We start from the raw sequence: 72089 nt of genomic DNA on the forward strand, positions 1-72089 counted from the left end.
TTTCTTTCTTTCTTTCTTGTTTTCAATTGGTATAGAAAGAAATGAAGGGTAGAAACCCTTACCTCAGCCCCGGCGAAGATCCGGCGGCTCCTTTCTGACGGCAACGGAGAAAGAGGAAGATCCCCCGAATCGAAGAGGAGCGGGCTTCAGCGGCTCTCTCCCTCTCTCTCGGCCAGTAGCCCAAGGAAGAAGAACCCAAACCAGGAGGGGGGGGGGGGCGTCTGGCGGCTCTTCTCGGTTGGCCTCACAAGAGGAGAAAGAGGAGAAGCCCTAAAACAGGGGCTCCTCCTTCTTCTTCGGGATGGATCTCTCCATCCCGCTGCCTCACGTGCGCCGCATGTGAGACTGGACTCTGGGACTGGGCCGGTCAAATGGACCGGGCCCAGTTCCAGGGTCTCACATCCTTCCCCCCTAAAAAAAAATTTCGTCCACGAAATTTTCATACATGCAGTTCAAGAGTAGAGATACTTCTTCCAAACTAAATTATAACACTCTTCAAATCAAAGTCGTCTTGTCTGACCAATTTCAAATAGTTCTATTCACCACACTTTCTCTGCACATTCTGATTTAGACCTCAACATACCCATATCAAGTCTAGATTTTTTTTTCTAAAATTACTAGCTTGTTGGTACATTCATTATTATGTCTTAATCCATGTGAGGACCCATGCGGGCGTGTGTTTAGTCCCACATCGGTTATTCGTTGGATAGATCTTGGGTACTTATACAAGATCAAGGAACCCAAACAATAACTTCTGGCAAGCTATTTTGGGTGAGGTCCTAGGTTGTTACAAATGGTATCAGAGCGGATCCGGCCCATAACTTATGTGGACTAGAAGACACTGCAGCATGGATCCATTGGGGTTGACCACGGACCGATCGTGGTGTTTGTGATTAGATTTGAATGGATTTGAACCCTTAGCCTGACGAGGACGTCAGGGCTTGAACGGGGGAGTATGTGAAGACCCGTGCGGGCGTGTGTTTAGTCCCACATCGGTTATTCGCTAGGTAGATCTTGGGTACTTATACAGGATCAAGGAACCCAAACAACACCTTCTGGCTAGCCATTTTGGGTGAGGTCCTGGGTTGTTACACATATATTATAAATCTGCTAGAATATCAACCTCACAAGATGCAGGAGATATGATTTTTTCCTCTTTTTTAATTATTCTTGAAATTCAATATGGTAATGTAACATATTATAACAAAGGCTTTGGTAGCTAAATTTTTTTACACACTAACTACTGAACTTTAATGATAGTTGAGCAAAAACTTCTATCAAATATCTAAACGAATATAGTAATATTGGTTTAGATAAGTAAATACTTATCTCTTTTAGTAAATACAATCTAAACTAATGTTCTCAAGTATCAGTTATATTTATATTAATTACAAAAGTATAACTAGTACTTGATAATTGATACTGAATATTGGTAATAGTAGGTATTATATTATCTATATCTTATACTCACTTATCATCAAAAGAGCAGATAACATAATCCTTACTTATGATAGATATCTGTTAATAAAACATCATTGTAGGCCTATCTTCCTCTTGTATCGACTATAAGAGTAAATAACAACCATTATCATCAAGATTAGGGGGTTTTATTTTGCATATATATAACAAACTATCCAAAATTAAAAACTATATTAAAATAAGAGTCCTACTTATTATTCAAAATAAAAGACTATATTAATAGTATTAATAATATGAGTATCAAAGTAGCAAATTAAAAGTTCAGACCAAGTTGAGCCTCTATTTTAGTTATATATAATATAAAAGGTTCTCGAGGTTGACTTATGTGAATGAATTTGCACAAACTTTAAAGTTTTGATTTAATAGTAGAACAAGTAAGTTCTTCGTGCCTTACACAGGTTAATCCATAAGATTTCTAAAAATTTTAGGTTGAATGAAACCTTTTATGTTAGACAAATATTAATCTATAAACAATGGAATGCATGCAAATCTTAATACTATAATAAATAATATTAAATTATTTTGGCTTAATAAATGATGAATGTAGAAAAAATATAAAGTAAAATGGCATATTAAGTATTGTCCCATGTAGTATAAAAGGCATGACAACTACAAATTTGCCAAAATTCTACCTTGTGTGCAACTACTAATATGAATGCAAAAGATTGCCGGTTATCAAAATAATTATTGTCCTCTTGCAGAGAGCCTTAGAAAGAGGGTTATACTAAATGATGTAATAAATATCTTTTAGTTAGTATAAGTGTGAAAAAAATGTTTCAATAATGTATAAAGCAAAATAATGTAAACTAATAGCATTTGGAAATAATAAAAGTCTAAGTTTTATTTTAAACATCAAAATGTTACAAATATGTTGGAATGGAATTATTTTGTACTCTTTGTTTTCCTCTTCACAATTATTGCCACTGCTAGGATCCTCTTCGGTGCTTGTCTTGCAATATAATCTAATGATATCCTATATGAATGCCATATTGGTGATCTTTAAGATCTAATGGCCCTTTATTCTCTCTTTTATTGGAGCTAAAGAGGCTAACTGAACCAATACATGTCCTTTACTTGAGGATCTTTTCTACCTCATCTATATCCATTAGATAATGTTTGAGGTCATAGAACTATTTAATCCCATTAGCCTTAGATCCATGGTCAATCACTAGATTGGACGTAAGTGCCAATTAATTGATCAATATCATAGATGGAGCCAAATACTCCATTATAATGGATCAGTATCATATATAGAGCCTAGTAAATCACTTTTATGGCTTGCAAAGCCAATTCTTCTCATCCAATAGTCTAATTACATAATCAAACCAACTCCACGGTCTTTCGGCGGTGAAATTAGTGAGTCAGAATCTATGCCAGCAATCAAAAATCCTATCAAAATTGTGCATGATTTTCAAAATAAGTTGAAAAAACTAAGAAATATAGAATCACACCCATAGGGTAGATTAGTTATCCCAACCATAGGGTACTAGGTGTACAATCAATCAACACTTAATTTATCTCACCTATCATATAAAATGTGACCCTAACACCTAAGATTATAAATCACTTATGAGAATAGAGTTATGACATACTCCTAAGATAGTAAGATATAATCCCTCCATGTAATAGCGCATTGATTTGCAATTTCATCCTTCTACCATAACCAACAACTTTTATTAGTCCTCAGGAAAATAAATTGAATATCTGACCCATAACAGTTAAGCTTCTATTGAAATTATGAATCAACAAAACACTAGAGAAACTATTTTTCCAAACTATTTGCGAACACCATAATATATTTTGTATATTTATTTTATATACAAAATAAGATATCGTCAACATGTTTATAACAAACCATTGTGCATTTTTTTTCTCACCTAGTGGATGCCTTATAGGGTGTCTCACATGATCTCAATACAAATTTTATACACCCAATTAACCACTGTACACAAACTTGTATCTTGGTTCAAGTAGTTTGGCTATCAAAGTGACTCGATTCATGCTAGTTCATGGACTCCTTAGGTTAAGATATATGCAAGGACTATTGCATGATGAGAATATCGTTACTCTATGCCCATAGACCGGCCAGCCTAGACCAATGAAGCTCGGCCCTTTTTTTTTTTTTTTTTGGTAACAGAGAGTGAGAGAACACAACATTTGAATAAAGGATATGCCCCTAGCATCCGCTCTAATAAGATAAGAAAGATTGGGAGGAAAACTTTCAATTCAAAGTTTTCTTTTTTTTGGCTATCTAATGAGGCCCGGCACTTTGGCTCGGCCTAGAGACGGAGCAAGTCCTAAAATGGTCTAGTCCCAAAAAAATATAAATGGTGCAAAGCTCCTATTTCAGGAGGAGGAGGAGGAGTCCTCAAACTTAAAAATGGAGGCTAGAAAACCCTAGCCTCCATCAAGGTCGGCCTAACTCTTAGGCGACTGAGGCGGTCGCCTAAGGCTCCGGCTCAAGAGAAGGTCTCAAAGACAAAATGACCTTAGGCCCCTAAATGTCATACCTGGGCCCAAAAATTTATTGGGCCCATATTTGAGCATTGGGCCATGACATTTAATGGGCTAACTGGGCCCATGGTTGACAACCCAGTGTTCGCTGCCACCTCATGCTTTATGCATGGGTGTGACTAGGGCCAGCTGGGGATCAGAGGAGGACCCAGCTGTTCAAGCCCCTCATAGGTGTGATACCTCATTTTCCCTTCCCCGCTCTTCTTAAGAATATCTATTAAACCTATTGGTTCTCCCTTGAAAAAAAGATAAATCTCAGGAACCTGTGAACCAGGAGAGGAGGTGTTGGAGTGGAGGCACCGGAGCACGGGATACTGCAATCTCCTTCGGAATCAAGGTAGATCCCTCCTGGCTACCTCCTTTCAATTTATTAAGTATAAGATTTAAAAGAAAGAAAGGAAGAAGAAAAGGGAGAGGGAAAGGGGAGGAACCAATGGAGTTGGAAAAAGAAGGGGAGGCACCTGTGGCCGTCGGCATGCCATCGACCACAGGCATCGCCGGCTCTCGGTGGCGGCCACCTTGAGGGCCGGAGAGCACCACTGTCCCAGGTTTCTCTTCTCCATCCCGTAAGAAAACAGAGAATTATGAAATTTAACCCGTCCCAACTTTATTGTGAATTATGTATCTTGAGTTATGAATTATGCATCATGTATATGAGTGGTATGTTTTAGCCATATAATGTATGATTATGCATGTATTGAGCTTATGCAGATTTTATTATGCATGCAAGATGAATTGGGTTACATTGCTATATAATTGTGATATCCATATGGAATAAGATAATGAATTGCATCTAGTTATGTGCACTGCTTGCAAGGGGTACCTAAGGGTTCTTATTGCTACGGGCCGAATGCAACTGAGCTGGCCTTGCCAGTGGCCGATAATGACTGAGCCAGCCCCGCCAGTAGCCGACTAATAATTGAGCAGGCCCCGCCAGTGACCAATAATGAATTCGTCGTAGCATCCATGAGGTACTACCTACAAGAAGTATTGTTTACGGACTCTTAAGAGCTACTGATCGAATGCAACTGAGCCGGCCTTGCCAGTGGCCGAGAATGACTGAGCCAGCCCTGCCAGTGGCCGCCTAATAACTGAGCTGGCCTCGCCAGTGGCCGATAATAACTTCGCAGTAGCATCTGAGAGTATGATCACAGCATGCCGGAGGCACGGTTATATATGTGCATTTCATGAAAATTCTTGATTGATATAAAACACTGAATTGTTTACTCAGCATGAATATTTTATCATGATGAGTTGTTATATAATATACATGTCAGGTTCTCAAACCCTATTAAAACATGTTTAGTATTTTTGCATAATCAAGCATATGCTAGTAGATATGCATGATTTACCAAGGTTAGCATGGTTCAAGTGTATCATTGTATATGGAACAACGGACATTTGATGTATATGTTAGCCTCTCAAATCCTGCATAAACATGGTTATCATATTTGATGTAAGTGACCCTGCACAAATCTTATTGATTGCAAATTACTATTTAAGTTATAAGTATGAAATGATGAAATAATATTTGATATGGTGTATTCTCAAAATTAGGATCAAGCATATGATTGTATGTGATTCATGAATTTGGTTAAATGGTATTTCTTCATGAATATATGATTGGGTATGAATTATGATTATGATATATTGCATGAAAATGATATTTGAAGCATGGTCATGAGGCTCGTTCCAGAGCCTGGGTATATGAGGCGGGTGTTTCCAAATCCTGCAGATGCGTTTTGGGGAGAAGCAAAATCGGTGAGGGGTTAAGTGCAGCGCATGCGCGCGCGTACGGACCCCGAAACCGGCCAACATCTAGCAGGGGAGCCCCGTGTTTCCCCCTCATGTGGGCCCGATAGTCACGTGCCCTGCACAGGCGGGCCGTGACATTTATGAACGTGCCTGGCCAAAGCATACATTATTTTACGACGGGTTTTTGAATATATCCTTTATGAAATGTTGTATTTTGCTCTAACTGCTATCTCCTTTAAATGATGCTAATCGCATGAATTCTTATGTTTGATCCGGTAAGATTATGTATGATTACTTACTGAGCCGTGTAGCTCATATCCATTCATTTACATTTTTCTTTCAGATCCTCATCACTGATAGCTGTCAGAGACACTTTAGTTTGGTATCAGGGCTTATTTCCTTTGGGGTAAAATAAATATGCTTTTGTGTACATAAACTACATAGAAGCTCTGTATTTGGGTACTGACCAGCATGTTGTACTAAGAATATTTTTATATATAAAGGTTTGGTTGGTTTGACTACCCTGTTACCCAGGTATGAGGCTTCGTGCTATTGTGGGCGGTAGTCGGCAATAGCACGGCCGTGTCACGGATCCGGATCCGGGGCGTGACATTCTTGTGGTATCAGAGCAATAGGTTAATCATGAGTAAAAATTTTAAGTTTTAATAAGGGAATGGGTAGTTAAGTCTCATTCGTGAGATTCTGCATAATTGGAAAGAAAGAAAAGATTTTATTGGTTGCATCATCGGTCAGTCACGAAAATTGCTTGACACGAATATTTGGATAGGTGACAATGAACAACAAAAAGAAAGAAGTTAAGGCTAATACAAAATCATTCTAGGGGCATGATTATGACAGGTATGGTATTAGAATTCAAGATTTAAGACTACCAAGGACTGAGACATAAGTGGCATCAAAGTTTGGATGTTTAAGATCATTGGGAATTGTAACAAAATTGGAGTCAGAGCATTAGTTTAAAACCAATAGAGACTGTGAGAGAAGTATATGAGGGCTCAGATTTAAGACCTCTAAGAGATTATGATAAAGATAGATGTATTATATCTTAAGTGGTAGGATCGTTAAGATGTGTCGGAAAGTTGGCGAGATGGATAGCAATTTAGGCAAGGAGACAAATATCTTTATTTACTTTTGTTAGTGATAAATGATGTTATTTTATCAGAATTTTGAAATGCAGAAAATAGAATGCTAGCAAGCCATGCCAAAATAAGAATAAGCTATTTTGGAGATTTCTCGATGGAGTAATTTGTATTTTGGATTATGATTAAATTAGATTTTGACTGATATTAAGTGGAGTATTGAAGTACATTGCGTATCAGTATATATGTGATTTTGGAAGTTTAACTTGATACTGAGTACTGTGGATAATATTTCTAGTTTGAAGTTGATTATTTTGATACCAAGATAGTGTTCATTCATAAGTTGTTTAAGGCTTGGACAAGGAAAGATATTTTTATTCTTTGAAGATGAAATCTGTATGACAATTATGCATGAAACTGTTATATAAGAAGAAAATATATTTGAGGATGATATTTAAGAGTTTCTCCTTTGTTTACTGGGAATGTGAACTATTGGATCTTTTCAAATTATAAAGCAAGATTAGTATTTTGATTGGAAGTCATTTAGTAAATTCTGAGAATAATTTTCAATCTTGAAGAATATTTTAGGCTCAAATGTTCTACTAAAGTGCAGTAGTTTGTGATCCTGTGATAAATCCATTAAACGAATATTAGTTGATGTTTTGAAAAAAAAAAAAAAGATGATCATATGGGGTCAGTAGGAAATGCGAGTGGAATCAGCAATAGAGTTTGATACGGGAATATGCCCAATAGCACATGATGTTTCAGGAGTTTGTATTTAGCAATCCCTGCTTCTAAGATTTGGAATAAAGTGTTTTATCTCTAATAGATGAGCAATTACTAAATGCCTTCGTTTCTTACCGAGAAGCAAGTTTAAATTGTTTCATGAGGAAGGTGAAAGTTATGGATGATAATTTTACATATCATCGTCTAGTGGAAGGAGCACAAAAGAAGAAGATTTTTAAATAAAGATCTTACGACAAAAGTATGCATCTCTTTCTTTTAACGGATATGTGAGATCGAGAATCACCTTCTAGCAATGCTAAAATAGGGCAGATTATTGTTCATGCAATTTAAGGATACCTAATATAACAGATTGGGATACTAAGGAATAATTTTCAGAAGTTTACATAATTCCGAGCTTAAAATGTTCTAAGATGGCTTGAGGGCTAATCTCTTATTAGGAAAGAAGGCTCATTTTCAATGGATGAAGTTGTTGAAAAGGTAAAATTCGTTTAAAGCGTTTGTCACTTATTTAAGAGGATCTTATATTGGGATACCCTTTCTTTGCTCGATCATAGAAAAGTAGAAAGAAGTTCTAGCTAAGTAAAATTCGATCTAGATGGAGGAAAAATTTGCAATACAAATACAAATGAGGTATTAAATAGTCCTGTTTGTCGATAAGTAGTATGTTGATCAAAAGTTATTAGTGAATTCAAAAGATTTTGATCAGAGTGCGCAACGAAAACATTATGGTCTGAATTATTTATCTAAGTTGGTCAGAAGTATTATTCCTTTGATTCGGAATGTGTTAATAATAAAGGATTTGATCTGTTTTCTTATGTAGTAGAATTTTTCTTGATAAATGAAAGCAAAATGTTCAAATTTTCGGATACACTGTGCTATCTTAGATTCTCCAGTTTTATGTCATGCTAAGAAAATTCTTAGCATCTTAAGACTAGAATTAACGGATCATCAATTTTGATCTTAGATCTGGAATATATTGATATAGACCTCTGTCCTCTTAAATTTGAAGCTTGAATTTCTTTAATTAATGTCAACCCTTTATTTGATTGAGAGAAATTGAGGTTGTCAATCGACTTTGATGAATATCTATCAAGAGAGGATTAGAGTTGTTTATGATCCAATCTTGTGATAGATCGCCTAATTAAGAGAAGTTGTTATTTTGGCAAAGAAACTTGATGTTCTTATTCAGAATTGAGATGTAGATTTTCGTGTATAAGAGAAAAGTTTGATTTAGATCACCTACCAAAAGAATCAAATCTGAAAATGACCTTATTCTTTTGATAAGATCTAATGATGAAGTTGTATTGATGAATAGAATTATTGGAAAAAAAAATTGAATTAGATTTCTAATGGAGAAAAGTGTTGTTGATTCTATAAATAATCTGGAGATAGCTATATAATTTCACCAGTGAGTTTTTCTATTGTTGGCAATTCCTGGGAGATTTTGAACATCTTAAATTTAGTATTAACGGATTGATGGTGCCTTGGTTGGGCTTAGACCTGGAATGTTCCCTACTCCTAGCTATGACATTTTCGATCTACCTATTTGAAAGGGGTTTGAAGTTTTGCTAGGATAAAAGTTGAGGCAAAGTTAAGAGAAGAAAGAGGATTATAGATTATGAAAAGTATTTGATGCTAATGCTTTCACCTATTTCTATTAAACCGATTACGATCTTTGTGTGGACTTAATCGAAAGCAATTAATTTCTTGGGCCAAGGATTATAGTATTTAAAATCTAAGGTAGGAAGACCAATCTTGTTTTTGAAGAGACCAAAAGAACTCCTACGTATCATAGATGAAAAGGGGTCAAGTTTTGAGATGCCTTGATTTTTCCAAAATCTTATGAGCAAGCCCTTTAAGAGGGAGACTGTTTAGGTGCTCAAGAATGATGTGATGGTGGCATACATTCGAAGTTTGAAGCTCTAAGTATGATTAATTTCGAGGAAGAAATTTATTTAAGGGGGAAGAATGTCATACCTGGGCCCAAAAATTTATTGGGCCCATATTTGAGCATTGGGCCATGGCATTTAATGGGCTAACTGGGCCCATGGTTGACAACCCAGTGTTGGCTGCCACCTCATGCTTTATGCATGGGTGTGACTAGGGCCAGCTGGGGATCAGAGGAGGACCCAGCTGTTCAGGCCCCTCACAGGTGTGATACCTCATTTTTCCTTCCCCCCTCTTCTTAAGAATATCTATTAAACCTACTGGTTCTCCCTTGAAAAAAAAATAAATCTCAGGAACCTGTGAACCGGGAGAGGAGGTGTTGGAGTGGAGGCACCGGAGCACGGGATACTGCAATCTCCTTCGGAATCAAGGTAGATCCCTCCTGGCTACCTCCTTTCAATTTATTAAGTATAAGATTTAAAAGAAAGAAAGGAAGAAGAAAAGGGAGAGGGAAAGGGGAGGAACCAATGGAGTTGGAAAAAGAAGGGGAGGCACCTGTGGCCGTCGGCATGCCATCGACCACAGGCATCGCCGGCTCTCGGTGGCGGCCACCTTGAGGGCCGGAGAGCATCACTGTCCCAGGTTTCTCTTCTCCATCCCGTAAGAAAACAGAGAAGGAAGCCTCGGGATAACAAAGAAAAGAAGAAGAAAAGAAAGAAGGAAAGAAAGAAGAAAAGAGGAAGAGGGGACTCACCGGCTCATCGTCGTGTGCGGCGGCCGCCGGCTTCAGCCGTGAGCACCGTCGGCACAAGCGTCGACCGCAGGTGCGGCCGAGAGCGCCGCGGGCTCGGCCGGGGACGCCACGGGGCTGGGCCGCGGGCATCGGCCGCAGGCGCGGCCGAAGGCGTCGCGGGCCTGGCCGCGAACGCCGCCGGTCGTGGCCCGGCCCCCCCTTCCGCTTGCCGTCCTTCCTTCGTCGGAAAAGAGAGGAGGAGAAAGGGTGAAGAGAGGAGGGAGTCGGGAAGGTTCTGGAGAATAGAAGAAAAAGAAAAGAAAAGAGAGAGAAAGAAAAAGAAAAAGAAAAAAAAAGAGGGAAAAGGAAAAGAAAAAAAAAAGAAAAAGAGAAGAAAAGAGACCCTTAATGGTCCGGCTTAACGGGACGGATCGGGGTTCGGGTCCAAAACCCGTTAAACCCAATAATAAGAAATTGGTTTAGCCAATTGAACCTAAACCGAGCCCAATCAGATTGGGCTAAGTCTGGATGAGCCCAATTTAAACTAGGGTCGAACCCAATTAAGTATGCTAAGACCCAATTAATCATAAAGAAAGCCCAGTTCAAACCCCGATTTAACAGATAGTAGGTCAAATTGACCTCAGGCTGACCCTAACTCGGGCCCAAACAAGCCATACTGACCCTAAACCCAAAATTGAACCCAATTAAACTTGGGATTAAGCACATTGACCAAATCAGAGGATCTAATTGGCTAGAAAAGTTTGGACCCAATCATGAACCAGGCCCAATCCTTTAATTAAAAACCCAATTAACCTACGTGGATCCAATCTGGTTTTAAACTGAGCCCCAAAGGCTCTAAATTGGGTAAATTGGACTTGGGCTAAATCCTTGGATAGGATCCAAGCAAGTAAGTTCATAGTATGATGAACTAAGAAATTTTATAATAAAAATAATGAGGGAATAATGTGATCCCTATGTTGTTGTTTTAGGTGATTAAGGATTTATCACCTGGACTTGAGAAATTTGGAAAACGAATTACGGTAAGTAATCTATTTTAATCTTATTGTGGATCATGTGAGTACTATGTTTATTAAGATTTTAAAGTGTTATTCGTGTATATATTTCATGAATGGGTGTATTATAAAATGTAAGTAACCTGTCCTAATCTTCTATGGATCATGCATGAAATTTAACCCGTCCCAACTTTATTATGAATTATGTATCTTGAGTTATGAATTATGCATCATGTATATGAGTGGTATGTTTTAGCCATATAATGTATGATTATGCATGTATTGAGCTTATGCAGATTTTATTATGCATGCAAGATGAATTGGGTTAAATTGCTATGTAATTGTGATATCCATATGGAATAAGATAATGAATTGCATCTAGTTATGTGCACTGCTTGCAAGGGGTACCTAAGGGTTCTTATTGCTACGAGCCGAATGCAACTGAGCCAGCCTTGCCAGTGGCCGATAATGACTGAGCCAGCCCCGCCAGTGGCCGACTAATAACTGAGCAGGCCCCGCCAGTGACCGATAATGAATTCACCGTAGCATCCATGAGGTACTACCTACAAGAAGTATTGTTTACGGACTCTTAAGAGCTACTGATCGAATGCAACTGAGTCGGCCTTACCAGTGGCCGAGAATGACTGAGCTAGCCCCGCCAGTGGCCGCCTAATAACTGGGCTGGCCCCGCCAGTGGCCGATAATGACTTTGCAGTAGCATCTGAGAGTATGACCACGGCATGCCGGAGGCACGGTTATATATGTGCATTTCATGAAAATTCTTGATTGATATAAAACACTGAATTGTTTACTCAGCATGAATATTTTATCATGATGAGTTGTTATATAGTATACATGTCAGTTTCTCAAACCCTATTAAAACATGTTTAGTATTTTTGCATAATCAAGCATATGCTAGTAGATGTGCATGATTTACCAAGGTTAGCATGGTTCAAGTGTATCATTGTAAATGGAACAACGGACATTTGATGTATATGTTAGCCTCTCAAATCCTGCATAAACATGGTTATCATATTTGATGTAAGTGACCCTGCACAAATCTTATTGATTGCAAATTACTGTTTAAGTTATAAGTATGAAATGATGAAATAATATTTGATATGGTGTATTCTCAAAATTAGGATCAAGCATATGATTGTATGTGATTCATGAATTTGGTTAAATGGTATTTCTTCATGAATATATGATTGGGTATGAATTATGATTATGATATATTACATGAAAATGATATTTGAAGCATGATCATGAGGCTCGTTCCAGAGCCTGGGTATATGAGGCGGGTGTTTCCAAATCCTGCAGATGCGTTTTGGGGAGAAGCAAAATCGGTGAGGGGTTAAGTGCGGCGCATGCGCGCCCATACGGGGAACTGGCCAACATCTGGCAGGGGAGCCCCGTGTTTCCTCCTCATGTGGGCCCGATAGTCACGTGCCCTGCGCAGGCGGGCCGTGACATTTATGAACGTGCCTGGCCAAAGCATACATTATTTTACGATGGGTTTTTGAATATATCCTTTATGAAATGTTGTATTTTGCTATAACTGCTATCTCCTTTAAATGATGCTAATCGCATGAATTCTTATGTTTGATCCGGTAAGATTATGTATGATTACTTACTGAGCCGTGTAGCTTATATCCGTTCATTTACATTTTTCTTTCAGATCCTCATCACTGATAGCTGTCAGAGACACTTTAATTTGGTATCAGGGCTTCTTTCCTTTGGGGTAAAATAAGTATACTTTTGTGTACATAAACTACATAGAAGCTCTGTATTTGGGGTACTGACCAGCATGTTGTACTAAGAATGTTTTCATATATAAAGGTTTGGTTGGTTTGACTACCATGTTACCCATGTATGAGGCTTCGTGCTATTGTGGGCGGTAGTCGGCAATAGCACGGCCGTGTCACGGATCCGGGTCCGGGGCGTGACACTAAATATATTGGGCCGCTCTTGGTCTTCATCAACTATAAATACCCCTCCACTCCCCACAATGCTGCATCCCTAAGCTCTCTCTCTCTACTTCTGCCATTTATCACCATCCTTGTGCTCATTGTGCCCTTGACCAAACCTTACGGGAGATGATGTAATTGCACCTTGTCCTTTTCCCTCTCTCTCCCTACCTGAGTTGTCGTTGCATATTGGATTTCTGCAAGGAATCGTCAAAAATCAAACCAAAAAAATGCCATGCCAGGTTCCATCGATGGTCACTCTTCCTATTTTTGAAGCCAGTCACCACAGCTTCCTTCTCTGGCCATCTCTCCTCAACGACATGCAGCAAACCTTGAAGTCCTAGTTGCTGGCGAGAGAGCTGGGGGTTATCAAAAGTGAATTGTAAATCCTATAATTCAAATGAAGGGAGGATTTGAACCAGCAATCTCTTAATCGAAGAGTAAGCTCTTAACCGCCGAGCTACAACTTATATTATTATGCCCAAAACATCTCCTGCGATGCCAAAATTCAGTCCTATGCCCTCGCGCTCATGCTCTCACAAACAGAACCACATAGAGAAGCATGTATGTGGTGCACCCACTCCTTCACTGCGCCAAAATTCAATCCTATGCCCTCTGTACTACGGCATAGTGGCCTAGTGGGAGTAAGATCTTAAACAGTTGAAAATTTTTCATTATAGTCCCAATAGATCTAATTTTCCTTTTCTTCTTGAGCAATACTCAGGGATTTGAAGTTGGATCTCCTCCAACTAAGATTGCAAATGGGTCGACCCGACCCGACCCACTTCGACCCAACCCAACCCAAATTGAAAGACCCCCGGGACCAGATCGAGTCCTAAAATTAGACCCATTCCATTTTCTGGGTTTGGTCTGGGTTTACTGAATTCAGACTCGACTCGACTCGAATCTGTAAAATTATTTTGGCCCGCGGAAGCTGGAAGCCTGGAACTAGGTGCTTAAGGCCTAGCCCAGAGCTCCGACCCAGACCAGACCTGCACCCCCCCTCCTTTTCTCTATTTTGCGGCTTTTGCCCAGACGGCCCATAGCCCCTTACAGCAAGAGTCTTAGGCTTAGGGCTCTTAACCTCTTATGGTTCCTTCTTCCTTGAAGCGGCGCTCTCTTTCACAGACCACAATGAAAATCGCGAGGGTTTCGTCGTTTCGAGCCTTCAAGTTCAAGGTGGAGCTATGGAGGCGAGGGAGAGGGACGGGCAAAGAAGGCATGAGGGATAAGAAAGACAAAGGGAGGGAGGGTGGTGGTCAAAGGCAACAACGCTTAGGGTTCCAGAAGCGGCGCTTAGGGTTTTAGCAGCGGCGCTTAGGGTTTCGGCACCGTAGCAGCGAGAAGCTTCTTCTGTAAGTTGTAATGCCCCTACATTCCTCCTTATCAATCTTTCTCCCTCCGATGCGTCTATTTTTTTTTCCTTTTTTAGCTCGATTCCCCAATCTCGCTTTATCGATCTTTCTGTAAGCTTCTTCCTCCTTAATTTCTTATTGATTGCACATTTTTAATTCCCCAACCTTCTCTCCGAGCACTTTGAGAAAATCCAAATGCTTTTTCGCAAACTTTGTTAGGTCGGATTGATTTGTTCCTGAGTTAGGTCAGGATCAGATATTCGAATAGAGAAAATAACCATGTGTGGAATTTGTATTTTTTAACCTAAGGTCTGCCGGTATTTTTTGAGTCTAATTTGAATTAATAAAAAAATAGATCCGCTCCCATTCAACTCCTCTTGAACAACAATAAGAGATATAATAGATATTGTTGGGGGAATAAGATTCCCCCCCCCCCCAGCGACGCAAGTACCCCTAAGAAGTCGCACAATCGCAAACCCCGGATAGCCGAAGCCGACGTCCGACCTCGGAACGTCCGACCTCGAAACATCCGACCTCAGAACTCCCGATCCGGAAAATTCCTGACACCCGAGGTCTACTCTTGTCAGCCACCTACCACGGCCATACCCCTCCGAGGTCCGGCCAAGGGCCATATCCTGCCATTGCCCCGGCATTTATTGCGCACGACCCCTACAAACCTCTAGTTCACTCCACAATTAATACGGATCTCCGGCTTACTCCACAATTAATGCGGATCTCCGGCTTACTCTACAATTAATGCGGATCTCCAGCTTGCTCCACAATTAATGCGGATCTCCGGCTTACTCCACAATTAATGCGCGTGGCTCCTGTTATCTACGGACTCACAGCTCTCCATGGCAAGTCAGCCTAGCGGAGTCCAATCAGCTATGATAAGTCTCCGATCTCGGCCTTACTCCCGACACCAATGCAATAATTCGCCCGATTGCGTGCCAGCTCGGGTCGTACGACGACTTCACCTCCGACATCAACGCAATAATTCACACGATCGTGCGCCGATCTGAGCAACATGCCGAGCCGTACAATGGCCTCGCCCCATCACATCACAGGTAAACCGACCCTCCTATAAAAGGGGACCTTTGCTCCTCAGAGGGGGGTTGGAAAAATTCCACACTCTACAAACACTGTTCTTTTTCTCTTATACACTTTGCCCCCCTTCTGACTTGAGCGTCGGAGGGCCGGCGCCGGAAAACCCGGCCACCGGTTTGTCTGCAGGCACCCGGACGGAGGATGCCGCTCGCCGACGGATCGCCGCTCCCCTGTGAGGACCTGCTGCTCCCTCTCCTCGACCGAAGATTGCCCCCGGGTCCAATTTCCAGCAACAGTTGGCGCTAGAGGAAGGGACCGAGTAGCGATCATGAAGTTGAGAAGCAAGGGAGCCTCCAACATCTCCCGGCGTCCCCCACAGAGTCCTGGACATTCCGTCCAGAATTCGCCTACTCCGGCTGACCCGATTCCTCAGGTCCAACCGGAACAGTTTAATGCCCTGGTACAGCAAGTCCGGGCCCTGGCCGCCGCCGTTCAAGGCCTGCGGCGCGAGGAGGCTCTACCAACGCTTCCCCCGCAGGCCCAGGTCCTGCCGGAATTTCTTCCCAACGGCCCGGCTCTCCCAGGCCAGAATTTGCATGGCTCCTCCAGAGCCAATGATGAAGAGCGGACTTCCCCCCAAAGAGAGCTACCGGAGGAAGATTTCAACAGAAGACCCCAACCTTCTGAGGCTGAGTCAGCCCCAGACCGCCGTGGGCCGGCGCAGACTACGGCGACAATTCCACGGGTGGGGGAGCTCGACAGGAAAGTTGAGCATTTGGAGCGCCAAATTGCAGCGCTCCACAGCAAGAAGGCGAGGCAAGAGGGAGACTTCGAATTTACTACCAAGTCCCCCTTTTCCTGCCAGATCGAGGATGAGCCGGTCCCCGCGAGGTTCAAAATGCCTCAAGTAGAGCCCTACAGCGGAATGACCAACCCCCTCGACCATTTGGAGAGTTACCGAGCCCTTATGGCTCTACAAGGGTCCTCGGAGGCCATACTCTGCAAGGCCTTCCCAGCAACCCTCCGAGGGACCGCTCGGCTTTAGTTTTCTGGACTGAAGCCGAACACGGTATCCTCCTTTGAGCAACTCGGCAGGCAGTTCGCCACCAATTTTGCTGCCAGCCAACGTCAACGACGGACGTCAGATTCCCTCTTGGACATCAAACAGAAGTAGGGGGAATCCCTCAAGGAGTATCTGGACCGCTTTACCGCCGCCACGTGGGAAGTTCGCGAGCTAGACCAGTCGATAGCCATGTCGGCTCTGAAGACTGGGGTTCGCTCCTACCGATTCCTCTTCTCCATCGAGAAGAGCTTCCCGGCCGACTTCACTGAAATGTTGGCCCGAGCCCGGAAGTATGCCAAGGCCGAGGAGGCGGTCGCCTCCAGGCGGGGAGCAATTGAGCCCGCCTCAAAGAAGCAGAAGAAACGCCGCGAGGAACGCGGCCGACAAAGGAGCCGATCTCCCTATCGAGAGAAGAATCTCCCCCGACTGAGGAGCCCGCCCCGGCAGCAGGGACGACCTCAGCAGAGGACCCCTCCTCGACCGAGGTCTCTACCACAGCCTCGGACGAACCCGGGGAGATACGAGAACTACACACCTGTCAATGCTCCCCGGGCCGAGATCCTGATGGAAATTGAGGGTCGGGACTTCTTCCGGCCCCCGCCTCCTATGCGAGACACGGGAGTTCCCCGTAATCCCAGGAAGTATTGTCGCTTCCATCGAGACCGTGGGCACGACACGGAGGATTGCTTCCAGCTCCGGGACGAGATAGAAGCGCTCATCCGTCGGGGAGTACTCAACCGATTCGTGAGGAACCGACGTGAGGAAAGGAGGCTGACGGAGAATGCCGTACCGCCCGAAAATCCGGACGATAACAGGCCTATCGCCGGCACCATCAACATGATTGGAAGGGCCTCGGCAGGAGCAGTCGCCCAGGGAGCACCCCCAAAGCGCCCGCGTGCTGATGAAGTCATCTCGTTCTCGGACGAGGACTTGGAAGGGGTCGAGACCTCTCATGATGACGCTGTGGTCATCTTTATGATTGTAAATAGGTTTGATGTAAAGCGTGTCCTAGTTGACAATGGAAGTTCGGCCAACATTTTGTATTATCATGCCTACCAAAAAATGAGGTTGCCGGAAGGACATCTCCGAAAAATTAATGCCCCACTGGTTGGGTTCACCGGAGATTCGGTCCCAGTTGAAGGCGAGGCCAGCTTCCTTGTCACAGTTGGCCTCGCTCCCCGGAAGAGCACTGTGAGGACGGACTTCCTTGTGGTCCGTCTGCCCTCGGTCTACAACGCCATCCTCGGGCGGCCAGGGCTAAACGCCCTTCGAGCCGTGGTTTCAACCCGCCATTTGCTCATGCGGTTCTCCACCGGCCAAGGAGTAGGCGAGGCCCGCGGAGATCAGCTGGTTGCCAAGCAATGCTACGTGGCGGCCCACAAAGTAAGGCAGCCAACCAAGGTACCGGTTCAGCCAACGGGTCCCTCACTACCTATAGAAACCCTCGATGCGAGGGACACCTTTTGGAAGAAGCAAGTAGAGCCCGGTGAGCTTCTTGTTCAAGTTTCACTACAAGAAAGTTTTTCCGAGCTAACTGTGCAGGTCGGCTCCGGCCTTGGCGCCCGCGAGAGGGATCACCTCATCAGCTTCCTGCGGGACAACGCTGACGTCTTCGCATGGTCGCCCGCGGATGTGCCGGAAATTGACCCTGAGGTCATGGTCCATCGACTCCAGGTGAAGCCAACCAGCAGACCTGTAAAGCAGAAGAAAAGGAGCTCCGCCCCGGAACGACAACGAGCTGCAGCCGAGGAGGTGGACAAACTCCTCGGAGCCGGCTTCATTCGGGAGGTCTCCTACCCGGATTGGCTCGCCAACGTAGTCCTTGTAAAGAAGGCCAACGGAAAATGGCGCATGTGTGTGGACTACACCGACCTGAACAAGGCTTGCCCAAAAGACAGCTTTCCCCTCCCAAGCATCGACCAACTCGTCGACTCCACCTCAGGACACCAACTGCTAACCTTTATGGACGCCTTTTCAGAATACAATCAAATCCGAATGGCACCAGAAGACGAGGAGAAGACGGCCTTCATCACCGACAGGGGCACCTACTGCTACAAGGTGATGCCCTTCGGCCTGAAGAACGCTGGAGCTACCTATCAGAGACTGGTCAGCCAAATTTTTAAAGACCAGATCGGCCGAAATATGGAAGTTTACGTGGATGACATGCTGGTGAAGAGCCGAGCGGCAGAACACCACGTAGCTGACCTCAACGAGACGTTCTCCAAGCTCAGGAGATACCGAATGAGGCTCAACCCAGTGAAGTGCGCGTTCGGAGTCACCTCGGGCAAGTTCCTGGGTTTCATAGTGACCCAGCGCGGAATTGAAGCCAACCCTGAGAAAATTCGAGCACTGCAAGAAATGGCGCCCCCGAAGACAGTCAAGGAGGTGCAGCGGCTCACAGGGCGGGTTGCCGCCTTGGGGAGGTTTGTCTCCCGATCAGCCGAACGCTGCCTCCCATTCTTCAAAAGCCTCAAACGGCCGAAGGACTTCCGGTGGTCAGAAGAATGCCGGCGAGCCTTTGAGGAGCTCCGGAGCCTTCTGGCCTCTCCCCCGCTACTCACCAAGCCACAGAGGGGCGAAGTCCTTTACTTATACCTGGCCGTCTCCCCAGTTGCAGTGAGCTCAGTCCTCGTCCAGAAAGAGGACAAGCTCCAAAAGCCGGTCTACTACATCAGTCAGGTCCTCAGGGATGCTGAGACCCGATACTCCAAGCTCGAGAAGACCATCTTCGCTCTTATTATTTCGGCTCGGAGACTCAGGCCCTACTTCCAAGCCCACACAATAGCTATACTGACCGACCAGCCTATGAAGCAAATATTGCAAAGGTCGGATCGTGCGGGGAGGATCGCCAAATGGGCGGTCGAGCTCGGAGAATTTGACCTCGAATATCGGCCCAGGCCGGCTATCAAAGCCCAAATACTCGCTGATTTCGTCGTAGAGTGTACCCTGCCGGACGACCCCGAGCTGCCATCCATATCCATGGAGGAAGCACCAAGGCCACCATGGGTCCTGCACTCGGACGGGTCTTCAACTTCGGGGGGTAGCAGGGCCGGACTCATCCTCACCAGTCCAGACGGGGTGGTGGCCGAGCAAGCCTTGCGCCTCGAGTTTCCGGCCTCGAACAACGAGGCTGAGTACAAGGCTCTCATCACCGGGCTCAAGCTGGCGAAAGAACTGAAGGTGGAAGACTTAAGAGCCTTCAGTGATTTCCAGCTGGTGGTAAGCCAGGTCCGGGGAGACTTCGAAGCAAAAGAGCCATCCATGCAGAAGTACCTCCAGAAGGTGCGGGAATTCATGTCTACTCTGAACTCTTTCGACGTTCAGCACATTCCCAGAGCGGAGAATCTCAGGGCAGACCAGTTGTCCAAGCTGGCAACCTCCAGCATGAGCGAGCTTCCCAAGGGGACAACGCTCGAGTACCTACAGGCTCCCAGCACGGAGGAGCCAGAACCTACCATGTGTATCGACTTTGAACCGAGCTGGATCGACGGGCTCGTCTGCTACCTTCAGGACGGAACCCTACCCCATGACGAGGCAGAAGCTCGTCGAATCAAGCGCCAAGCTCCCCGGTATGTCTTGTACGAAAACAGACTTTATCGTCGATCATTTACTTCTCCTCTTCTCAGATGCCTCCGCCCCTCTGAGGCGGACTATGCCCTCCGAGAGGTCCATGAAGGAATCTGTGGAAATCACCTGGAGGGTCGGGCATTAGCCCATAAGATCCTGCGGCAAGGATACTATTGGCCCACGCTCCAGAAAGATGCAACGGATTTTGTCCGGAAGTGCGACCGGTGTCAACGGAACGCCAATATCCAGCGCCGGCCTTCAGCCCTGTTGACCTCCATTATCGCCCCCTGGCCGTTCGCCCAATGGGGGATCGACATTCTGGGGCCCTTTCTCCTGGCCACCGGGCAAAGAAAGTTCCTGGTCGTCTCCATCGACTACTTCACCAAATGGGTCGAAGCCGAACCTGTAGCCCGGATCACCGAGCAAAAGATGCGGGACTTCGTGTGGAAGTCCATAATTTGCAGATTCGGACTATCCCGTATCCTCATATCCGACAATGGTCGGCAGTTCGACAATGTCCACTTCAGGAAATTTTGCTCTGAGCTCGGCATTGACCACTGCTTCACCTCGGTTGCCCATCCCCAGACAAACGGGGAAACTGAGGTAACTAACCGTACTATTTTGCAGGGGCTCAAGGCTAGGCTTGATCGGTCCAAAGGACAGTGGGTCGAGGACTTGTACAACATCCTCTGGGCATACCGGACTACATTCCGACTACCCACGGGAGAGACCCCCTTCAACCTAGCATACGGCACTGAGGCCGTCATCCCGCTCGAGATCGGCCTCCCTTCTTCAAGGGTGGAGCATTACGACCCCGACACCAATTCCTCCCGGCTCAGGAGCAACTTGGACCTCGTTGAAGAGACACGAGAGGTCGCCCGGGTCCGTATGGCGAGATACCAACAGAGGACGGCCCAAACTACAACTCCAGAGTCAAGCCCAAGCTCTTCAAAGTAGGGGACCTCGTCCTCAGGAGAGCCGAGGCTTCTCAACCAACCGAGCAAGGAAAGCTCGCCCCAAATTGGGAAGGGCCGTACCAGATCGTCCGAGTACAACGACCCGGAGCATACAAATTAAAGTCCCTAGAGGGGACTCTGATTCCGCGAAGCTGGAACTCCGAGAATCTACGAATGTACTACCAATGAAGCCCCTAGGGGTTCAAGACAATCAGGGCTATGGACTCAATCTCTTTTCTGCAAATGATTCGCCTATTTCAATGATTATAATTCTCCTCTAATGTTGGGTCGTCTGTGATCCTCAGATTCCTCGACTAAAATCGGGATGCCTCGAGGTTCGACCGTAGAGCTCCAAACTCCCTCGACCTCGGGAAGTATCGCAGGACGACGAAACGTCGACGTGACGCAAGATCCCTCGACTAAGGTCGGGATGCCCCGAGGGTCGACCGTAGAGTCCCAAACTCCCTCGACCTCGGGATGCACCGCAGGTCAGCAAAGCGTCCTCAGACCCGCCGACCTGACACAAGATCCCTCGACCAAGGTTGGGGCCCCCCGAGGTCCGACTGTAGGATCTCAAACTCCTTTGACCTCGGAAAGAGCTACTGATCAATGAAGCCTTCCCAGATCCTCTCGACTTCGGCGGGCGTCATCGGGTCCGTGAGAAGCCCGAGTCCCCTAACAAGTCAAAAAACGACTCCGAAAGCTGGCGAGGAAGGGAAACAACCCACTCTGCCAAGTGGAGTATAATTCTGGGAATGAAAAAGGTACATCTAACTCGACGCCCTCCTTGTCAAATTTTATCTACGCACTGCTAGCAGAATCTCAGTCGAAGTCGGGGCCTTATTTCGCCCAAAGTCGGACCACTCCTATGAGTCGGCTTAAGACCGATCTCCCATCAACATCATGCATGTTCCGCCCGTCAAGTCCCCACGACTTATGCAAGTCCTCATAAATTAGGGCCCAACTCGGCCCCCATACGTAGTCTCCAATGTTGAGCTACGAAGACAACCTTGACCGCGGATATACCAACTGGGTCCGGAAGGGCCGAGGTATCTTTTAAGGGTACCGACCCCGCTCACCGAGACCTCGGCAAATTCCGAGGATGAAAGTTAGGAAACCCTGGCGACAACTCGATTATTGGCTCATGCTCTCCCTGGCGGGGCGGCACCGACTTTTCCTATGATCCTACGATCCGGAGAGTCAAATTCGGAAGTCCGACTAGACTCCTCGAATAGCGGCACATACAAACCTAGCACGATCTTACTCGAAGGGCTAAGGCTCGACCTCAATGCCTTGGGAACCTAAAGGCCAAACATGGCAGCTTCCGCGATTCTAAGATCCGAGTTGTAGGACTTAGAGAAATTTTCTAGAAACCTAAGCTCGGAGCTCCCTTTGGTTGGAATGACCAGAACTTAAGAATGCCAAGACATAGCCAAGGAAAAGGGGCGACTTCGTTAAACAACTCGAAAACTAAGATACAAAGTTAAAAGTCGGAGGAACGATAGGTTAAGGCTCCGGCCTCATTTACGACAAGAGAAAGGAAGAAAAACGAAGTGATAAAAGGGACCTTTCATTAATAAAGGGCCGGAAGGCCAATTACAAAATTGGAGGTCGGCCATTCAAAAGCCGACCCCGATTACAACGAAAAAGAAAAAATGTATGCGAGTCCTAAGCGGCGGCAGCAGCGTCCGCATCACCCTCGGAGTCGTCCACGGTGATGACCTGGGGGCCTTCGGCAGGTGCGGGCTCGGGGTCTGTAGCGGGGGCCTCGGCAGGTGCCTCCGACTCGGCCACCGCCGTCGCGGACTCGGCGACGTCACCTTCGTACAATCCCGCCTCGGATGTCAAAATGGCGGGAATGTCGTCTGTGTCGGACCCGTAGCCCAGGTTCATCCTCGGGCGAATTGTGGAGAGATCGAACTGGGGGCAGATCCGAGCCATCTGCTTCCAGAAGTTGTCGAAACCCCGGAGAAACCCGTCCACGGTCTCCTCCTCCAACATGTCACGGAACTCTTCCGACTCCTTGAAGAGCTCCACGGCACGCCCGGCTCGCTCGAGCGCCCTCTTCTCCCGGGCCTCAAGCTGCTCGACTTTGAGGCGGAGGACCCCGCCCTCATATTTGAGGCCCGCGACCTCGGATTGGGCCTCCCCCAGGCGCGCCTCCGAAGTGCGCAAGGCCGACTTGGTCAAGGCGTGGGCGGCCTTTTCCTCCTCGAGCACCTCCGCCATAGCGAGGCGCCCGGCCTCGGTAGCCTCCCTCCGAGCCTCGGCCTCGGCCAACGCCGCCTCCAGCTCGGCGATTCTTTTCTTGGCCGGCTCCAACTGCCGGCCGAGCTGCCGGGCCTCCTCTTGACACCCTTGGGCGATGAACACCAGGGTGTCAAGCTCGTGAATATGCTGCAAAAAAAAAAAGGGGAACAAAATGGTCGTGAGTTGAAAAGCACACAGGTTTACTAATGACTTCAAGGAAATTAAGAAGAGGGCTTACCCGGGCGGTGTTGCGGTAAGTACCGTCAACGACCTCCTCCAGCGGCAAGTTCCGGAACTCGGCCCGGTCCGCAAGAAGCATCGCACACCGAAATACAGAGCGTGCAACCTCGGCGTCGTGGATAGCCGAGCTCCCCTCGGAAAAAGGGGAGTCCGGCTCAGCCGACTCTTCTCGGAAAGACCAGGAAAAGCCCGACGCACCCGAGCCTGAGGTCCCAGAGCCGCTCGCTTCGGGGCCTCAGGTCGGCTCGGGCCCCGGGCGCCGCAGTTGGACCACGGCCGGCCCCTCCCGCTGAGCGATGGGGGCGGGACAGAGGGGGGCCGCTGGGCCCGCGTCGCTGGCAACCCGCGTCCGCCCCGGGTCGGCTGCGGAGGCCCCCGCCTCTGGGCCACTTGCCCCGGCCGACGTAGAAGCACCGGCCGACCTCGCCTTCTTCCGAGGCTGGGGAATAGCTCCCCCGGCCTCGGCCTCTCGCCTCTTCAGGCGGGAGAAGAGGGATGCGTTGCTGGTCGGCATGTGAGGGATATCTGAAATCAAAAATTTTCCCAAGTGTTAGACCAATGTAAGTGAAAAGGAAAGACAAGAAGGTAATGCAACTGCTCTTACCCTCGGTGCGCGCCGAGCTCAGACCCACGCTCGCCAGGGCGTCCTCCCGTAGGAGCTCGGTCAGGTCGTACCCCTTTCCGAGGGCCCGTAGAGAGTCCAGGACCCTCAGCTCCCTCCCCGAGGGCTCGGAGAGCTTGTTGAGGGTCTTCAGCCGAGGGTGCCCCCACCTCGGGTTGAACCCCCACGGCGCCTCGGACGCGAGGAAGAAAAACTTCCCCTTCCACTCATGAATAGAGGAAGGGGCCCCGTGAAAGAGTGACATACCGCCCCGAAAGGCGAAGTATAGCCACTCCGCGTCCGCCGGGTTTTTCTTCAGTAAAAAACACCGACGGAAAACGCTCACCGAGATCGAGATCCCATGCCCGAGGCACAAGGATAGGAACCCGATTATAGTCCTCCACGAGTTCGGAGCAAGCTGTGCTGGGACGAGTTGGTACTCGACCAGCAAGTTGTTCACGAACTCATGAACAGGGAACCGCAGGCCGGCCCAGAGCGTCTCGCGGTGGACCGCGATCCGACCTGGGGGCGGCCGCGTCACCCTATCTCCCGGCCCCGCAGTTTCGAGGCGAAACCCGGGCTGGAAGAAAAACCGGGAGCGGATCAACTCCAACTCCTCCCACGACAGGCTTGACCCTACCTCCTCAGGACCGAGACCCATTTTGCAGTAGAATGAAACTAGATTGAAAACAGAGAAAGGAGGAGGAAGAAGAACCCTAGCAAGTATAGGATAGGAACCTACGGGACATCGCCGGAAATCGCTCCGGGCACCGACGGCAAGATTTGGTCAAGGGATGGAACAAGAAAAAAGACGGCGAAAATGCAAGGCAACCAAATGGAACCCTTAGGGCAGACTCGTGGGGTTTATATAGACCCTCCTGACGGCCCAGATCGACAGGATCGGTTCCCATCCCCCGACCGGATCGCGCCACGTGTCGACCTCGGAAGCCGAGGCACCACATTCACTCCGGATCAATAAATCGGGTACGAAATCGAAACGCTGTCCCATCGGATCCCGGGGCCTCATCATGGGTCCGCAGGATCAAATCACCTTGAAGAACGAGCGGACGTCACCCCCGCTCCCCTCATTTAATAAGGCTCCGGGACACGTGGAGCACTGATGTAGCCTCCACCTCCCCAGATCAACGATCTACTAATACGATATCGGAAACGTCCGACCTCAGATCATGCCACGAAACGGCATACTCATTGATGAGCGGGGGGCCGCGACCGCGAGATCGAGGCGCCGCCTCGTCGGGCTCGGGGACCCTCATCATGGGTTCGCCGCGCGAAGCGATCTCGGAGATCCAAGAGGCGCCACTCCTGTTACAGCTGTTTCGAAAAACATAAAGATACGAGCCCTATCATAAGTTCGCTGAATAAAGCGACCTCGAAGCGCCAAAGGGCGCAGGTCCCGTCATAAAGGCTCCGAGAAGCGTAAGGGTGCGGATGAGATTCCCTCCAACTCTAATGATAGTCTTTACTTCCCACGTCCGAGCCTGCAAGCTGCTCGAACTCGGAAGTCGGGGGGTAGTGTTGGGGGAATAAGATTCCCCCCCCCCCAGCGACGCAAGTACCCCTAAGAAGTCGCACGATCGCCAACCCCGGATAACCGAAGCCGACGTCCGACCTCGGAACGTCCGACCTCGAAACATCCGACCTCAGAACTCCCAACCCGAAAAATTCCTGACACCCGAGGTCTACTCCTTTCAGCCACCTACCACGGCCATACCCCTCCGAGGTCCGGCCAAGGGCCATATCCTGCCATTGCCCCGGCATTTATTGCGCACGACCCCTACAAACCTCTAGTTCACTCCACAATTAATGTGGATCTCCGGCTTACTCCACAATTAATGCGGATCTCCGGCTTACTCCACAATTAATGCGGATCTCCGGCTTGCTCCACAATTAATGCGGATCTCCGGCTTACTCCACAATTAATGCGCGTGGCTCCTGTTATCTACGGACTCACAGCTCTCCACGGCAAGTCAGCCTAGCGGAGTCCAATCAGCTATGATAAGTCCCCGATCTCGGCCTTACTCCCGACACCAATGCAATAATTCGCCCGATTGCGTGCCAGCTCGGGTCGTACGACGACTTCACCTCCGACATCAACGCAATAATTCACACGATCGTGCGCCGATCTGAGCAACATGCCGAGTCGTACAATGGCCTCGCCCCATCACATCACAGGTAAACCGACCCTCCTATAAAAGGGGACCTTTGCTCCTCAGAGGGGGGTTGGAAAAATTCCACACTCTACAAACACTGTTCTTCTTCTCTTTAAATACTTTGCCCCCCTTCTGACTTGAGCGTCGGAGGGCCGGCGCCGGAAAACCCGGCCACCGGTTTGTCTGCAGGCACCCGGACGGAGGACGCCGCTCGCCGACGGATCGCCGCTCCCCTGTGAGGACCTGCTGCTCCCTCTCCTCGACCGAAGATTGCCTCCGGGTCCAATTTCCAGCAACAGATATAATATAAAATATTTTATTAATAAAATGATGAAGTATATTCCTAACGTATCTAAGACTGAGAGGAAGGTTCACGGTAACTCTTTGTAACACTCGAGAAGTTTTTTGAAAGTACCCAAATTGACCGAATAGCCAAATTCCAGACAGAGCCACAGGGTAGGAGGCTGTTCCTCAGCCAGTCCCACTTCTGCCATTTAAAAAAAAATAAAAAATCCCCACTCTTACTTTATTCTCTTGCTTTTTCCCAGCTTCCGATCAAACAAAAAAATAGTTATCCTTCCCCTAGTTGCTATTGAAATATCTAAGTTTATTGGCTAGTAGTAATTTACTAATAGCCAATAAATCAAACCTGAATCCAACCCAACCTAAACCCAACTTTTTTGGATCGAATTCAGGTTATATATAGACCCGACATGATCCGAATCATCCGTTAGATGAAAAATTGTAGCCATATACCCGAACCGACCCGATATTATATTGGATTAGATCTAGGTCTAAAATTAAAACCCAAATAAAAAACTGAATTGGATTAGGGTCACACAAGACCCAACCCAACCCATTTGCACCCCTACCTCCAACAGTAATATCATTATCACAGAAAAATATCACGCGCTATATAAATCTTTGTATACTAATTGTAAAAGTAAGATTTATGTACTCTAGGATCCTAGTTTTCTTTTCTTTCCCCACCTAAAATCTTGATAAACAACACCGAACACTGTACGAGTACAATCCAAACTAAAAAAATGGCAATTGTCGACAGTTTTGAGTCAATCAAACCATAGGATCATTTCCCATATAGTTAAGCAGTCATAATTCCTTTTCTGACTACTACAGCACCAGAAACCAGTTTCAGCCTGTTTACCTCCACTAAGGATGTTGCCGACCAGAATGCCCAAGGTTTGGCGGATCATTGAAGACCATGCAGTAATTCTTCCAGATCATTAGAGTCAGTAGCACACCAACGAGAAATCGTACATGCAGCCGTAACAATATCCAATTTATTGCGTAGAAATACTCAAGATGTTTCCCGGTGAAGATTTAAAATTCAGATATCATCCCATTATCCACCAAAGAGGAGAACAGAAAAAAGCTGAGGTATGACAGCATAAATGTACAAAGTGATTCTGGTTCTGACACGAGAAGTTGGTCAAAAGAAAAGAAAAGGCAAACCTCTCTAGAAGACGCTTATTCCATTGAGGTTTATTTAAAAAATTGGCTAAGCTATGAAAATAATGGCTATGGTGAGGAAGAAAAAATGATGAAGAAAATTTACAAAGGGGACTTGAAAGAAAAGGGGATTCCGTAATTAATGGAAGGGAGTTTGTTATCAATGCGGTACTATGTATGAATGTTGCATTGTTGGAAGTAAGGGTTATTGTAGTCGAGAAACTTGTTCCAGTAACCTCTGTACTTATCAATAGCAATCTCAAGCCACGGCTTCATGTTTCCATCATAATGAATGACCGCTGCCTTGTCGACTTCCCTCCTTGATATGCTAGAGTCATGACCAAACCCAAGCACATGCCACCACCGGTCCAGAGGCACTGTTTGGTTGTAGAAGATCAGCTGACCCAGTGGCAGGCTTCCTGCCTTCCATAACTGCTGCCTCTTTCCCTGCAGAGACATAAAATATCAGAAACCAAGACCAACCAAATTTAACAAACTAGCTAAATGCACACATAAATTCCAGACATTAATAAAATGTGCCTTGTCTATCTACTGTTCTTAAATGATGTCTTTCACATTAACACAAAATTACTTACAAAATCAGACTGCAAATGAACAAGTTCGAGCTGGAAGAAATCTGTTTCACATAGCCTCAGATCAAGTCCAGGCACAAATAGGTGGGCACAGGCCACAGGCATTATGCAAATACACAATTAACATCAATCAATGCACCAGAAAAGAACAAGCATATTGACATAATATATCAACCGAAAATACATATTTTAGAAAATAAATGCTGATATCAAGTAATTAACCAAATAATTATAGCAAATTATTCCCTGAGCCTGTAAAACCAAATTCTGTCAGCCCATTCCTTTTCTACCAAAAAGAGCATTAAATGCACCCTGGCCTTCCATATAACCTAAAAGTTTCAAGTAGTTTAAAGTTTTCAGGTCTCCAGTCCATTAATGGTTGAATATAATTGAACATTTGAATCACAGTAAGAGCAAACAAGCTCATAAATGTATCAATTTCTCAACCTCAATCTCAACAATTCTGTAAGCCTGTGAAATTTCAACTAGTTTCTCACCTATCACACCCATATATATCCACTGATAGATTATAGGTTATTGCTTCAAGTTCAGACCAATAATTATTTTCTTTTCACTGCACTCTGAGAAGTTATAGAAGTAATAAGATTTTGGTCATGCATGTCATCAATTATGTTTGGACAGAATTAAATCGGAGTTACTAAAAATAAAGCTTCAAGTGTTGCACTGAAGATTGCTTTTGCATGAATATCTTGTTGGTTGCAGATAAGAGAAAAAATAAATATTAGCTCCACATTCATCAGCATGTGCTCATATAATAGTCAATCCATTCTTAAAAGGTCATTGGGAAGAGCAAGTTTCAAAAAAAATAATAATAAAGAAACAAGCAAAGCATTCAGAACAGTGTACCCTTACCACTTGAAGCCAATTATGATAAATCCTGCTTAAACCTCGTCTTCGCCACTCTTTTAGATCAAACATATTCATTCCAAATGCCCATAGACATGCCTTGGCATCAAAACTACTTGCTATGACTGGATCTGAGAAGTTAACAAGCATTTCCAACCGATTAAATGCCTCTCCTTCCCTACATGTCTCAACAGCTCCATTTATTTTACCCTTCATATTTATGCTCCACAACCCCCTAAGATCTCTCTGGACCACCACATCATGGTCCAAAAGTAAAACCTTATCTAGGGAAGGGAAGATCTCTGGCAGATAGAAACGTAGGTGGTTGAGTGCCGAAGTGTATCTTAGGTCATCTACACCAGGTTGCTTAAACATTGAACTGAAGCTAGCAGGTAACCATTTAAAATCATCCAAGTTTTGTATCTGAATTGTGGCTTGACCAGGAGGGTTCAGCGAAAACCACATCACCATTGCTGGAAAATTGAGAGAATCAGTCACCACATGAAAGACAATTTTCTCTGGTTCCTGCAAAAGCGGCACATAGAATTAAAATTTCCTATAAATGCATGATTAAACTTTATAAATAGAAACAATGGACGCAAGCACATCACATTATGTTGCTGATATACACCAGCATACTGTGTCAAGCTTACAACTTTCTTTTTCATTAAAACCATTATACTGATGAAAAATGATTAAATTTGAGCCACAAAATCACCCAGACTAAATCTTAATAACTTGTTTTTGTCTTCGAATACACAAGGTATGATTAGAAAAAAAGAAGCCAGAAAATGAAAAAGAAAATATCCATTTAACATTTCAAACAGTTATATAGAGATATTTGTTTCATTTATAATGGATTATAATATGCACAAAATTGACCTCATATATAGAAGATAACACGTTCAAGTTCAAACTAAATAGCTGAGATAATCATGTCCTCTACTCCATAATAGTTATGAAGGAAGATGTTGTGTATGATGTTTTGTAGTTAACCAAAGTGAAACAAAGTGATAATTAAGATTAAAAAGGCTTCATATCCATCATAGCAGATGGGGACCTAGGCAATCATTCATAAGCACAAGTTTTAAAGGGTTATTATAGTTATTTCACTTCTGCTAATTTGGACTGTCAGAGTTTACAATTATCTTAAGGAAAAATTGAAATCCAGTAAGATTATTGAGTTAGGCATGTGTAATATATGGAAGCTCAAAAGACGGTTCTAGTAGAATTTTGCCAAGGTGGCAAAGATTTAGTCCGAGACAGAGATACAAGCAAATCACCAATACATAATGGAGAAAAGATATATGAAGAATTTCAAATATTTCTTCATAAGTAAGATCCAAATGTGATTTAACACCATATACCTCTTCATGTGTTGAAAAAAAGGAGAATTTTAGGATAAATCAGATTGATTTTGAGTTGGGATTTAGGGTTTGGGGTTGTTTATGTGCCAGACCAAGAAAATACAAAGGAAGAGGAGAAACAATTTAGGGATAGGTAAAAGGTTTCAAGGTTTGCAATTTTGGCTACTAGATTCAAGGTTTCATTACTCAGGAAAAGGATATCTGCACTTGGAACAAGAAGGGAAGAGTATCAAAACTTGGTTATATTAAGGGTCACATACCAGCCTAATTTGCCACCAAAGTCATTGTTCATTGGCCCATATACACCAGCAGGTTAATCCTGGCAACCCTCCTAGCCCACTTTCTGATTTCTCTAGCTACCTTTTGACCCGACCCTTATTCCCTCTTTGTTCATCAAGCTACATGACTAAAATGAGATTTCAATACATAAGGCATAAGGAACAAAACTTAGAAAAAGTTTAATTGCATACCATTTGCAATATTAACCTGTAAGTATTTTTAGTGTTTTCAATAATAATAATAATAATACTATCATAACTTTCCTACAATAGCAACTCATCTTATATTGGCATCCCAACTATAACAACTCATTTAACTCGCTAATATCTAGTGCTTGACCAACAGTCCACCTACAAATGCAAAATGCCTATTCATAAACCTATTTCATCAAATCCAATTTGATCAATTTAACTAGCCTGGTTCCAAAATGCCACCTCTTTGCCAGATTTCTTAGTCACGCTTGTTGGCACACATGCTTTCCAATACCTACATGATGCATCATCCAAAGCTTTTACAAAATAAAGCATACTGTGCACCTAGAGCTGGTTAGTGACGAATTATAATGAATAGGATTAAGTATTTAACAGTGACTCAAGTATCAGCAACCATATCTGAAGAGATAAATTTCCACCACTCACAACTACGAACATGCTAGCCATTTTGCAGATGGAGCTACATGAGGCATCAAATGATATGAAGTCATATATGCAATTTGATAACTAGTGCAAAATCTCCATGTCACTTCCACATGTCAATATAAGGGCTCATAAATTCAATTGAACAGCTTACATGTTGTGGAAAACAATTTAAACATATAATGAGGCCTCAATGTAGAATCAAGCCATATACTGAGGAATTAGATTCTATATATCCCAGATATGTACAACGTGATCAATTTGGGCAACTTATGAATGTTGATGTTCCAAACAAGCATTTTATTTGGAATATTTGTAAATTGCACCTCGTGGATAAACTATGGCATTGCTTAGATTAGAATTGTACACAGATCACTAAATTCAACAAGCCCTTATCTCTTCTAGAACTTTGATAAAAAAAGCATAAAATATATCAACATATATGAATTAATGGTTTATCCATGGACTGCTATTTTTAATTCATCTGAAAAAGTGGGTCTCTTTATCCAACTAATAGACCAGATTCTTTCAGTAAGGTCAATGAAACATGGCATGCAACAACTTTCTAGATTTACGCTTCCAAGATGCATTATCATTAAATCTGAAAAAATCGCAGATAGTCAATCTTGTTATGAGAACAAAGATCGTGAGCAAAAGTTGAGCACCTCATTCCACCAAGAGAAAAAGCTCAACCTAAGAGTTTTAGTTTCGAAATGAAAGATTCGCCCTTCCCGACTTTGGTATACCACCATCCTCCCTGTCACTCAAAAGTTCAAGACCAGCCTCTCATCCTAGTCTTGGGCAAGCTTGGGCATAGCTTTTTGATATATCTGGTTGAATTCTAAAACGCACCCAAATTTTGGACTAATCCTGCATTAACTAAAAATAATTGCTAGATCAACCAGGAATATATAATAATATAAACCCTCTTCCTTCTCTCAACCCTGCCAACTCAACCTTCCCACTCCCCATTTCCATCTTCCCACCTTCCTCTCCTTCCTTTCTGACCCCTTCTCCCAACCCTCATCCCCTTCTTCATCCATACCCCCCTTCTCCCACCTCTCACTCCTTCCTCGCCTGGTTCCCCATTGTCGCTCCCTCCAACTTGAAGGTAAAGCTCCAAACTCCCTCATCTTATCTCTATCTGAATGTGTGCCTCCTTCGATATTGCTGCATGTTACACAGCCACCGCCGCCTCCTTTGTGCCAATACACCACCTCTCTCACTATAGTGATCAGGTTGAGCCATATTAGTTATGGGCCTACAACCTAATAACCAAGCATACTTAGGCCAACTAGTAGGCTCTTGATCAAGGTTCGCCATCTCGATACCGGACCCTATACCCGTGCCCCACTAGCACAATATCAGTACGGTATGGTATGCCATCCGTACCAGATACCGATACCAAATTGGTATAGTATGGTATGCTCCGTATCGCCCGATACAGCGTACCTTGCTTTTGATGTTAAACCTTAAGGCTAGCATAGCTTGGCACTTGCCTAAGTCTAATCCATATTTATGTTTGCTTCCTCTAAGGTTACATATGGGTATCATGGACTCAGATCCAACTCAGGCTAACTTGGGCCCACCAACTTCAAAAAAGAAAAAAAAATATGGATCAACTTCAGGTCCAAAACCTATATTTGATTCTTCCACTGAGTGAGGTTTTAACAAAACAAGGGCAAGCAGGGTCAAGTCAAACTAATATGACCCATCTAGACCTGCCCCAAAACTACAATGTTGGATATGCAATCATGGTACACATATACAGGCAAAAGTAGGTACATTCAAACTGAAAGATAGAATGGGACAAATTCATAACAGTGACCATATCCCGCAACTCTGAGCAAATGAGAATAGAGCTTTTTGCACCCAGCTCCACCTACATGCCAACATTCTCATCAAAGTTCCCAAAATGCCATACAGGGGAAGCTATTCATATAGATTAGGTCACATTTAGGTTAAGAACGTGAAATCAAATTTTGAGTCAGTAGTTGAATTATTAGGGTCTCTAAATGCCAGGGAAAGCAGCTTGACAGCAAATATAGGATGTATAAAAAATAGAAAAACGAAAAGATGACTGCTTAAATATACAAGATGAATGCTTTAATGCATGTGTGCCTAGATGGTCTGGCGCAATCATCGCGTGCATAAATCGGTTCACCAAGCATCATTCTAATATCTCACAAAAATATTCCTTACAACTAGTGCATAGCATTATGCCTCGAGGATCATTTTCCTGACAATATGCTCGTAAAATACATGCAGCCTGGCCCAAAATATGAACAGCATAAAGTAGAGAAAGTTATCACCTTAGACTTGGAGACGGTAGAGTTCACAACTACTGTACATGCTAGAATATTGTCTGAGAAAATAGCATAATGATAGAGATTTGGTTTCTGCACATCATGTCTGTTGAGCAATTCACGTTCCTCAGGCTGCATTGTGAAGTATTCTGTAGTAAGCCGCATTGATAGGCAATGAAGCCCTTTGGGGAGGGTCCTGCCAGCAAGCTGTATAAAATATGAAGCTTGTTTCTGCTGTGCTCTTAGCTGCTCTTCAGTATTATATGTCATGGCGCGTAGCTTTGATGCCACGGCAGAGCAATCTGGGTAAGACTTCTCAGCTTTGGACAAAGTTACTTCCATGGCTTTAATTTTCTGCAAAGAGCTGGATAGATTCCTTGATCTCAATTAAAAGCAGTGATATATTTCTACAAATCATTGACATACTTCTATCTACCTGTTTCAAAATTATCAGCTCTAAAGCACATATTTTTCTTATCAAAAGATAAGATTGCTGAAACCAATTTTGTTCGCTAAGACATGAATGCATACCTCCTAGACAAGTCTGAATCTTTCTTGGCTTGACTAAGTACCCTTTCTATCTCTTTTATCCTTTGCTTGAGCTCTCGTACCAGATGGGAGTTGCTACTTGGTGGAGCAAACTGGAGGAAAGCCTTGGCCATGATTAGCTGATCTTCCATCTGCCATATCTTATTGCTTGTCACTGGTTGAGGGCAGGCACCCTCATTGTGTTCTCCAGCTGTTGTGCAGTTAGATGGCCCTGGCTTCTGTGTCCAATGTTCAGACCATAACAATCATGGAAGTTATATTTATACTAGAACATTTCAGCATTTATAGCCCAATTTAAACCCCACAAGAAGATACGATTATCTAATCAAATGCTGAATGCAATTTTTGGTGACCCCTAGGTAAGGAGTATTCTGCATTGCTTTTAATTTCATTGAAATTTTTTATAAATGAATGTTGTTATGTGTACATGTCCAGAAGGCAGAATATTCCTAACTTTTCTTGAGAAATCATCAACTCATCTTTATTCAGTATTATTTTTTAATTACATTAAGCTTCCACTCATTAACAGGTATAGAGTATACTTTAATGCAAAGTGTGTTTCCATTTTCCTCTTCTATTTCTGAATCTACTATTTCATTTAGTCTATCAGTTTTATGGAAAATGAAGCTGATCTTGGGCATCTAGCTTACCAGGATTCTGTTCAAATAATCAATAAGTTATATCAGTCAAGTGGCTGTACATCATATTGAAAATAACCACTCTTCTATTATTGAATCTACTAGTTCATTTACTCTATCGGTTTTTTGGAAAAGGAAGCTGATCTTAGGCATCTAGCTTCCCAGGATTCTGTTCAAATAATCAATAAGTTATATCAGTCAAGTGGTTGTACATCGTATAGCAAATAACCAAGTAACCAACAGGCTAAAGAGAAAACAGCCAAATTTACATTAATTTTGTAGCTGATAATACATGCCCAACCAAGTAGCCAGCCTAGAAACACCTATCCTGATGTCATTACCATAGCCATTAGCTTTTCTTCTTTCCATGAGGAAAAGAAAAAATGATGCCTGATGGCCTGTGGTATCTGAATACTCCCTTATTACCATCCAAATGGAAGTTAAAATTCTGCAAGCAAAATGAAAATTGACCTCAAGATATGAGGTTAGCTACTTTGGACCATGTCTTGACTTTAACCTCAAGATGTAAGCCTTATCTAATCAAATATGAGGTTAGCTACTTAGCTTTATGGATGAGAGCATGATCCAGCAACCTTTGACATTTTTCTCTGAGTTGCTCCAAAACTACTATCAACCCTAAGGGGCCTGACATAAAATTTTGGAGACCATTAGCAAGAAGGTATAATCTTTTACACAAATTCATCTAGGGCCACCAGGGATCTACCCTCCATGATGTCCATAAATCTAGAGTACGACGACAATATATATTTCAGACGAAGATGGAAAAGCATTTCTTTAAAACTAGATGTAGACAATAACTTGAATGAGCATGGTTTGGCATTTACTAGAAATTCAGCATTCATCCTCCAAAATAAGCCTTAATCATCTGAAAAGTATAGTGACGCCCCACAACTAACAATACAGACCTTCTCAAGTTCCTTAGTGAGCTTCACCACATTGATAGCCATCCTATCTTCCAAAAGAATTCAAGAATAGTCTGACTTCTGGATGACAAGACAAGAAGCCTGCCTTGTATGTTAAATCCAAATGTACATTAACAAAGTGGAATGCAAAACAAGATATGCTCCTAGATTCTGTAGCATCCTTGGCAGCATCAAAATAAAATCTTTACAATGGGATGTAAGAGCTAGGAAGTGAGCGGAGGAACAGAAGCAAGATTCAGAAGTGAGAGAAGAACTCTAGGTGGCAGGTTCCAGCTCCTAAGACCTTGTCAAAGGACAATGAATTTGCCCGAGTTGAGTCTAGCTTCAAGGTGTTGAAATCAAGTCAGACCGTGCTTGGTCACCATAAGCAATAATTTAACCTCAAAAGTGCATTAGCATAGCATGGACCAGAAGAATATCATGAGAAAGAACTCTTACCCTAATGTCTCTATAAAAGATAAAACTCAGTCAATGTTACATAACAAAGAAGTGGAAAAATGAAGAAAATAAAGATTTAAGAAAATGGAACGATTAATTGAGAGCCTAAAATGATGGTTGGAAGCACGAAAAGGGAAAAGTTCGAGGAGAAGAGAAAGATGTAAAGATATTACATTAAACAGCCAAGGTCATGCAAAATTTATGGTTTGGAATGTAGCTTTAAGGTTAGTCTCCATGTACCTCAACCAGCAATCCCCCAGTTGTCTTCTAACAGCTTTTCCCGTTCAACGCTGGCTGATAGTATACACAGCCAAGTAGCCAACACAAGAAATGAAAAAGAACTCTCAGGTTCGGGTCTCAAAATCTGTCCCAAACCTGGAGTACTGGGGCTGGCAACAGAAGCAAGAAACTTCCAACCTGAATCCAACCTGAAATTCTGATTCAGATCCAGACGATGGGGCAACTAGCTATCCATTTAGGTTCAGTCCAAAAACAGGCCCAGCACCTTCTTGAGTTTAAATGTGATTGTTAGCTGACTATACCTAATAACTGGACCTAATCAGCCAAAGAAAAAGCCTAAGAATGTGTCTGGAACAGCTTTCAAGAAGTCAAGGGCCTGGATCTTGCAGCATAATTTACAGTATGATGGTTCAAGCCCCTCCAACCACTGGGAGTGACATCGAAATGCATTGGAACATCAAAAGTAATTCATAGTCCCATATCATTCATGTTAAGTTTATAATTGTTTTGTCTTCAGTTGAAGTCTTAGTCAGTAGGTTACTTAGCTTTTAAGCAACTTAAACTCTAAGTTGCTTGGCTGCTAGTTACATCTTTAAATTACTTGGCTATCAAGTTAACTTACAACTCTCTTGGGCCTCAAAAAATCCTGTTAGTTGGTCCTCAAGTTAGGGTATCCTTGATATATATATATATATATATATATATATATATATATATATACACACATATATACATACTAACAGGTACGATATAGGCATGTCCATGTACCAAAACATAGTGCAATGCTAGGTTGGCAATATGGTGCTGTACCAAACCCTTGTTTAGTACTACATCAGTATGGTATGCCCCTGTATCAGGCCTATACAGGTTAATGCTTAAGCCTATAGATCTCATATTTATCTTTAAAGTGTAGAGATGCAATCATGTTTCCCAAAGTTTGATGCTGGGTCAATATTAAACTTTTAGATCCTAAACCGTAGACATGACTGAGAAAACTTACTTCTATTCTTTAACCCACAAAATTATTCACTCGTGTCATGTTTTCTGCAATATGAGTTCAATGCAACAATTTACCTTATTCCTAATTTCCCTCACCTCTTAGGCCCATCTATGCTATTGTAGGCCATCCCCTTGGTGGTCCCATATCAAATTTAACAAATAACCAACACCCAATTAGTATCAAGACCATTTTATGGATGTATAGTTCAAGTTCAAAATTTGCAGATGTGATTCAGGTTCTGACTTGGATTTAGCTACAGCCAATACAAAAGCAATCCCTATTTGCCCCTAAAACTACATTAAAATTTTCATTCTATAATTAAGTCTATGACAGGGGGAGAAGTCACAAATTTAGGCCTTAGAATTTAAAGATATCTTTTTAGCTGCATTATCCAAATCCCTTGATTTAGCCTAAAGTACTTGCACCCAACACTTAAACAAGGATATGGATATGGTGTTTGAACACGGCTTCATATGAAGAAATTCTTAAATATTGAAAGGATTTGATGCCTTGCCACACCCAACACACAAACCCAAATCCATATAACATAGCCTTTTAAAATATGCTAGTCTTGATATGGACTGCAAATCATATTGTAGTCCAACAAATTTATGCTCAAATCAATCAAAATTTTGTTCAAGGCATCAGCTCACAAAATTGCACCTTGGATATGAATCTCCAAACAATTCTCCTCACATGGTTTCACTAAGGACTAGCAAGCAAAGGTTTAAATTGTTGGTGGGGTTGTGGAGGTTAGAGATTGTTAACATGTCAAACTGGGTTTCTAGCTAAGAAGTATGGAGCTAAAGAGCAGAAGGGACCTTCAACTACTAGAAATTTTAGCTATATGCTAAAACAAATATGATCGCTTGAAAATGGTAGCTGGGGCCCATGAATATAACAAGATGGGAGATGGAGCGAAGATGATCAAGCGTAGTTGAATACTATGATCAAGAGAGAAGGTTTGTCATCCTTGTTAAGAGAGGTGGAGGAAAGAAAGGAATATGATAATGAGAGGTAGCTAAATTCAATCCATACTTCAACTATGTCATAAGACAAAACATAGGAGACATGTGAATAACTCAAGATGTACCAATGGAGCACGGTTCCTTGTTATTTTCTTTTTTATATATAGAAAGCATTAATTCTATTCCTAGTTCAGCGCAGAGTTAATGATAGGCAAAATGGGCAATTTATGCGACCATATTCTACAAGAGCTCACGTTGTTTATTGCAAAACAACTGAGAAATAATAAGATAAATAGGTATAATAATCATATCATAATAATGTTATTATAATGATATATAATGCAACTATAATCAAGGTACACCCTCTTGATCAAAGACCGCCGAACCGGTACCAGAACCCGTACTGGTCGGCGATCGGTATGATTCGGTACCGAACCGAAACTGGTACGGCTAGGGCATGCCGGTTTCGTACCAGCATGCCCCATTTTTTTTTACTTTTCAAGATTTAACCTAATTGATAATCGCTCTTTTTGAAGTTTTTCAATGATTTTAAGTGTAATTGTATATTTTTTTGATGTTTTCTTGATATTTTTTTAATATTTCTATAATCTCAGTTTAACCTAATGATGCATCTTATTATTTTAAAATTACAAATCATAAAATAATTAGTGAGATATTGCATGCTACAAGAAACAACATAAAATATCCTCAATTCAAGTAGTAACATGAAAAATATAAATAATACAATTACTTATATATATATTTAAAGTACAACATATATACTGATATCTAAAATTGGATTGAGTGGCGATGGCTCTCACAGATATCTGGATCATAAGTATAGTTAGGAGGCATATCAACCCACCCCTCTAACCAAGTGGCATTATAGTCACGTACGTTCATTCCATAAGGAACACGCACCGAGTTATAAGCACTCTGGGATTTCTTGCTGAAGCTCTAGCTCTAAAAGATGTCTTCTGGCTGATAATACGGCTGTAGAGGGATCCATCTGAATATACCGACAGCAAAATCCGACCCATGAGATGCTTCGGGCTGTGTAGGATAGTAGGCACTAAAAGATGCCCCAGACGCACCAAATCTAAATCCATATCCATATAGGTCATAAGCTACCTGTGGCTGCAGATAATAGGATCCAATATACGACTAAAAATCTAATTCGTCTATGGATCCCACTCGACGTGCAAAGTCATTTGCAGCTGCATCATATCCTCCTGAATAACCTCGAGGAACCCATCTCCTATATGCAATCGTATCCTCGCGGGTTCTACCAGATCGTGTACCGTGGTCCCTATCCTGTATAACATGCATAAACTGGGACTCACCGGTGTATCAAAGACTCAACTGCGGCTGTGTCTCATAAACAGTAGCCTCTTGTCCTCCACTCTTTCAATAGCCAGCAGATTTATGACCACCAAAGCTGTCATCGTTGCTGCTCTAAGGCTCCTCGACATTCTATTGGGGCTTAGGTGCCTTTTATTTTTCTTTTTTGATATGCTGGGCAGATGCCTTTTATTTTTCTTTTTTGATGTGATGGGCAACTACCTTCTTACCCTTCGTGCTCCTCTCTGTCTGACCATGTCGCCCTCCTGGTCGAGTCGACCGAATAGCGTAGTGGCCTCATCTAAGCATCTCTTGATCATATTTCTGAGAGGATATCTCGGACAAAGAGTCATGTGGTGACTGGCTCCCCTGTGGCTATCAATGCTCAGTTGTAAGAATACATAAAATATTGCGCTCAACCCATTCCTACATTGACCCTAGCCTCACTGGCTACGAAGGTGGCCTGTCATGGAGGCGATCCTAGCTCGTCAAGCTCCAAATCCTGCTGCTATCCCACAAGCCATCCAATCATAGAATCATCCTCATCATCAACGAAAATACCATAGATCGAATCTGTATACTTGAGCTCCGTTTCTTTCTAATGCACTTTAGCCTCAACATTAGATTGTAGTGAACATATATAAGGTCGTTAAGACAGTTCTGTATCAAATGATTCCTTTGCTTGCGGTGGATAAGGGCAAAGATAGATGGTTGCGCTCACAACCACTCAAGGAGACCATCTGGAACAGGATTTGGATAGCTATCCGCATAGATTTTTCATGAACAGCCCAAAATGAATCCACCATTCAACTGCAAAAATTTAAAAAAAATAGATATAAGATAACAGCATCTTAGTAATCATCTAACGTCAGGTAAATGTCCTCCTGATCTGTAACATACCTGAATTCATTCTTTCTTACTTACGACAGTTGCTCGCTGTGGCGCTGCCCTTTCTAAATAATTTGGTCTGTGAAAAAGAACTGTGTTGTACTATATTAATAATAGAAGATATCAATTAACTTACACGTCATTTAAGCTAAATTACCTTTTCTAGACATAGGACCGCAACTTCTGGATCAAGCTCCATCTTATAAATCGCATTATGCAGAGCGGCCAGAAGTTCGTCATCCATACCAATTCCAGTTATGTTGTACTGAAATCGAGGGTTCAAGTAGTATGCTACACATAAAGAAGACCATCTTAGTAAAATAATACAAGTATAAAATCAATCTAATTTTCAATATTCTTGCTTACTACTAGATGCAAGTCCCTACCCATTTGGTAGTTCCACTGCTGCTCAATGATACTGATGTACTCCTAGGCATGGGTTGGATCTGCCTTCATAATCTGAGCCTCTGCCCTATCCATCATGTGATACAGAAAGCCCATCTAAGGGTACCTCTCGCTATCCACAGTCCGAAGACTTCATATAATAGTCTGATAGCCTTCACTATCGCAGTGGCTCACTGCTAGAATGTCTATCTCGTCACGAAGTCTTCGACACTGCTCCCTTCAATGCTGTGTTAGACATATCTGCCATCCGGAACTGACAAACATCTTATGTAAGGCTGCTTTCTTCTCAAGAAGGCTATCAAGTGCAACATAATTGGTAAGCAAATTATGTGACTCCTAGTCTCAAAATCTCTTTTTCTGCATACCTCCTCATCAGTGAAAGGACCTAACTATAGTTATAAATATACCTAATGATGGTTTGGGTTGTCTCCACTGTCTGTTGCATCCCACGAATCTTCACAATGTCCATCAATATGAGGCTGATACAATGTGCAGCATGCAGAGTCCAGAAAATATTTGGTCGACACTCCATCAAGATCTCTCCGGCAGCCTTATATTGTGGCCCATTATCAGTAATAACCTGCACGACATTCTCCTTTCCTACCTGATCAATCACCTTCTACATAAGTTTAAGGATGTACACGGCGTTGTGCACATGATCAGAAGCATCAACTGACTTTTAGAAGAAAGTCTTTGTATCACAGTATATCAGAAAATTGATGATGCTCCGCCTGGTAGGATTAGTCCAACCATCACACATCACAGTCAGTCCATATGTGGGCCACTTGTTCTTGTAGGAGGCAATCCATTTCTAGCTCCTTATTACTGTCAAGAAGCTCGTCGTAGATGTTCTTCAAAACTGGAGGATCTACACAGGGACCGGCAGCCTGTATGGCGAAAATGGCAAACCTGTAGTACGTATTATCTGCCATATTCGTTGAGATGTGGCTAAAGTGAAACTAAGATCCAATAGCTCGCCACATATCCTTCTTCAGCATTGAGTCAACCCTCTACTGTTTCAAATCTCTGCTGGAGAAGACATGTGAATCTAAATCATGAATTGCCGCTCCTAGTGGAATCTCTCTATATGACTTCTTTTTGGTACTAGAAGCCTGCAGTATAAATGCAAACTGGTCACCGCCTCTGTGGACGGCCTCCCTAACTGAGGAGGTCCTCCTGAACTCTAAATCTGCCTTGCTGCTAGCAGAGCTGGAGCCCAACTCATAGTACACAGGCCCAAATCGAGCCCTATGCATGGCCATCTCATCCTGCTGTCACTGATCATCCAAGCTCGCCTACATGGCAGCCTTCATCAATTGTCGAACCTCTTGTGGACATTTACGATATATAAATACATCAGAATAACCACTAGCTAAGTGTTGCTTCAACTTGGTTACCTCTTATTTGAACTCTGTTTTGCATCAGTTGCACTGCCAATGGTGCCAGCCCGAGAGCATTAGCCCATGTTCCTAGCCAATGTCACACTCTGGATTCTTCTTTTTTAATGGCTCCATTCCTGAAAGTTTATCAAGTACGTCATTTTATCAATTATTTAAAATTAGCAAAATATTAATATGATGATAATTTTTTACCTCAAAAAAATACATCTGATTTATCTAAATACATAACCCTATTTTTTCATATTTTTTATTTATTTATATATTTTTAATAATTTTTAATTTTAAAAATATTTATATATCATAAATTCAGAAAATATGATTTCTACCTCAAAAATTATTTCTGAATTATATAATACATACTACTAATTTTTCATAATTTTAGTATTAATTATATATTTTAAATTATTTTTTTGTATTTAAAATTAATTTTTAAATATTACTATTTTAAAAAATTTATTTCAGCTCAGATCTATATAGAACCCAACAATGGATGCTACATATATTTTTCTAGACCCTCGGGCATGCATAAAAGGTTATTTATTTCTCAATTTTTTTTAAATTTAGATCTAGGCTACTATGCGCATAATCCATCAAAACTTGAATAAATGGATACCAAATTCTTATAGAGAGTAGCTTTCATACCCTTAAATACATTTCTGATTTTATATTTTTTATTTTTATTTATTTTTAAAAAATTTATCCTTTTTAATCCAAAAATATATTTTAATTTTTAAAAATTAAACATAATCCAAAAATAAAAAAATTTTATGTCAGCGTGTACATTGTCCATAGATCTACAATATATAAAAAAAATCAAGTCCAAATCGAAAATTTTAACATGATCTTTTCATATTTTACAATTTTTGAACTATTTTTCAAGCCCTCCAAAAAAAGAAAGAAGATTGGGAAAAAAGGAACACATCTTATATAGCCTTGGCTCTTCCTTCTGATGGCCTGAATCAGTGTTGTTTGTAGATTTGTTGGAAAGAAAAAGCGGCGGAGCCTATGTCAAATTCCGTTAGGAAGGCCTTCCCAATGGAATTAGTGGCTTTTAAAGGCATCTTGCAGCCACAGTGGCGGCAATGATGCTACAATGCCACTGCGGCATTATTGCCACAGTGGCGGTAATGATGCTACAATGCCACTGCGGCATTATTGCCCCAGTGATGCCATAGTGGCTATAATAATGGCACAGTGGCGGTAATAGTGCCACTGTGGCAATAATGATGCAGTAAGGCACAGTGGCAATAATGTCGCAGTGGCAAGCCCATAGTCAACCCGATTCGAAACTGAGTTGACTCGGTGCGAACCGGCCAATTCGCATCGAGTCAGGATCGAACCGACCGATTTCGACCCAAAAAGTACCTAGTTTCGCACTAGGTCGGTTCGGCACTGCATAAATCGAGCGGTTCCACCCGGTTCAACAAACCTTGCTCTCAATATTGGGCCCTATACCAGTACCACCCAGTTAGTTTCTCGGTATGCCTGGTATAGAAGTCGGTTTGACATACTAAGAGTCAGTACGCCCCTCGTACCACATACCGATACCAAACCAGTATGCCCCGTATTATCCCGTCGATATAGTATGGCATACCTTGACTATAGCAGTATTATACAATTTATAATTTAGTAAACATAATATAATAATAAGAACAATATTAGCAAAAAATGTATGATTTATTAGAATAACATTATTATAGAATATTAGTATGTCAAAAAATTTATTAAAGTATTATAATAGTACATAATATAATGAATCATCAACAATGCTATGATATTATTAGTATAATATTAAAGCAATATTAAATTACATATGCACTAATATTTGAGACTATAAAATAGAAATAATTTTTTAGCATATTATAATATTAACACAATTAGCAATATTGTAACATAATCTTATTATATTGTCATATATCCAAAATATAATATGCAATACACTACTAACATTATACTAATATTATAATATATTGTATCCATAATGCACACTATTCTAGTATTATACAATTTATAAAATAGTATAGTAATATAATAATATAGTAAATTACTAATGCATTATATAATTAGATGCATAAAATTATTATATTTTTTATAACAATTTCCAGTATCTGCTCAATAATAATAAATTATTAAAACATAGTATGATATAAATATAAATTTAAATATATTATTATAACATAATATTATATGAATAATATGTTCAGAGTTCCTAGAAGGGGTAATCTTACCAAATCAGAAGCAAGGTTACACACCTCTTTCAGCATTAAACGACTGAACAAAGCAATTGCATTTGCAATTTTGCAATTAATAGGGTAAGCATCCAAACAAAAAGTAATAATTTCACAGCTGCAATTGTAGGCAAACCAAACAGATGTGCAAATAGAATTGCAACATTTGTATTTGCAACTGCAAGTTCTATGGCAAACAAGTGGATCATGGACAACAAAACAGCCTATCAGTAAAATGGCTATAGTTCTAAAGTTGAGATGACCGAGGTTCTCAGCTGGCTTGCGCTAATCATGAAGCTGGGGTTCGAGGAGATTTCCAATGGATATCAACATTATTTACTACATCTCCTGTTAAGTTCTTTCTCTGATGTGTCAGATGGCCTTGCACATCTTCCTTACATCATTGGCGTTTGGTAGAACCTCCTATGTGATATTTGTCCTAATAAATAAGAGAATTTCAACCAACATCTGCGGAACCGTCTCGAACCGTCCCGAACCGTCCAATTTGGAGCATCCCGATCCATACCGGCGGCAGAGAGGGAGAAGGAGAAGGAAAGAGAAGAAAGGAGAGAGCAACTAGAGGAGAGAGGGAGGGAGAAGGAGGGTGATGCAGGAGCAAAAGCTCTTCATGAGCCCAACTGAATCATGGGGCGCGCGTGCAGATCGAGTCTTCATCCTTTGGGCGAATCAAACCACTCAAGAGCAAGAGCCCTTTTGGACTCCAATTGAATCGTGGGGCACACGTGGAAACAGGGCCCAACCATGACGCACCAAATCACAATGAGTTTAGTCTATTATTGAGTCATGAGTCCAACAGTAGATGTCAAGTCATATTGTGTCCATGTGTAAAGTATTTGGTTTAGCCGTATGAGTGAAGTTGAGTCCAAGTTGTGGTGAGATTGAGTTCATGAAATAAGTGAATAAATTCACATTGAGTTAGGGTTCTCAACGCCTAACTTAGATTGAGTCAAGACGTTGAATGGGTCTTTGATTTAGTAGGAGCCGCCACATCACATTGGAATGAGTCCAAATAAAACTTGGACTTGGTCCACACGGCATGAAGGAGTTTCCATTGGCCTAGGTCTCTTGCTTGCAGTTGAATGCCTTCTTTTTAGGCCTCATCCTCACGTCAAGAGAGGAGTCCAATTAGGTAAGAAACTTATTTAGTCAATTGTTGAATGAGGCTTTGAAGAGTGGTTCACGTGCTATATAAGATCCTAATAAAATTAGGATTGATCTCACACGGCAAGGAGGTTTGCCACTTGGATTAGTTCTCTTGCATGCGTCGGGTTCCTCAATTCTAGGTATCCATCCGTACGCCTAAAGTACAATCCAATTTTGGATAGGTCTCAATAGGTGAGATGTCAAGTTTATCATTAGGAGGTTTGATTTTTAGTCGAATCCATTTTTAGTCGAGTCCTTATTTGGTTAGGAGTCCCCCAAAATTCTGTTGTCAATGTTTATCTCTTACCAACCTCTCTCTACAAAAGAGGAGGTATGATGAATGAAATTAATCAGAGAATTTATTTTGATTTTCAATTGCTCTTGAGATTGAGAGGCGTGAAGCTTCTTCTTCCTCCTTTGGTGAGACTCTAAAAGTTTTGTCTTCCTAGGTGAGACGCCTTGGAAACCCTTGGTAAGACGCTAAGGTTTTTCATCGGTAGAAGCTGAAAAGGTGAGACTCGTTCATGTCAACCTCGGGTTCTTGAACGAAGGTGAGACTCTTTCAATCAAGACGTAGTTATCTTACTTACATCTTCCTTGCATCCATCATCACCACGTCCTAACTCTAGCCCTAGTCTAATTATTCGCCATTTCCTTAACTTGGCTGCCATCCATAGAACCCAATCTTTCCATCACCATCTTCTTCTTCCTTCATCCTTCCATCAATCAAAACCCTAACCGCCACTTGAGAAAAACAAAAAAGAGCAAAGAGTAGCCCTTCCGTCCGAGTCCACCACATAAACCCCATCCCCAACTGCGTCAATTGGTATCAGAGCAACCATCTCACCTCTATTCTGTGTCAATTGGTATCAGAGCAACCATCCCACCTCCGTTCTACGTCAATTGGTATCAGAGCAAATCAATCCACATGAGTACAAGACGAAGTCATCCCTACTATGATGATCCCTACTATGACGATTCCTACAATCCCTACAACATCGAACGACAACAAGATGATTTGATGGATGAAGTTCAAAATCAAATGGCAGCCCTAGCATGGAAGATGGATGTTGTGGAGGCAGAATTACGACATCGTAGCCATGTCAAACCACAAGTTGGCCGACGACCTTCAGAACGTAGCAACAAAGGCACTCCTCCTCGAGGTATTTTTCCATCCATAAGATCTAAAATTTCTGCAAATAGGGGTACATATCCGAAGCAAGGAACAACAAAATTCAGCAAAAAAATAATGAGTCCCATGCCGCAAAGAACAGGCAAACCTGATTGCTCCAAGTGCGGTGGCCGCGGGCACCTCGCTGACATTTGTCCTACTAAAGATCAACAAAATTTTGAAGAAGATCTTGGCGCTAGTCTTGAAAATTCAGAAGCATCATCTGATGATGTCCCTACCGCTGAGATCCCTTTTCCTTTCCTTGAAGTCTCTCCTAAGCCCGCTGAGGTTGAGGACAAGGAGAAAGACAATGTGGAAGATAAAATTTTAGAGGTGAACTCATTTGAATTTGAACCTATTTTTACTGATTTTCTTGATGTAACTTTAGAAGAATTGCCCAAGAAAGATAGTTCAGAAAATTCAATAGAAATCAACCATGAATTCGGAACCATGTTTGCACCAATTGCTAAGGAAGAAGGTTCTAAAAATTCTACAGCAGCAGAAGCACAGCAAACTGAAATTTCTACAATAGTAAAAATCAAGCAATCCGAAGTTGCTGCAGCAGAAAATTCAGATCAGTAGATGGCCACTGAAGCACCCATTGATGCAGAAAATTCAGATCTACTAGTGGCCAAGGAAGAGCCAATTTCAGCAGCGATCCGTGAGGAAGTCGGATTTGAAAATTCAGAGGAGGTCATCCTATGCCAAGCATATGCACCCACATCAGAGTGCGCAGCGGTTCGGCATCGTAGTCAGACTGCACTAGACTCGCGTCTTGGTCCATCCGAGTCACGCATCCCGGCTAGCCGTGTCATGCATCCTGTGCCAAGCAACCAGCGCCCAAGCAGCCAACCAAATTCACTTGGGCTAGGATTCTTCACGGGGTCGAGTTCTTCTCGACAGGAAAAAAATTGATGCAGGAGCATGAGCCCTTCATGAGCCCAATTGAATCATGGAGCGCGCGTGGAGATCGAGTCTTCATCCTTTGGGCAAATCAAGCCACTCAAGAGTAAGAGCCCTTCCTGAATCCAATTGAATCGTGGAGCACACGTGGAGACAGAGCCCTACCATGAAGCACCAAATCATAATGAGTTGAGTCTATTATTAAGTCATGAGTCCAACAGTAGGTGTCAAGTCATACTGAGTCCATGTGTAGAGTTTTGGTTTAGTCGTGTGAGTGAAGTTGAGTCCAAGTTGTGGTGAGATTGAGTCCATAAAATAAGTGAATAAATTCACATTGAGTTAGGGTTCTCAACGCCTAACTTAGATTGAGTCAAGCCGTTGAATGGGTCTTTGATTTAGTAGGAGTCGTCACATGTCACATTGGAATGAGTCCAAATAAAACTTGGACTTGGTCCAGACGGCATGAAGGAGTTTCCATTGGACTAGGTCTCTTGCTTGCAGTTGAGTGCCTTCTTTTTAGGCCTCATCCTCACATCAAAAGAGGAGTCCAATTAGGTAAGAAACTTATTTAGTCAGTTGTTGAATGAGTCTTTAAAGAGTGGTTCACGTGCTATATGAGATCCTAATAAAATTAGGATTGATCTCATACGGCAAGAAGGTTTCCCACTTGGATTAGTTCTCTTGCATGCGGTGGGGTTCCTCAATTCTAGGGATCCATCCATACGCCTAGAGTACAATCCAATTTTGGATAGGTCTCAATAGATAAGGTGTCAAGTTTATCATTAGGCGGTTTGATTTTTAGTCGAATCCATTTTTAGTCAAGTCCTTATTTGGTTAGGAGTCCCCCAAAATTTTGTTGTCAATATTTATCACTTGCCAACCTCTCTATAAAAGATGAGGTATGATGAATGAAATTAATCAGAGAATTTATTTTGATTTTCAATTGCTCTTGAGATTGAGAGGCGTTCCTCCTTTGGTGAGACTCCAAAGGTTCCTTCTTCCTAAGTGAGACGCTTTGAAAATCCTTGGTGAGACGCCGAGGTTCTTCATCGGTAGAAGCTGGAAAGGTGAGACTCCTCCTTCATGTCAACTCCGGATTCTTGAGCGAAGGTAAGACTCTTTCAATCAAGACCTCGTTATCTTCCTTACATCTTCCTTGCATCCATCATTACCACGTCCTAACTCTAGCCCTAGTCCAATTATTCGCCATTTTCTTAACTTGGCTGCCATCCATAGAACCCAATCTCTTCATCATCATCATCTTCTTCCTTCATCCTTCCATCAATCAAAACCCTTACCGCTACTTGAGAAAAACAAAAAGAGAGAGCAAAAATCAGCCCTTCCGTCCGAGTCCACCACAAAAACCCCATCCCCGACTGCGTCAATTGATATCAGAGCAACCATCCCACCTCCGTTCTGCGTCAATTGGTATCAGAGCAACCATCCCACCTCCGTTCTGCATCAGAGGGAGGCCATTAGAGGCCGGCAAACGGGAAAAAAGGTAGAGGCCGCAGCCGGATCCCTATTTAGGACGGTTTGGGCACCCCAATCCATATCAGCGGCGGACCGAAACGCATCGCCGGAGGAAGAGAAGGAGAAGGAAAGAGAAGAAAGGAGAGTGACTAGGGGAGGGAGGGAGCGAGAGAAAAAGGAAGGGAGGCCGTCGGAGGCCAGCAAAAGGGGAAGGAGGTGGAGGCCGCGGCTAGATCCATGTTTTGTCCGCAGCCTCCGCCTCCTTCCCCATTTGTTGGCCTCCGCCAGCCCCCGTCTCTCTCCCTCCCTCTCTCCCCCTTTTCTCTCTTTTCCTCTCTCATTCTTCCTCTCCCCCGTCTCTTCTACTATATCGGTACGGGCCCGACATGGCACGGCGCAGGCCCATACCAACTCGTCCCGCCTGACAACCGGTACCGGTTTTGCCGACATTGATTTCAACTATATTTTGATTTTGTGCTCCGTTACCAAGCAGACTTGGAAGGTATTCCCATGCCATTAACACTGATCTACAATACAGTTCTCTGAAGGAAGCCTTCAGATACTATTCCCGGAAGGACTTGCCTAACTGTAGAATGCAACTGGTTTATTTTGTGGACTGGACCTTGTAGACCACAAGGATGAAAGAGTCTTCCAGGAACAAAATAGAGCTCCATTAAAGATTGTGCAACAGGTAATTCAATTGGTTAGTGAGTTTGAACATATCCTAATAGCACACCTGATATAGCTAGTTTGATGTCTAGGACCTTGGGAAGCTACTACCAATCTGGCCCTTCTATATCCTCTAATTATCCTGTTGTTTGGCTTGCCCCCCGATTGATGTCATTAAAATAAATTTTGACGCTGCTGTTAATGCCATGTAGAAGGCTGGTGCTGGCTTTATTCTAAGCGATCATAGTAGAAGAAAAGTTTGTGCGGGCCTACAAGTCTAACTTCCTACTCTGTTCCAGCTGCTGAGCTGCATGACGCAAGAGAAGGTGATTGTGATGCAGTCAAGGAGTTTAAGGCTACTGGTTTGGGGCTTCAGGGTGACCCCACGATAGTTATCAAATGGATGATGCTAGGGAGGATTCATCTTCTTACTAAAAACCCTTCTTTTTGGACATTTGGGAGATAAAGAAGTCTTCCTCTTTCTTCTATATCTCATATGCTTATAGATAAAAGGCAACCATTGGATGGCTGGACAGGGACTGTTTGCTGCAAGAAATTTAGATGGGAAGGCATCTGTCAAGCCTCGGTTGGCACTTTTGCTGACAGCTAATTTATCATGGATTTATGGGTTTCAAAGATGTCTGTAATGAGGTTTACCTCCCTTTTACCAAGAAAAAGAAAAAGAAGAATGTTCTGCATTACCTTGTTTGTTTTGGCTGGAATATGTATACAAGTGGCTTGGTCTTTAATTTTTTAATGAGCAATTGTCTTTTTCTTATATTTTGAAATTACAATAGGTGTTGAATTTTATAAACTATCATTTTACCTCAACAATGATACCATACTATAACCATTTAACATTTTTCCAACTAACAAGGGTCAAGTTTATGGATCATTGTTAGCCAACAAAAACCGAATTTGAATTTTATTTCATAGTCTGATATGTTTTCTACCCTCCCCATTCCTTTTCAGGCTTGGAACCAGAATTGGTAATAAATAGACAATGAGGTGGGAAATAATAGCAACATTTTGGAAGCAAAAATCAAAATTTTTTGAGGATCACAATGCTACAGAAGAAACTGCGTTTCACGAAAAAATTTTATGAATACAGATCATGGAATCAATCTAGTTCCAGAATTGGCATGAGACTCTGGTTGTGCAAGTACATTCGCATAGTAGTGTTTGCTTGTGACAATGGTAAAAAAGATATTTTATCAAGCAAGCACAGCAATATGTACATATCAATTCCATGAAAAGAAGGCAAAGGTAACTTCTAGTTAGTGTTGTGGAGGGTAATTTAAGCTAGGCCAAATGATGAAACTTCTAGAATTAATTGGGCAGCTGAATGATATATTCATACTACATAAGAAAGAGAATTCATCATAAAGTTTTACAAAAAACAAAATATGTGACTAAGTAACTAAGGTCAAAACCTGTAGAAGCAAAGGATGTTATCAAAGATACACAAATGAGAGCTGTAGAAGTGATTTCATAGTCCTGATAGGAATTTGCCTATTTGTATGCACTTTAGGTACATATGGAAACTCGAGACTTGGTAAACCAAAAATCATGATGATAAGCAAATGTTGATGAAGTTTGATAAGTAATCAGGATAATGCTAGAGCATATTGCTTACTTTCTAGGAAAGAATCGCTCTTATTTAGGGTTCCTTCCTACCAGCTTGCTACATGTCTTTGGAGTATTCTGGTAACACCTAAGTTCATCTAGTGTGATCTCTCATGGACGAGAGGCATTGGGCATGTTCACTGGACATTTATTTTGTGTCTCTTGTATGTTAGAAAAATGATAAATTTACTATTTGCTTTATAAGCTTTTATCCTGTTAAGTCTATCATATTCTAAAGGCAAAAAAATATAATTGGTGAACTGGATACTACAATTGGCGGACATGAAGTATTCAGTTGTACCACCAATACTTCTGTCTGTTATCTGCCTTTACGGCATCTTTCACAAAAGGATCAAAACTACTTCGAAAACTCACTACTACAAAATGTACCAACATCTTGCCAATGCCAATACAATGTTCGGGAAAGCATCTTAATTTGCTATTATATCCTACAAGGACAAGATTCTGCTTAATTACTATTTAAACATTTATTCTTTTGTCAATTTCTTTGATCCATAGATCATTCATTTCCTAAAGAAAAACATCAAATTTATATTTTTTTTAAAACAGTTACATGTGCCAAATTACAGGGTTATCTTGGATGGTTTACACTACTGCTTCCTACCCAGGTAAGTCTTTGTCTAATTCAAGTTATGCACTTCCTGTTTTACGCTACTATTTTACACCACCACCACCAATTCCGTCGCCACCACCAATGCCGCCACCACTTTCCACCATCTCCACCATATTGTCGCCGCCACCATAGCTCTACTACACCACCCTGTCATCAGTTGGTGCCCCACCACCACTGTCACTACTGCCACCACACTATTGCAGCCTTCTCTATTTCCGCTACCACCATAACTGCCTCAACCACCACCATCATGTTTATGTTTTTAAAAATAATTGACTAAACTAAATATGTTTGTATTTTTAGATTCAGAAATTAAATACAAACATAACTTTTATTTTTCATTTTTGAAAATAAAAAAACTGAAAGTGATGCCAAATAGCAGCTAACTAATTGATGTAATATAATAAACTGAAACCATGGTCAGAGTCGTAAAAATGTTACCTTTAATGATAATATGAAAAATGAGTAAGAATTATGTTAAGAATTATATTAAGAAAACATACCTTTCCACCAGTAGAATCGTTGGCATTCTCCTGCTTACGTTCACCACCTCCGCCGTTGCCAAACTGTAAGCCTTTAGTTAAGAAGAAGAAAAATCAATATCATGCCCATAGACCAACATGGATCAAATAATAAATATTGAAAAAAAAGGACAACCATTAATTCTGTGTGATCTGCCAAGAACTTTACCATTTGCTTCATCCAAATTCGTGTTATGAATAGTAGTATTCCGACTGTTCACTGGGTCACGATAATCCCTCTCCTTATAAACAATTCCGGTGGGTTCTTTTACTCCTCCATCAGTTTCCTAAATCCCAAATAGAAAATAAATGAAGTAAATAATCGCATAAGAAACCAATTAAAAGGAAAGAAAAAAGCGAAAAAATCAAGAAACCTGCTTGAGAGTCAGAGCATCTGAAGGGTGCCCCTGCATTCAGAACCAGCTTCAGAGATCTACATTAAAGACAAACAAAAATTCCAAGAAGAACAGAAAAAAAAGGAACAAGAAAACCCATCATACGAGGGAGAAGTTCTTCACGATGCCAGAGAAATCACCGATGAACTCCTTCCGTGCTGCATCTAGAATTCCAAGAAACAAGAATCAAATATCTCGAATCAACTTAGCTTCAAGAAATCTCAGAAGAAACAACGAATAGAATCGATCAAGGATTACAGCGAGCGGCCGAGAGATCGGTGGGAAAGTTGGAGAGGAGGACGGGGGGGACGAGGAAGAGGACGCAAGAGAGGCATAGGAGGGCAAGGAAGAGGTTCCTCGGGCGCCGGAGGGAAATCCTCATCGTGAAGAAGAACGGCGGCGGAGCGGATCTATCGGCGTTCCTCATCCTCTCTCCGCCGCGGCGACGACGGGCATTGGCGAGTCTAGGGTTAGGGTTAGGATTTCGAGAGTTCGGTCATGGCTCAAGAGAGAGAAGTATGGATGAGGAAGGAGGAACTGGTTCCCTTCTATGCCCCCTTTCTTCTTTCCTTTTTCCTAATTACTTTTAATTTGGAAATTTCGTTTTCTTGGCTTTCGTGGAGGGAAAATGGGCAACGGGAATTGTTATCCTAGTATGGTTGATGGGAAGTGGGAAAAGATACCAATGGAAGGATCAGCTACATCATAGTAAACTCAGATGCCGATAAAAAACAAATTAAAAGATGACGCGTGTATTACTCGAGTAAAGAATAGGTAACGTGTCGGAACGGTTTGCGGTGGTTTTTACTGTGTCTCTCTATTCTTATATCTGATCCGATGACCAAAAGATGATAGGTACGACGTAGGACGCTGTTTCAGAACTGGGCTCTCATAGCTTCTGAGGGAAGTCGTACGATCAGCTTCATGTCTGAAAATTGCAAACAGCATTTCAACGAATCAAAAGATAAAACGTAGAGAAAATGGACGGCAGATCGTGGCTCTGGTGTGGAAATTTCTATGGGAATGGTTGGATTGGATTCTTTTCCCATGGACGATGGCGAGAAGAGCGGTAGGATGGCGGACGCGGGATTACGTAGCCGCAAGTGACTCCATCCGTTGGATCATGAGTGGATGGTCGGTATCGCTCAAAAGAAAAAGGAAAAACAAGGAGGATCCGGTGGGATCACGTGGTGAGATGTAGTTTTCCCTCGTGAGAGTCACAGGCTTTTTAGTGTGATATGCTACTTTGCTATGCATGAGCTGTAAAACTGCCAAGCTTCCCGCATGTGGATTTGGCTTGGATGAGCCTTCTTTAGTCCATCATCTCTCTCAAATATAATCCAACGCTACCGGCAAAAAATGAAAAATCATTTGGACTCGTTTTGATGCGCTGAAAAAATCTCATTACTTAATTTTCTTGTGAAATACTTGTTAAGAGCAAATCCTTAACACGCAGGCTAGTTCGTTTTGAGGCGATCACTTTAAAAATTATGCCCAATAAGCAATGGCGGAGAAGGGCAAGGCAAGCAGGTCGGTGGGCGGCGTTGCCACTGGTGGGAGACAGGGACTGTCAGTGCGGGGGAAGGAGATGGATGGTCGGGCAAAGTAGAGAGGCTGGGCGACACTTCACAGCAGTTCTCTAGCTACCGGAAGAGTCGATCGAGGCATCTCGAAAGGAGTGGGAGGACCAAACGGTGGTGGTCCGAAGTCTTGGCTGTCGGGTGCTAATAGAGTGGGTGGCTCGAGACATTGCTCTCCAAGGGAAGACAGAGTTTGATGTGGAAGCGATGCGCTCACCGACGACCACCTCACCCTCCGATTCAAAATACCCGTGACCGAAATCTTGCTCTTACCAGCGGCTCATGGGTGGTGGCAGGCAAGTTGCTGGCCATAGAGTCGTGGGCTCCTAATTCTGTGATCAGTCTAGACGTTGTGAACATGGCGGTGGTCTGGATCCAGCTCTTCAGGCTTCCGGTAGAATATTGGTCAAGCAAGGTGATCCCGCCAATCGAGGGCAAGTCGGCCGCTGGCCGTCGATGGGATAACTGAGAAAAAAAAGATGATGGGTTTCGCCAGAATTAAGGTGGCCATCAACGCCACTACACCGCTGTTGCTTGACGTTCAGATCAAAGAGAAGGCGGGCAGCTATAGCGGCCCTTCGTCTACCAGAACGTGCCTAACTTCTGCTACGGCTAATGGCGGATTGAACATACTAAGGCGACGTGCAGATTTTCAGCACCGACAATGGAGGAGGGGCAGTGGTCCCTTGCCCCATGGTGGTGGAAACTGGTGGAGACCACGAGGAGCTAGATTCAAGCTCTGGCGAGGAGCTCTGATAGCCAATCCTTGGCCCTTGGCTGGCGGCCACAAGGATTTGGCCATTGCGAGTAGCGAAGGGGCCACCGCGCCCGAGGAAGACAACCGAGTCAGTACCCGAGTCGTCCTCCCCTAGGCCATAATCTCTGCCCAACTGCTCGAGCTCTCCTGACTCGCCGCTGTACTCAAACGGTTGGCACAAACCGACGAAGGTGGCGCAACGGCACTCCCCTCCAAAGGATCTACCGGCTGACGATGGAATCGACTCAAGCTTGGGTCGGAAGCGACTCAGGGCAGTCGCCGAGTCAGGTCAAGTTCCGACCTGTAGACTGACCTAGTCGACTTGGCGGATGATGCAGGTGGCATTGGGTAGGTCAAGGTGCAGGCTAGCTCATAAGCACTGATGGTGGACGCAGGTATGGGCCTATCTAACAAAAGGCCCAGAGCCCAGCGATTGGTTCGACCGGGGCAGGCTTGGGCCAAGCTAATGTGGGGCGGCCCGGAAGTGTGGGTCAGGCCACTTTGGGCCAGGCCACTAGTGCGGACGAGTTGGGCGCGCCTGTGGCCCTTGAGCGAAAGGTTGGGCTCGACCGGGGTCTAAGAGCATGGGAGTAGGGCTTCCCCTCCGCTTCTACTCCGGCATCCTCTCGGATGAGGATGGCTCCGTCGGGGGCGTTGGCGGTGAGGCCTCCAGGGGTTGCTCCAGGCATTGTGACGCCGGGAGGTCGCACCCCGGGTGGGTTGGATGCGAGGCCTCTGGGCTCCAAGCCGGATGGGGAGGTGGCCGGGAAGGAGGCCGACAGCGGCGGGCTAGCAGTTGGCCGGCCGAACTCTGGCACTGCTACCATCTCTGTGGACCACCTGTCGATGGCGAGGAAGTCGAGAACGGCAGTTTTCGAGGAAGATTCGGGAGGTGGGGTTGATGGAGAGGGGTTTGGTGATGGGCCGACCCAACTGGGGATGTGGGTGTAGGGGCCCCATGCGGCAAGGAGTAGGGGATGGACTTGCAATGCGTTGCGGAATGAAGTTCCTTGTCTTGAACTACAAGGGAGCAGCCAAGCCCTCCTTTAACACCTCATTCAAAAGACTGGACCAGGTGAACTGCCTCGGATATTTATTTTTTGTGTGAGACGTGACTTTCTGGATATAACCTTCTTCAAGCTTAGAACCGCCTTTCAGTTGCTTGGAAATCCTTTCCTATGGAGTCTGAGGGCATGTTCGGGGGTATCTTAGTTTTGTGGAAGTGGGGTGTCGCTATGGTGGATGTGTTCCACAACTATCTCCAGCAATTTGTAATGGCAATTTTGGAACCAAATGAAGCTCCTTGGATTGTGTCTGATGTATATGCTAGTACTGATTATAAGATGAGGAGAGCCCTATGGGGTGAGGTCACCAACCTTATTTCTCAAGAGATCCCGACCGTGGTTGCAGGCGATTTCAACTGCGTCAAGGGGCCCAATGAGAAGAAGGGTGACAGGGTCTACACCAACAAGGTAGAGAGAAGAAAGTTTCGAGACTTTTTTATGGCGAATGGGCTGGTGAATCTCGAATTTTTTGGGTCGATGTTCAGCTAGTACAACAACCGATCTAGCCGGGCCAGGGCGTGAGGGAGGATTGATAGGGATGTTGCGTCAGCATGTTGGATCCAGCGCTTCCCTGCCATTAGGTTCGCCATCTACCTCGAATAACTTCTGATCATTGTCCTTTCTTGATTACTATTTCTTCCAGCTCTAGTCATTGCAGTCCCTTCCAATCTGAGAAGGTGTGGCTTTCGTACCCCGAGTCTTGAGATATTGTTCGGAGGGCTTGGGGGACTCCGGTGCTAGGGGATGCTATGCAGAGGATCTCTCGTAAGTTAGAGCTCCCCAAGCAAAAGCTGTGCAAATGGAACCATGAGGTAGTAGGCAACATCTTCAAACGATTGTAGGTGGAGGCATCTATCGCTGATCTTCAGGAGAGGGAGAATAGTAGTAGTGAGCTACTAAAGGCCAATATGGTTATCTTGCGTCAAAAACTAGCTATGCATCATTCCCTCTTGCAGCAGTAGGAGGTCTTTTGGGACAAAAATCTAGAGTCCAGTGGATCAGGAAAGGGGATAGGAACACTCGATTCTTCCACCGATCAACCATCATTAGGAGGTAGAGAAACATGATCCGATCCTTAAGGGATGGGGCTGAGTAGAGAGTGGAGGAAAGTAGAGTCAGACAGATTCTAGTGACTTCTTCAGGTCTAGGTGGACGAAGAACAGTAGCTTGGGGGTGGTTGTCCAGTTCCCATTGCTAGACGTTAGGGTTGGAACGGTAGAGAATAAGGACTTGATTTGGGTTGTGGTGCACGGCGGGTGGTGGGGCCCTTAGTGGAGGACAAAGCTCTAGGGCCGGACAGCTTCCCTCCTTCTTCTTCAGAAGATATTGGTGTATCATGCGGAGGGCGGTAGTGGAGGTTGTCTGGTTGTTCTTCAATATGGCATCAATGGTTGATAACTAGAAGGTAACTTACGTCACCCTTATCCCAAAGTGCTAGAACACAACAGAGCTCAGTCATTTTAGGCCCATTAGTCTTTGCACTACTCTCTACAAGGTAGTGACGAAGATCATAGTGGACAGGATGAAGCCCTTGCTGCTCAGTCTCATTAGTTAGAAATAAAGGATGTTTGTAGAGAGTCAGAGCATTACAAACAACGTCCTCATTGCCCAGAAGATGATGTGGGATCTACAGCATACCTCAAGTTGGTGGGCTACTGATAGTCAACTTTAAAGACCACGTGATAGCACGTATTTGGTAGGATAGTGATTACGGGTATCGATCCACAGGAATTAGGTTACAGTTGTTTTTCTTTAAAAATAAAAATATTTAAAAGAAAGAGTTTGTGAAGAAAATTAAACTAAGGAATTAAATAAGAAAAAAAATGCAATTAAAATGATATTAGTTTGGGGGATACCTAGGGCATGAAATTCACCACTAACATCGGACAAGAGTTAATTGTATTTCAATTTATTCTTAGATTAACATGCAAATTAACTACAAGCTCAATAAGCATTCAAATAAAATCTCACAAAGGTAATTTAGGAACATCCATCTTCGGTCGGCATGAAATGTCTATCCTAAACTAATGTGGCAGGACACTGCATCTTCCCTAAGCATGGGTGATCTTCTATTAACTTAGTGATCATGAAGAACAGTTGTATAAATATCATATTTAAAATCACATAAATTAAATATGTGATGAAATAAAATATTCATTAAGAACAAAATAAGGTTTATACAACTCCAAGAATAGAAATCAAAAATACAAAACCCTTAGCCCTTTGTTAGGGCTGCATCCGGCCCTAGAGAAGATCAGCCTTCCATAGAATCGTGGGCGACAACAGCAGTGGCACAGCAGCGAGCTCCCATTTCTTCTTTTCTTCCTTCCTTCCCTGGATCTCTCCTTTCTTTTCTAACAATTCATTATTTTTTTCTTTGAGAAGGCATTCCCAAAAAGTCCCAAACTTCTCTCCCTCCTTTGTTTCCCGTGGGACTCCACCTCCAAAGAGCTTGTTCCGAAGAGGAGAAATCTCCTCCTTTTATAGCCTCCTCAGCCCACTGTATCACCTCCTGTGGCTGTTCCGAAGCAAGGGAGATAAGAACATGGGATTCATGCGAGAGCTGATCACGGGAAGTTAATATGTTGCTGGGATTAGCTGATCCTTGAATCACGGACGCGGGGGAGATGATCTCTGTTTTGGGATGTAGGGGATCCGGATGGCTCTGATTTGGATCCTTGAGGGGGTGGCTGGAGAAGTTGGCTCGATCCTTGGATGCAGATGACAATGTTCACGATTGAGAGAAGATGAGGATCACGGAAGAAGATGAGGATCAGGGAAACTGAAGCTTGGACGTGAGAGGATCTCGGAGGGATAAGATGGCTGGGAGCGAGCTGGGATGCGGACTAAGCTGGGAATCTGGTTGGTTGATAAGGATAGATCATGAATCGGGAGAACAGAGGAAGCGGATGGGATGAAGTTTGGCTGATTCAGAAGAGGAGATCTGGGAGATAATCTATGGAATCAATCTAGAATGTTGGGTGGAACGTTGGAATTGGATTCGGTCGGCTGGAATGAGCGTGAATAGGCTGATACTTTGTTCCAAAGCTGGGGATAATGTGTTTGGATTGGGTTGGGAAGAAGTGAAGAGCCGTGAGCTGGGGATTTGATCTCATCCGGAAGAGGAGTTCTGTTTTGAGGCAGGGAATGATGTGGATGAAGCTCACGGCTGAGAAGACCTGATCCTTTGATGCTGGGAAATTTGTGGGATGGAGTTTATCCCGTGGGTGGTGATCTAGCGGGAAGAAGCTGAGAGATGTCCGGGACGTTGAAGTCACTCCAAAATGCTAGGAGGGATTCCTTTGGCTGGGAACAGGGGACTCGTCCACCGATGGGCAGCTGGATGCGGATGAAATTCTGTTCCGCTGGGAGAAAGGATTGGAAGCCACGACACGGGAGGGTTGCTTGATCTTATCCGTGGGAGATAGAGTCAATCTGCAAACGGGATGAAGGCTGGATAATCTGGGAAGTGATAAGAACATGCTGTTTCACGCGGAGGGGAAGAAGTTTGGATGCACTGGGGTCAATCCAGAATGGCGGGACGCGTGGAAAATTTGGTTAGATACTGAAATCACTCGAGGTTGGCTGGCAGCTGGGATTGGAGTTGCTTGGGATTTTGTGGAAGGAGGGAAGGAGCTGGGATTTGAGTTTATCCCACGGGCGAAGAGGAGGGGAGATGAGCTGGGCTCTCTACCGAAATGCCAGGAAGGTGGAGACGGGCGTGAGGGGAAATCTGGAGGTTGGGATGGAAGCTGATCTATGGATGTGATAAGGAGTTTGGGAGAATGAAAGAGAAGGCTTGAACTCGTTTTGTTAAGCTGGGAGGTTTACACGGGCTTCTGTTCTTTGGACATGGGGTTATGTCTGTAATGAAGAGGTTCATTGGCTGGTTGACGTGGATGCAGAGGAGCTAATGTGTGAGAGGAATTTTAGGAAGGTTGGACACGTAGAAAGACTTGTTTATAGTGGGTGAACGTGTGAAGAAATTGAATGCAGGTGACTGAGATGTGATGCAGAGGAGTTAGGATGAATGGCTGAATCAGAATCTTAAAGGATCTAATTCACAGGGTGCATGTGATTTGGGTTCAGGGATCATCTCAAATACGTTCCACTCGACCTGCATCTATTAGATTGGACCAAAATTAATCAAGCTTGAATCACTTTTAATAATTTATTAAAATGCAATGATGTACGGAAATATATTTTTTTTAGTTAAATTTATAAAATATGTGAATTAAAATAATGATAAGTGCTATAATTTATGCATTATTTAGCACTTATCACACCCCCAACCTACATTTTGCTAGTCCTCGAGCAAAATAAAAAAACTAACTCACTTTCGCAGGAATCGCGATTGCATTTACCGTATGCAATAAGGCTTTAAACCCCTAGGTGGCCCTAGTGGACGAGTTTTGTCTCGTGAGGGTTTCCGGCTCAGATACCCACAAACTGCTGTCGAAAGAATTTATTTTATTGTTTTATAAAATCTAATTTCAAATGCATAAGTGCCAAGAATTTCAAAAGCACACAAAGTTTTAATTACTAAGTCAGCCCAAATCCTAGGTCAGTATGCAACTTAAGTTGAAGTCATTAAGTTTCCGTTAGGAAGTTGTAAGACTTATTTATACTTGGGTGCTCGGTGAATCTGGACCATACACAAGCTAAGGCTTTAGATTCCCAAAATACTGCTAAAGCTAGTAGTTTCCAAGAATTGGTCAGATAAGACCTAATCACTGATTCAAAATCATCCTATCTTGCAGGATTTCGAGAGTTGTGGATGTTTACTTTAATACCTCATGGGCTTTATCTGTAATATTCCAGTTTACTCGAATTTTTACAACGACGGCTTTCACACTATCATCTTTTTCAAGGTCAATATTATTTTTTTTCTCTATTTTTTTTATTTAAATAAATTATGCACTTTTACTCTTGTAATGATTCCTCCGTGTAGCGAGCATTCAGTCAACACTCCCACACCAGATGGCATAAGGTGTTGGGCATCAAGACTCCCTACGGACCTATGCTCGGGTTCATCATCACAAGCCCGCTGACCTTTGACAATAGGTAGCCCTTTTCGATGTACCTGACTAAATTCACTTCTTTTTTTTTTAATAAAATGGGATAATAGTGAATTAGATAGGTATGATTCATCAGGACTCAAGGTTGCTACCAGACTTAACAACATAATGTTGAACCTAACCCTTAGAAGTGCAGGCCATGTGTGTTGTGAAATTCCAAAGTAAAAATTATCTTACAACTGCTAAAAGAACTTTTAATAAAAAGAACTCAAATTGTCTTACTCCTGACTAATCATTGGGCTTTTAGATTTTATATACTTTGTGTTTTTATTTCAGCACTAAGGCATAGAAATTAGTTTTTTTTTTGAAAACTTATTTAAAAATATAAAAAATTTCTTCAAAAATTCGAATCCTATACCCCCCAACCTAGTCAGACATTGTCCTCAATATTTTTTTAAAAAATATTATTATTTTTTATTATTTTATTTTGATGAAAATATGATGCATATGGAGGATAGAAGCATTTTACCTTAGTTGCATCAGTAATATGAGGACTCCTGAAAAAAATGCGACAAGAAAATATGCAAAAATAACCTATGAGAATTGGGTTGCCTCCCAACAAGCGCTAAGTTTAACGTCTTCAGCCAGACGCAGTACATCCTTAATTATCCCGATAAATAGGATCCATCAAATCAAGGGATTCAATCAACTGTCCATCTGCAACACATTCTATGTAAGGTTTCAATCTTTGACCATTGACGTTCAGGATACGACCATCATTGATGTCTTGAATTTCTACGCACCATGAGGAAAAACCTTTCTAACTAAAAAGGGACCATCCCACCTAGAGCGAAGTTTACCAGGAAGAGACGCAATTTAGAATTGAATAGCCAAACCTTTTGATTAGGCTCGAAAGACTTACGGTTAATGGATTTGTCATGAAAAGCCTTAGTCCTTGCCTTGTATATTTTGGCATTTTCATATGCCTCATTGCGTAACTCTTCAAGCTCGTTAGTTGAAGTTTCCGGTTAGAACCAGCTGCTGCCATATCAAAGTTAAACTTTTTAATGGCCCAAAAAGCTCTATGCTCAAGTTCTACCGGTAGTGGCAAGCTTTACCAAAAATCAGTCGATAGGAGACATGCCAATAGGAGTCTTATAGGCAGTACGATAAGCCCAGAGAGAATCGTTTAACCTTTGAGACCAATCTTTTCTATCAGGGCGTATTGTTTTCTCTAAGATGTGTTTTATCTCCCTATTGGAAACTTCAACTTGCCCGCTTGTTTGGGGATGGTACGGGGTGGCAACTTTGTGGGTGATTGAATACTTGCGAACCAAAGCTCAAAAGATCGGTTGCAGAAATGTGATCCCCCATCACTAATGATAGCTCGGGGTGTGCCAAAGCGACTAAATATATTTGTTTGTAAAACTTAACCACAACCTTATGATCATTAGTCCTAGTGGCAAGCTTCTACCCACTTCGAGACATAATCTACCCCGACAAGAATGTACTCAAAACCAAAAGAACGCGGGAAAGGACCCATGAAGTCAATACCCCAGACATCAAAAATTTCTATAATTAAAATGGGGTTGAGTGGCATCATATCTCTACGGGTGATTGTACCCATTCGCTGGCATCGCTCACAAGTCTGGCAAAAATTGTGAGCATCTTTGAACAATGAGGGCCAATAAAATCCACTTTGTAAGACTTTAGCTGCAGTTTTTCTACCCCCAAAATGTCCCCGCAGGCTTGGGTATGACAAAAATCAAGAATACTCTGAAATTCACATTCAGGCACACATCGACGGATTACTTGATCAGGACAGTACTTAAACAGATCGGGGTCATCCCAAAAGTAGAACTTAACTTGCGAAAAGAATCGATCCTTGTCCTGCTTGGACCAATGATCGGAATTTGTCCTATGGCAAGATAGTTCACTATGTTGGCAAACCATGGTGTTTTTACTTGTTGTACCTCAAACAATTGTTCATCTGGAAAGGAGTCATGAAGTGGTGAAATGTTATGAGGAGGCTCGAGAAGGATTCTAGACAAATGGTCTGCTACAACATTTGTGGTGCCTTTCCTTGTCACGAATTTCTATATTAAATTCCTGTAACAACAGGATCCATCGAATTAGGCGAGGCTTAGTATCCTTCTTTGAAAGAAGGTACGGAGAGCAGAATGATCAGTGAACACAATAACCTTGGACCCTAAGAGATAGGACCGAAACTTGTCCAGAGTAAATACTATAGCTATAATTCTTTCTTAGTAGTGGTGTAATTCAATTGCGCATCTGAGAGTGTCTTACTAGCGTAGTAGATGACATGAGGTAACTTCTCTAGCCGTTGCCTAAAACCGCCCAATGGCATAGTCAGAAGCATCACACATGAGTTCAAATGGAAGGGTCCAATTGGGAGTTGTATGACAGGTGTGTAGACAACTTAGATCGGAGTTTTTCAAAGGCCTCTTTACATGCTTCATCAAAGACAAAGGGTGTATCCTTAGCAAGAAGATTGCACAAGGATCTAGAGATTTTGCTGAAGTCTTTAATGAAACGATGGTAAAAACCAACATGGCCTAGAAAAGAATGGATTTGTTTCACAGATTTGGGATGGGGAAGATTAGAAATAAGATCAACTTTTGCTTTATCTACCTCAATACCCCTTTTGGACACAATGTGTCCCAAGACTATACCCTCTTGAACCATGAAATGGCTCTTTTCCCAACTTAGATTAGATTGGTCTCCTTACATCTTTTTAGAACCAGTGCTAAATTCTTGAGACAATCATCGAAATGAGGAGCCAAAAATTAAAAAATCGTCCATGAATACCTTCAGAAATTTTTCTACATGTCAGAAAAAATTGCCATCATGCATCGTTGAAATGTCGCGGTGCATTGCAGAGTCCAAATGGCATTCTTCTATACGCAAATGTCCCAAATGGACATGTGAAAGTAGTTTTCTCTTGATCATTGGGATACACGGCCACTTGGTTATATCCAGAATAACCATCTAAGAAATAGTAGAAACCCTGACCGGCTAACCTTTCCAATATTTGGTCAATAAAGGGCAAAAAAAATAGTCCTTCCTAGTCATGGAGTTTTAACTTCCTGTAGTCAATGCAAACACGCCAGCTAGTAGTCGTGCGTGTGGGCATCAACTCTCCTTCTGCATTTTCAACCACAGTAATGCCCGACTTCTTTGGTACTACTTGAGTCGGACTCACCCAGTTGCTATCAGAGATAGGGTAAATGATTCCGGCATCTAGCAACTTTACTACTTTTTCTTGACCACCTCTTTCATGTTAGGGTTGAGTCTCCTTTGCATTTCACGGGTCGTTTTGCATCTTCTTCTAGGTGAATGCAATGCATGCAAATAGATGGGTCAATCCCCTTTAGATCAGCTACGGACCATCCAATTGGCATGTTTATGTTCTCCGAGTACACTCAAAAGTTGACTCTCCTGTTTGTCAGACAGGTTAGCCGCGATGATTACAGGTAGGGTATCTTCGGATCCTAGAAAAGCATACTTAAGGGTTACCGGAAGTGTCTTTAACTCAAGTTTGGGAGGGGACTCGATGGAGGGGCACTGTGGCGTACTAGAAAGGGTAGGAAGAGGTTCATATCGGATACGCCAAGGATGAGAATTCATGGGAGACGGATTGTCAAGTAGGATATTGACTTCTTCTATGGCCTTGTTTAAATTAAAGTTATCAATGTCAAATGGGCTAAACATGCTTCCAAAGGGTCATCTGCCAGAATATAGGGAAGGGCTTCTTCCACAAGATCGTCCATTTGTCTACTAGGAAGCACTCATCTTCCCTTGCGGGTTGATCAGAGGCGTGGAATACATTCAGTTTGACTTTCATGTTCTCAAAATATATATCCATCTCCAGTTCTACAGTTAATACATGCATTGGCTGTAGCTAAGAAGGGACGACCTAGAATCATAGGGATCTGTTTCTAGAGATTAGGCACAGTTCCATATCAAGGACAATGAAATCAACTGGAAAATAAAATTTATCTACCTTGACTAGGACATCTTCAATTGTTCCTCGCGGTATTTAACAGATTGATCAGCAATTGCAGGGACACCGAAGTAGGCTTTAATTCACCTATCCGAACTTCTCGTAGACTGAATCAGGAAGGAGGTTAACATTTGCCCCTAAATCTAATAGTGTTCAATCAATAGAATTGTCTCCTACCACACAAGAGATGGTAGGTGCACCAGGATCCTTGAACTTAGGAGGGGTTTTGTGCTGGAAGATGGAGCTCACTTGTTCAGTTAGGAAGACCTTTTAGGGCACATGTGTCCTAATTTTCGTTTCTGGGTACAAAGGTCTTTGAGAAATTTGGCATATGATGGAACTTGTTTTATGGCATCAAGAAGAGGGAGGTTGATTTTGACTTGTTTGAATACCTCCATTATTTCTTCTAACGAAGTTCCTTTCGTGCCAAAGGAAGAAGGTGCATTCAGACACTGAGGGAAAGGAGTCTTCGGTGTAAAAGGTGTGGTCGATACTGGACTAGATGGCGACAAAGACGAGTTTGGGTTCTCTTAGGCACAGACATACTCCTGTCTTCATTTTCTTATATTCTTTTTCTCCAACCTTATTGTCCACTATGCGTCCGCTTCTTAAGGTAGTCATGGCATTGAAAGTTATTCCTAGGTTCTTCGGTGTTTAGCATGCTGAATTTTTTTTTTTTTGAAAACCATGGCTGAACCTGATCGGGTTGCCTACGTACCCCTTCACAAGGGGAATCAAGCCATACGTAGTTCTTTTAAAGTTTCAAAAATACCGCGGAAAAATGAATCAAACAATTTAATTCATGCATGCTTACAAGATCAAATCCAGAAATCAGCACATTAAGAACACATAGGATTATGCCGGAATCGTTTAAATAATTATGCTAAAACTTTTATGCATGATTAACTATCAGATCTGAAACTTAAGAACTCTATTCCAATTAATCTCCGAATATCCATCGAATAGATTCTGGAGATATCTCCGTGAGGAGCCCCAAAAGAGGGTAAAACTTTGGGGAATCGGACCTAGACCTTGACACCATAATAAATGATTAATGCTAGATTAATATCTTTTATGATGGATGAAAGTTGTGAATTGATTCTTGACTTCGCAGCCACGCACACGAATAGCCTCTACGAGAAGTACACGCGAAGTTCTGAAGGATCTTCTTCAGCAACAGTGCTAGCAGCTGCAGAATACTTGAAAGCTGAAATCTGCCCGCCGGGATTCAATCAACTCTTGATCAATTGTCTTGAAGCAGATAGAGATGAGGTTTGTAAGGGAAGTAGAGGACTCAGATCTGATCTTGAATCTTCTAGATATTCACCCTGAAAACCCTATCTAAAATGGAGAAGAAGAGGAGGAGGAGGCGGGTGAGGAAGAAGGCTGCAATGGATGTGTTTTCGGTGCCCATGTTTGACCCCTTTTAATGGCCTCCGAATTTTCATTCAAAATTCGAAATTTATTTTCAGAAAACCTCCTTTAGTTGGCACATGCAAAGAAATAGGAACAACCCAAATCAGATCTCAACCAAATCTGATTTAAATTCAAATTTTAAACATATGTGCAAGAGGGGAGGAATTTGAAATCCATGCAGCAGAATTTTCCTACCTCTTGTCGCATATATTTCATTTGAATTTTGAATTTAAATGATTCAGAGGTTCACACACCAGCTAGGGATGTATGAAATCATTTAATATATTGCTTAATGTTTGAATTCAAATTCAAACAACAAACAATATCGCCATGTGTCAAGCAATGGGTCCATGCGCCATTCAATAATTTTGGTTTATTTAAAATTCATGAAATCCAATTCCATGTCACCACTAATTGCCACATCATCTGAGCCTAATCCTCTTGGTTTGCACCTAATCAAATTTTGTCAAACCCGGATTAAAACAAAGCAATTTGGTTGAACCCAATCTAATCAGGTCAGACCCTGATTGAGCTCAAATTGAATCCAATTCAATTTTTGGCTCATCCAAACTCAATCAAATTAAATTAATTACTTTGTGTTGGACCTAATCCAATTAGGTCAATCCCCAATTAAGAATAAATTAATTTAAAATTAATTTGATCAGCTTAAGTCCTTTTTGGTTCTGACCTAATCCAATCAGGTCAAAACTCTGATTGAGCCCAAACTTGAATCTAATTCAATTTGGCTCATCCTTAGCACAATTACTCAATCAAATTAAGTTTATTAGTAATTTAATTACTAATTAATCCTTCAATAATTACTTTAATTATTCTATACGATAATTTGTCAATCAAATTGACCAAATTATCTCTGAATGATTCTTAATCATTCATCAGCTTTCTTGATCAATCAGGAATCTTCTATGCGTGTGACCTCATAGGTTCGAACCTAAGCCGGTAGTATAGGAACAATTTCCTACACTAATCGATGTGACCATCTAGCAATGGTATCCGACGTCCGCATAGGCCGAATATATGCGAAGCAAATATTCTGGAATCCTAAACTATGGTTACTATATAATTCAATCCCTTTGACTTCTAATGCCAGGATGACTTAGAGCTTACTGTCAACCCTATAATTAGTACATCCATTATGTGATTAACTTTAGATATCCTGTGACTCCTCACTGGGATTACCCTGGCCAAGGTTTTGCTAAATTAATCACAAGACATTATCTTCTATTTTCAGGAGGGGTCAATTCCATCTTGACTCACAACTGACTACGCAAGTACTTGACTGCACCCAGTGACCTTCCGTCACTGAATTAGAAATTCAGGTAGTCCGGTACCAAAATACAGTGAGTTGTTTGCTAGTCACAGGTCGCGGTCTCAGGTCAGAGGGCCAAACTTATACCCATATCCACTCGGAACATCTCTCGACAGTAGAGCATTCCGAAATTGGTTACATTCAGTGAAATGTACTCCTACACTTCACCTGTGTGGCATACCAGTATCTCCACACTCCTTGGTTAAGAGGATAACCAATGTATATGTCACACAACGACCTAATCTCGATAATGCTGTCGTCCTAGTAACAACATATCATTTGGTCGCGAACAAGTTTAAGGACTCAAAGATAAATCCTCCTTTATCATAACATAAGTCCTAAGAACTTCATCATAATAAGAGTTCATTTGAAGATAAAATGATGAATAATGCCAAATAACACTTTATTAATTTATCAATTCAGTTACAAAATTCAATCATCAATATGCTGACGATTGACATTTAGGATACAAATCCCAACAACTCCCACTTAGCCTAATGCCAATCGGCACAGTATCTAATACCCATCTTCGACTTGTGTTCGTCGAACTCTTTGATACCAAGGACTTTGGTAAATGGGTCAGCCAGATTTTTTGATGTGTCAATCTTCTGAAGATCAATATCACCTCGATCGATGATCTCTCGAACCAGGTGGTAGCGACGTAGATATGCTTGGTCCGCTGATGTGCTTTGGGTTCTCTTGCTTGAGCTATGGCCCTAGTATTGTCACAAAATACAGGCACTGGACCATCAATAGAGGGTGTCACTCCAAGCTCGATGATGAACTTCCGCAACCATACAGCTTCCTTGGCGGCATCAGATGCTGCGATATATTCTGCTTCACATGTAGAATCTGCCACTGTATGCTACTTGGAACTCTTCCAGCAGATGGCCCCACCCTTAAGAGTGAAGATATATCCTGACATGCTCTTACTATCATCTTGATCTGACTAAAAACTTGAATCAATATATCCCTCAAGTTTTAAGTCAGAATCACCATAGACAAGCTACTAATCTTTAGTATTTCTCAAATACTTAAGGATGGTTTTTACAACCTTCCAGTAGTTGCTACCTGAATCAGACTGGTATCTGCTCACTACTCCTAGTGAGTATGCCACGTCTGGTCTAGTACATGTCATGGCATACATTATAGATCCCACTGCCGAAGCATATGGAATTCTATCCATACTCTCTCTTTCTTGAGGGGTTGTCGGACAATCCCTTTTAGAGAGGTTAATTCGATGGCCCATCGGAAGATAGCCTTTCTTGGAATTAATCATACTGAACCTCTTCAGTATAGTATCAATGTATGTGGATTGGGATAATCCAAGCAATCTTCTAGATTTATCTCTATCGATCTTCATCCCTAGGATGTAAGATGCTTCTCCCAAATCCTTCATGGCAAATTGAGATGATAGCCAAACCTTTATTCGTTGTAATGCAGGAATGTCATTCCCGATTAAAAGAATGTCATCCACATACAAAATAAGGAATATAATAACTGAACCATTTGCCCATTTATAAATGCAAGGTTCCTCTTCATTCTTAATGAAGCCATATGTTTTGATTACCTTATCAAAACGTATATTCCAACTCCGTGAAGCTTGCTTTAATCCATAAATGGATTTTGGAAGCTTGCACACTTTAGACTCATCTGCAGATGTAAAACCTTCAGGTTGTATCATATACACTTCCTCTTCTAAATCTCCATTTAGAAATACGGTCTTTACATCCATTTGCCAGATTTCATAGTCTAAATGTGCTGCTATCGCAAGCACAATCCGAATGGACTTGAGCATTGCCACAGGAGAAAACGTCTCGTCATAGTCAATACCATAACGTTGACGATAACCCTTGGCAACCAGACGGGCTTTATAGGTCTCTACCTTTCCGTCTGCGCCTCGTTTTCTTTTGAATATCCACTTACACCCTATGGATTTAATTCCTTCGGGTGGGTCAACTAATGTCCAAACATCATTGACCTTCATGGATTCCATTTCGGATTGCATGGCTCCAAGCCATTTATCAGAGTCATATCTCTGCATTGCATCCATATATGTGATCGGATCCTTATCGTTTTCATCAAGTTCGATAGGATCCCCATCCCGGACCAAGAAACCGTAGTATCTGTCCGGCTGACGTGGTACTCTATCCGATCGCCTTAATGGTGCATCTAATATGGGTTCTGGATCTGATCTAATCAAATCCGACTCAACTGGTTCAGTAGATGGTGTCGGATCTTCTACATGTTGAATTCCTCTAAGCTCAACATTAGAGCTATTTGTTCCTTCACCAAGAAATTTCTTTTCTAAGAAAATTGCTCTATTGCTTACGAACAACTTTTGTTCTTCAGCAAAGTAGAAGTAATATCCTTTAGTTTCTTTAGGGTAACCAACAAAGAAACATTTGTCAGACTTGGGTTCAAGTTTGTCTGTCTTCAAACGTTTGACGTACGCCGGACACCCCCAAATCCTAAGGTGAGAGAGCATCGGCTTGCATCCAGTCCACATCTCATGTGGTGTTTTATTTACAGACTTACTTGGAACCTTATTTAGAATATAGAAGGCTGACTCAAGAGCATATCCCCAAAAGGATATGGGCAGATTAGCAAACCCCATCATGGATCGAACCATGTCTAACAGAGTTCGATTTCTCCTTTCTGACATACCATTATATTGTGGTGTACCAGGAGGAGTCCATTGGGAGAGAATCCCATTTTCTCCTAGATATGTCAAAAATTCACTGGAGAGGTATTCACCTCCTCGATCTGATCGAAGAGTTTTAATACTCTTTCCAGTTTATTTTTCTACTTCATTACGATATAATTTGAATTCAAATGATTCAGATTTATGTCTCATTAAATAGACATAACCATACCTAGAAAGGTCGTCTGTAAACGTAATGAAATATGAATACCCACCTCTAGCATCTGTGCTCATTGGCCCACATACATCAGAATGTACAAGGGTCAATAAATCACTGGCTCGTTCACCTTTTTTGGTAAAAGGTGATTTGGTCATTTTACCAAGAAGACATGATTCACAGGTTGTCAATGATTCACAATCATTAACATCAAGAATTCCCTCTTTACTTAACCTGTTCATCCTGTTCTTGTTAATATGACCTAGCCTATGATGCCAAAAGTAGACATCCGTGACATTATCTATTCTAGGGCGCTTATTGGATTTATACATTACATGAACAGGCTGTGACAAAATGTAAATGCCATTACTCAGAATTCCATTCATTACAACAACACCATTCCAAATGACATTGCAATAATCCTTTTTTATTGATATTTTATAATCATTTTTGGCCAAAAGGCCTACAGAAATGATATTCAATAGAAA

The 72089-nt window shown here is 42.7% G+C and overlaps 1 protein-coding gene and 1 long non-coding RNA gene across 7 annotated transcripts; one reads left to right on the top strand and one right to left on the bottom strand.

Annotated features, from left to right (window-relative positions):
* The first annotated feature begins 1015 nt into the window (after positions 1–1015).
* LOC120104808 lies at positions 1016–6264 on the top strand. Its single transcript, XR_005507162.1, has 2 exons — positions 1016–4330; positions 6092–6264. It is a non-coding gene; the product is annotated as an uncharacterized LOC120104808 (long non-coding RNA).
* A 21457-nt stretch (positions 6265–27721) lies between these two features.
* LOC103720877 (probable galacturonosyltransferase 6) lies at positions 27722–54155 on the bottom strand. 6 transcript variants are annotated; one of them, XM_026809922.2, is made up of 10 exons: positions 53813–54155; positions 53660–53718; positions 53534–53566; positions 53329–53446; positions 53142–53212; positions 34491–34726; positions 33966–34323; positions 29373–29897; positions 28509–28549; positions 27722–28359 (listed from the first exon to the last, which is right to left on the bottom strand). In XM_026809922.2, exons 1-10 carry the CDS (start codon positions 53979–53981, stop codon positions 28308–28310), a joined length of 1662 nt encoding a protein of 553 aa, XP_026665723.1. In that variant the 5' UTR covers positions 53982–54155; the 3' UTR covers positions 27722–28307. The 6 variants fall into 6 exon arrangements, with proteins under 6 accessions (XP_026665723.1, XP_008809052.1, XP_026665721.1 ...); XM_008810830.4 differs by having other exon boundaries at positions 29379–29897; positions 53813–54154; XM_026809920.2 differs by lacking the exon at positions 28509–28549 and having other exon boundaries at positions 53660–53712; positions 53813–54153.
* Positions 54156–72089: the final 17934 nt, after the last annotated feature.

This window comes from Phoenix dactylifera, unplaced genomic scaffold (assembly GCF_009389715.1).
Source record: "Phoenix dactylifera cultivar Barhee BC4 unplaced genomic scaffold, palm_55x_up_171113_PBpolish2nd_filt_p 000113F, whole genome shotgun sequence".
Lineage (NCBI taxonomy): Eukaryota > Viridiplantae > Streptophyta > Magnoliopsida > Arecales > Arecaceae > Phoenix > Phoenix dactylifera.

What these genes read in the sequence shown, in the direction of transcription:
- LOC103720877 (XM_008810826.4), bottom strand. Translation starts at nt 53,981, where the DNA reads ATGAGGAACGCCGATAGATCCGCTCCGCCGCCGTTCTTCTTCACGATG. An exon ending in ATGCTCTGACTCTCAAGCAG is followed by an intron (nt 53,447 to 53,533) that starts GTTTCTTGATTT and finishes TTTGGGATTTAG; the next exon opens with GAAACTGATGGAGGAGTAAA. An exon ending in CTACCGTCTCCAAGTCTAAG is followed by an intron (nt 29,898 to 33,965) that starts GTGATAACTTTC and finishes CCGCTTTTGCAG; the next exon opens with GAACCAGAGAAAATTGTCTT.